We start from the raw sequence: 72,089 nt of genomic DNA on the forward strand, positions 1-72,089 counted from the left end.
CGTATGAGCAACAGTTGTGGAGGAGATGGTCATGCTACCAACCATACATACAGACAACTGCGTGGGCAAATTCTTGGACTGTCATCCCATTTAACCATATGTTCGACCAGAAAAGCGTATTGGCGCCATCTCTTTTCACAGAAACCACAGACGACATAAAGAATTGCCTTGTTGTTACTTGTTGCTGCACAGGAACATTCAACCCAATCCAAAGTCTGAATGGATCAGTTTTCTCCAACCATAACCATTTAGCCTGCAACGTTCAACTTATAAATTGCAAATTAGAAACTCCAAGACCACCTAATCTTAGTGGCATTGTTATTATCTCCTAAGAAACCAGACAACTTCTACCATTCACCTAATTTTGTCCTTTCATAAAAACTCTCCTCTAATTTTGTCAATTGATAAACCGAGATGGCCAAAAGCATAGAACATACCAATGTTGTTCTACCAGCCATATTGAGAAGCCAGTTCGCAATCTTATCAAGTATAAACTCATACGATCACTCCTCTTTAGTTTCCTGTCTGAAATCGGCAGACCCAAATAATTGCAGGGAAAGGTGGCCGAACTGCACTGCAACACATTGATGTTCAGAGCAACACATTGATCTTATCAACCGATCGGTTGATTTAAATTTTATATGGCCGAACTGCAACACATTGATCTTATCAACCGACGTTTGAGGATGTTCAGAGCACTCCAGTCCACACTTGATGTTTCCATGCCATATATAATTTAAAACAATAAAATAACACGTATTCGATAACATCTTCAAAATTGCGAAGACGGCCAATCGTCATAAAATGGGAAACATAATCTTATCAACTACAACAGGAGCATTTTTTTTTCAAGTAGTACCAGCGAACTCTATAAAGCCCCCAGCACAGATTTAGGAAAAGGAGCAGCAGATCGAGTGGGTGGGTCTCAACACGAATAGAATCCTTTCTGGTACACCAACTTAGGCTTTGCGGTTCCGGGAGGTAGAACCTTTCTGCTCTACGAGGTCCCTGCTTCCCACCAGGTCCCGGTAACGCTGCTCCCAGTCATCTACCTTCCCGTTTGCGATATCTGCATGGATCGCCCTCCGGATTCCTTTTACCACCAAGAAGTACTGGAAAAGAGTACAGAAGATATGAGCGTAGAGTTCTGTTTGAGGATGTCAGTGAAAATAAGTATTATGTAGGCAGTCCACCTCCACAGCAAGGATAAGTGGTATGAACAACTTTCGGCGATTGTTAGGGTTTGGACCATCAATTAACTTCTGATCAACATGAGTGGGACTGCTCCCGTTTGAGATGACAACAGTAATTTCTTTCATCAGGTTTGGAACCCACAGAGTTCCGTCCGGAAGTATCTGTTTAACAGTGAAATATCGTCATCTATTAACCATTAAGGAACGAGAACAGAGAAATGCTAGGTCAAACACAGAAACAGGCAAACCTTCTCCCCATGCTCATTAGTCTTGCACCTTCCACTGTTCTCCACCAATGCTATTGGCAAGGGGAAATCCTAAAAAAGCAAAATGTAGATATTCCATCAGAACTAACTTAAAATGCAAAAATGAAATGAATCCGTCAGTATGTCTTGTGCACAAAGAGATCTGTGATGTACTGAAAAAATCCAAATTTCCTGTTGCCCATGAAAACATAATTTTGAAAGAGCACGTCATAAAACAAATCAGCAGGTAGAGAAAAGCAACTAACATGATACAGCCATGTAGCTAAAGTTGCTACCAATCTCATATAGTCTAATAACTGAGGATGAAACACGAAGACGAGCATAGCTAACTGAGAAATCGTTGAAAACACGTATTATTGAAAGGAATCAAAGGATACGTAGTGGTACAAGGATAAGGGCGAAAACAACAAAATGCAAATTTAGAGCAAATACATTCTGCTAAATTGCTGATGATTCAGGAATCAAGGGACAGACCCTGTGTCGGAGGCCCCCACATGAGTGTGGTCTAGGAAACAAATAAACCGAGGCAAGGCTTTCCCTCGCAAATGCGAAGAGGCAACTTCGAACCCGCGACCCTGGTGACTTAGTGAGACATCTCTCACCACTGCATCAGGCCCGTCATTTGTGTACATGATAATGACTATATACCCACATCATGTGGCCCATTGGAAACTACCAACAAAATCTGAAGGACATAAACTGCCATAACCATGTAAATGAAGGTTACAAAGGCACTAGGCACTAAGCGAATTGTGACCCTTCGCTTAGAGCTTAGGCACATTTAGGCATTTTGTAACATAGTGGATGACCTATGAAATGCCGGCATGTCACATAGTTTCAGAAGATCAATACAAAGTGATAAAACTGAGTTCCATATGATGGCCCATTCAGATCGAACCAACTACCCACTTAATATAATCCAAACTGCGTCGCTTCTGCTCTCATGCACCACATGATGCAGAAGCAACCTTCTCCCTCTAGCTTGTTTCTCTCTCAGCTCAGGCAAACCAGCACCACCCAGACACAACTCAATCACGGAATCACCACCAGTCAACTCTTTGCACCAGGATTACAGTAAAAAATTGATTCCCACATTCTCCTCTTCTCTCATGTGCTCTCGATTTCATCAGCTGCTGCTTCTCCCTAAGTTGCATGGTCCTGTCCACCAGTGTTGGGAAGTCCGACTCCTTGCTTCAGTGGTGTCTGCCTCCCATATCTCAGTGTGTGTGTGTGTGTGAAGTAGAGGAGAGAGCACAGAAGGACGAGGAAGGACTCATGAGTTGCTGGGAGGAGTGCAGGGGTCAGGAGGAGGCTGAGATGAAGGGGTCAGGAGGCAGGTGAGATAAGGGGCCAGAAGGCAACTGAGATGAAAGGGTCAGGCAGCAGCGGCAGTAGTCACAGTGACAGGGAACCAACAGAGAAACAGCCACCTAGGATACCGCTTATAAGGCGCTGTGGTACCCTCTTGCTCAGCACACGGCAATGACCTCCTGGTAGTACTTCTCTGAAAACTGTGTAAAACATTAGCAAACTAAATAGATGAAAAAATAATGGCATTGAATTAAACTGACAAGACTGCTACTAAACCCCAAACATATCTAGACTGGCAGTCAGTATACCATCGAATTAGTATCAAAAACTGCAAACGATGACCGTGCAAAGTTCAGCTACCAGTTCCATGGAGACTAACTATCAAGGTAATATGACACTGCAAATGATGACCGTGCAAGGTTAATGGCATAAATTGATAATATATCTGCATATGACCATCATTTAGCAGCTAGTGTGGTTTCTAGCACTAGTATTAGGGAAGTGAAACCAAGATCAGAAATCCAAAAGGCATTTCCACAGAGTATGTCCAACTGAAAAATGGCAGAAAATGTTTGGTGGCTGAGGAAGGTCAAACACTCATTGCAGCTCTTAATTGATGCATGAGTATTCCACACAACATGGTGGAAATGGTTATATGATAAATGAAAGCATGCATTACCCCATATTCTCGTTTGTTGATTCCTGCTCCTGAGTGGATGTATCGCAAAAGTGCCTCTGATCTTCTTGTAAAGAAATCATTATAGTCGATTCCATCAGGTGGTGAGAGTTGGGCATGGGTCAACACAACCAATGATCTTCGCCAAATATCTTTTCCAAATGAATTGGTGATGGCTCTTATAACCTGTTCATCCAGTGTATCCATTCTATACGCATCCAAACGATCCACGTACAGGAGAACATCGATAGTCTTGCCTAGAAGAAATCTGCAGTATAATTGATAACATGTAAGATAAATGTATATTAATTTAAAAGAGGCTGCAGGAATTGCTATTTCACTCATTCGCACTTGCCATACAATGTCTCATTTGCATTTGGATCCAAGGGTAAATTTAGGTGAGACCAACAAACCACAAACATTTCAGTAGGTTGGTTTAATCAACCATCCTCAGATTGGAACAAAACTTCAACAGAACACATCAACATGCCACAATTGACAATTCCACACTTTAAGATGCTTGATTGCTTGGTGATCTCTTTGCCCCCCAAACGGTTATTTTTTTCTGATGTTTTAGTAAATATACAAATAAAGAGAAATTAGTGCTGTTAGGGCTGCATATGTGCTACACCCTTCAAGATAACACAGCCACTCTGCATATGAAGTCCCTAACCCAGATATCTGCACATTTTTTAAATTCTCTCTTGCCTAAGCTCTTCAAATCGCAAGAGGCTTATTCTCTTTCAGAACAAGCAATGTAGTTTAACTTATAAAATTCAATCAAGTTTATGGAGTGTTTCGCTAGGCTACTAGGGACAGAAACATTAATAGTAGATCATAGTGTTGTCGTGGTTGTAGAGAGTAATAGTAAGAATATGCATGTCTTAAGGGAATATTCCAGCGCACACATTTTTTATAGCATTCAATGATCTGCCATGTAGTATTTCATGAGAAAACAATGCTTTCTAAATGTGCTACCCAAAGACCATGCTAAATCCACTATATGTCCAACTGAAGCAACCTGATAGTATGAGACAATTCTTCCTTAAACTAGGTCCAGAATGACAATCTTTTGTCAGGGCAAGTGCCACATAAATCCCTATATTACATGCTATAAAATCTCTAACAAATTGCATCACTTTCAGGCAAGTATGGATATGACTCAACAAGCTGAAATGCTGAAATGTTCATACCTCTTAATGATGTCAACGGCCTGCTCATTAATGTATCCACCTTCAATAAGCCCAGGAGTGTCGATAATGTTCAAAGTGAACCCTGCCCTTGTGCGCGAGCACATCATTGGTCTCAGACCCTCAGACTGAACAGTACAACATCCAACAACAGAACCACACACAAGTTACTCTGGCAGAAGCCAAACCAGAAACTTAGAACATGTAGAAGCAAGACCTGGAAAGCGCTGACAGAGGCAACCCTCTCCCCAACGATGGAGTTAACAGTGGATGACTTTCCCACTCCACCTTTCCCCATCACCAGAATTGTTAATGTGCTCACATCCTTCACATCACAAACACAAGCAGAACATGCATTGATCACCAATTCTTAAAGAAGCATAACCAACCCAAAAACACGACAATCCTTGACTAATATACTACCTCCTGGCCAATTCATTTGCCATCTGGGACAATATAGTAGACCAAAGGCATCTTCTGCCCTGCTTTATTAAAAGCAATTTTGTGGAGGCAGCAGTTTACATGATAACGTTTAGACATTGCACAGCTAGGTCGCCAACTCTAAGTGCGGACCTAGCATGCGTGACAAAGCTCTAGCAGAGACCAGTGGCGGACGGGAAGGGGGGGCAAAGTGGGCCATGCCCCCCCCTCAATTTTTAAAACCCCTTATACCTAATGTTAAGTATAGAAAAAACTAGAAATTTGGATGGGCCAAAACAGTCCCGTACGTCTAGGTTTACTCATTGGATCGGCTCAAACGCTTAGTCCTCCTGACTCTCATCCTAAGTCTCGATCTAGTCCTCACATCTATCTGTCCGGCTCTATTCTTTTCGATATCACCCGAGCCAATCCGCCCTGACACCCCCCGTTCTCGACGCCGCCCCCTTCCTGACTCCATTCTTTCCCAGAGATTCAATATTTGAATTAGATTAAAATATTCACTTTTGATTGTGAATTGGAGATTAGATAAATAGTTGATGGTTATTTCTCCTCTTTATTTAGATAAATGAGGATATTTTTTAACCGTTTTTAAGGGGTTCCACGACCGATGGTTAAGACAATACCAATGTGAACGACTCGTCTATTGCACAAATAAAAAATTTAGAACAATCAAGTGTTGGAATGGCATTTAATCTAGATGAAATAGTTGCATATCCAGCATTAAGAACACAAATTGATGATGAGATCATTATTCGACGATTGATGATGAGATCAATATTCAACGATTTTAGTGTCTCAAAACTAGAAGGATACAATTGCCTCAGTCAGCAACTCAGCAAGAACTTAGCGATATGTTTGCTTCTTTTGTTTACATAGTTTCTTTCTTTGAAGTTACGTGTATTGATATGAAACTTGAATTCTATGCAACAATAGTTTTTATGGTCTTGCTTAATTTTTTCGTGTGATTTTTTGGCCCTCCATGAGTTCTCGTCTCGCGTCCGCCACTAGCAGAGACAGCTCCTAAACTCTACAGAGCCATAACTCGCAAATTTAATCATTGCTGGTTCTGGGTCCACAATAGTATGAGTTAAGCAGACTGTAATGAGATTGAAGTTGTAGTACTTAGTTCGATGACATTAATTTTCATGCGTTAAGAAAAAATAATTCCAAGAACAATAATGAATGGACTTCCCATGGCACACATTCTCGGATGACATCTAGTTTAAACCGGAGGTGTTAACTGATTCACGCATAGAACGTTGCATAAACGCGTAGTGGAGTACCTCCTCCTTGAGTTTGCCGAGGAGTTCGTGCAGCTTGGTCTGTGTAGCCGCCGGAAACTGCTGCAGCCCGACCCACTCGCGCGGTATCGGCGACGCCATCCTCTCCTTTCTCTTGCCCTGCCACTGTGCCACAGCCCACAGGGACGAGCGTTCCACAAAATCAGAAAACAAAATTGCCAGAACGGAGCGGAGTGTGCGCGCGGCGGGTAAAGCGTAGATGCTTACCTGGAGACGCGAGGCCTGCAATGAAAGCCTAGAACGAGGGCAGGGTCGCTGCGAGGTCACGGCGGCGGGGGTTTATGCGACGGGAAGGGATAAGGAGATCGATGAGATGGATGTTTGGGTTTGGGTCCGAGGCTCGGGCCTTGCTTGGCCTCTTTGCTCTTTGGGACGGGAAGTCCCTGTTTCTTTTTCTCTCTTTTTTTGTCCTCTGTTAAAATTTAGATCTATCATATCGAATATTTAAGTGATAATTATAGATATTAAATATATTATAATTATAAAATTAATTTCACAGATAAAACTAAAATACGAGACGGATTTATTAAACTTAATTAAGTCTATATTTCATACTCTCAATTGATATTCAAATGTTTGATGTGATACGAGCTAAACTTTAGTCAAGACGTGTTTGGTTTCGATCGTATGTTTGCAAATGATTTATGAGATATTGGTATTCATTTTTATGTAATTGTTACAGACAAAGCATCGACGAGGTGATACGTGGCTGAACAACCGAGGGAGGGGAGGAGACTCTCTGAATCTCAAGTTGAGTTTAGATATATTAGATTACCTAGGTTTACAACTGCTAGAGACTTGGTTAAGCTACACAATGAAAAATTAAAGAACTTAAAAGAAATTGTTTTTCCTGGTGTGTCTTCTATTTGCTTGACTTCTGATATATGGATATATGGTCTGGTAATGCTAATGAAGACTACATTACTGTTTTTGCTAATTTTGTTAATGCTGGTTGGGAACTAAAGAAGTTTGTGATAGGTTTTAAATTGATCCAAGTATCCCATAATGGTGTTAACATTGTTGAACGCATTGCTTCTATGATTCAATGCTTTGACATGATTGATAAAGTGTTCTCTGTTACTTTTGCTTATATTATCACCTATGCTTGCTGGGTACTTGGGTGCTGGTATTGATCCAATAGATCCTAGTAACAAAATTTATAATGTTGTCCATCAGTGTTGTGCCTGTCACATAATTAACTTGATTGTGATATGTGGCTTGAAAAAGGCTTAAGGATTATTTAGTTGTGTTTAGAATTGCTATTAATTTCTTAAAATCTACAAACCAGAGAATTGGTTCATTTAGTAATTACTGCAAAGCAAAAGGTTGTAGATCTCGTAATTTTGGTTTGAACATGGATGTTAGATGGAACTCAACATATCTTATACTAAAGCATCTCTTGCCATATAAGTTTGTATTTTTTGTGTTCATAAATACAAATTGTGGTTATCCTCTAATGAATGAACAACATTGGTATGTAGATGAAAAGATTTTGGAGTTCCTTGAGTTGTTTTATGAATCAAACGTTGTCATGTCTGGTGTTTATTACCCCACCGGTCCTTTGGTAATCCATCACATACTTGAATTTGCTAGCCATCTGCACGAACATGAACATGATACTAATCTAAGTGTTATCGTTGTTCAAATGAAAGCTAAGTTTATGAAATACTAGAAGTCTATACCATTGTTATATTCTTTTGCATTTGTTCTAGACCCCGTAGCTAAGTTGAGGGGTTTGTATAATGTTCTCAAACTGCCTTCTCATCCTAACAATTATAATTACGGTACTTATTTTGCAAAGGTTAAGACTGAGTTGTATTAGCTATATGCCAAGTATGAAACTAAGTTTAGTGATGCTAGGCCATCCAGGACCACACATCAACCATGTATGATAGGTAAGAGAAAACAGGCATGGCGCAAATTTTTTGGAGGAACAAGTGCTTTTGGACCATCAGCTAGACCTGGTTCTTCAAGTAGTACTGGACCTGGTGCAGGTCTTTGTGAGCTAATTGTTTACCTTGATAGTGACTATGTGGCGGCCTATGAGGATGAGTTTGATATCTTAAATCGGTGGCATGAGTATAAACTAACTTATCCAATACTTTCAATTATGGCTAGAGACATTATGTCTATTCCTGTCTCAACTACTTCTTCGGAGTCTACTTCTAGTATTTCTGGCAGGATTCTTGAGGACCGACGATGGCGCTTGAATGCAGAGACAGTGGAGATGTTGGTTTGCATAAAGGATTGGGAGATAGGCCATCAACGAGCACAACATGTTGCGGTGGACAATGAGTTAAAAGAGTCCTTCAAGGAGCTCTGGCTGGATGAAGGTGTTGGTGTTGCTGCATGAGTTTGTTTTCGAGATGAATATCTTATGCTACTTGTGGGAGATAGATATCACATGGGTCCTAATAAAGCACATGTATGATCCATGGGCTACCTAATGGCCCCCTGGTAGTTCGTCTAGCAAGGCATACCATTAGGTCGCATCTAGGCAGAACGAGTCTGACCAAGAAGATGATGACCGGAACAGGAAATGGTCTTAGAAAATACAACACAAGGGTGCTAGCTGTACGCGCCTGGCGTAGAAGGATCGCTGATGTTTCGCGCGCACAGTTCGCATGTACCTCAAGAGCTAGATACTCGGAAGATAACTCGAAAGAAAGGCGACCAAACTCCGGATGAGCAGTAATGCCTGCAACGTCAAAGATAGACTCAGATAGAGTTGGATAGGCTTCACAACTTGTAAAGGGATATCCCTCCGATCACCTATATAAGCCTGAGGGGTACCCCTACAAAACGATCTCATCATCCCTCTCATAACAACCATATCACCATTAGATTGATAGGATAATTCATCCATCGCCACCCACTACTCATCTGTAACCTGAGCACCACCAACAAACTCAATACTCAGTACCAACAGGACGTAGGGTATTATTCAGGCGGCATGAACCTGTATAACTCTCTCGTGTTCCGACGTGCTTCCGCACATACCATCGAGTCGCGATCAACGACACCGTCCTACCCAAAAGCACCACGTGGGATACCCCGTAGTGCGCAGTCGGGTCATAAACACCGACACTACTGGTGTCTTGATTCTGACTCCTGAGAGTTTCCGTGAGGCCGACTCTATTAGTAATTTAGTATTGATCCTGTGACTATGAGCTCAACAGTGTTTCTAAATTCTGATCTTGCACTTTGGCTTGTAATAACTTTGAACATTTGAATTTGAAACTGAGTTGGGCGTTTCTAGGGTTTCTCACATGTGTGAGTTTTACCTAGAAAGGTTTTAAATGAGATGACATTGCACTAACAACTCAAATTTGTGTACATTGACTTCCTCCTTTGAATTGTGGTCTGTGAACTGTTTATTGGGTGATGAGTGGTGACTACTAGGTGTAGTTCTGTGTTGAATTTTGAAACTATACATGTGAATTTGAGTTAATTATTTGTTTTCTATTGACGGGCTTTCGGGCTAGCCCGATCCCTATTTGGGTCGTGCTTGAGTCTATGGCGAGGCACGGCGGACCAAGGAGGCCTGGTGAAAGGGAATTAGGCTTACACCTAGTTCCTAAATAATTTTGGTGGTTGAATTGCCCAACACAAATAATTGGACTAACTAGTTTGCTCTAGTGTATAAGTTATACAGGTGCCAAAGGTTCATAACAAGCCAATTAAAAAGACCAATGTTGGGTTCCAAGTAAAGAGTTAAAAGCATACTGAAGTGTGCCCTGGTCTGGCGCACCGGACATGTCCGGTGCACCACCGGACATTCTACAGTACCTGTCCGGTGCACCAGGGGACTCCGCGCTGAACTCCTCAGCTTCGGGAATTTTCAGAGCCGGCGCGCTATAATTCACCGGACTGTCCGGTGTACACCGGACTGTCCGGTGTACACCGGACAGTGTCCGGTGCTCCAAAGGGACGCGGCTCTGGAACTTGGCAGCCTCGGGAAATCAGAACGGCTGCTCCGCTATAATTCACCGGACTGTCAGGCACGCGCGCGCTGGCACACCGGACATTGAACAGTACATGTCCGGTGTGCACCGGACATCCAGGCGGGCCCAGAAGACAGAAGCTCCAACGGTCGGAATCCAACGGCATTGGTGACGTGGCTGGCGCACCGGACATGTCCGGTGTACACCGGACTGTCCGGTGCACCGTACGACAGTCAGCCCCACCAAACGGCTAGTTTGGTGGTTGGGGCTATAAATACCCCCAACCACTCACCATTCATTGCATCCAAGTTTTCCAGCTTCCAACCACTATACAAGAGCTAGCATTCATTGCAAAGCACATCAAAAGAGATCAAATCCTCTCCCAACTCCACACAAAGCTTTAATGACTAGAGAGAGTGATTTGTAGTGTTCATTTGAGCTCTTGCGCTTGGATCGCTTCTTTTCTTTGTCATTCTTTCTTGTGATCAAACACTCACTTGTAATTGAGGCAAGAGGCACCAATTGTGTGGTGGCCCTTGCGGGAAGTTTGATTCCCAAGTGATTTGAGAAGAGAAGCTCACTCGGTCCGAGGGACCGTTTGAGAGAGGGAAAGGGTTGAAAAAGACCCGGCCTTTGTGGCCTCCTCAACGGGGAGTAGGTTTGCAAGAACCGAACCTCGGTAAAACAAATCCTTGTGTCTCACCGCTTTACTCGCTTGCGATTTGTTTTACACCCTCTCGCGGACTCGGTTTTATTTCTAACGCTAACCCGACTTGTAGTTGTGTTTATATTTGTAAATTTCAGTTTCGCCCTATTCACCCCCCCTCTAGGCGACTATCAATTGGTATCAGAGTCTGGTACTTCATTAGAGCGTAACCGCTCGAAGTGATGTCGAGAGATCACGCCAAGAAGGAGATGGAGACCGGCGAAAAGCCCACTACAAGCCACGGGAGCACTTCATCAGAAGAGTCCCGCACCAAAAGGAAGGAGAAGAAAGACTCCTCCAAAGGGAAGGAGAAGAAGAAGGACTCCTCCATAGAGAAGGAGAAGAAATCTTCTTCACACAAAGAGAAGAAGGAAAAATCCTCTTCTCACAAGCCGCATCGGAGTGGGGACAAGAAAAAGAAGATGAGGAAAGTGGTCTACTACGAGACCGACACTTCATCAACATCCACCTCCGGCTCCGACGCGGCGTCCGTCACTTCTAAGCGCCAAGAGCGCAAGAAGTACAGTAAGATTCCCCTACGCTACCCTCGCATTTCTAAACATACCCCTTTACTTTCCGTCCCCTTAGGCAAACCACCAACATTTGATGGTGAAGATTATGCTAGGTGGAGTGATTTAATGCGATTTCATCTAACCTCACTCCACAAAAGTACATGGGATGTTGTTGAGTTTGGTGCACAGGTACCATCCGTAGGGGATGAAGACTATGATGAGGATGAGGTAGCCCAAATCGAGCACTTCAACTCTCAAGCAACAACAATACTCCTCGCCTCTCTAAGTAGAGAGGAGTATAACAAAGTGCAAGGGTTGAAGAGCGCCAAGGAGGTTTGGGATGTGCTCAAAACCGCACACGAAGGAGATGAGCTCACGAAGATCACCAAGCGGGAGACGATCGAGGGGGAGCTCGGTCGGTTCCGGCTTCGCAAAGGGGAGGAGCCACAAAACATGTACAACCGGCTCAAGACCTTGGTGAATCAAGTGCGCAACCTCGGGAGCAAGAAATGGGATGACCACGAAATGGTTAAGGTTATTCTAAGATCTCTTATTTTTCTTAACCCCACTCAAGTACAATTAATTCGTGGCAACCCAAGATATACACTAATGACCCCCGAGGAAGTAATCGGGAATTTTGTGAGTTTTGAGTGCATGATCGAAGGCTCGAGGAAGATCAACGAGCTTGATGATCCCTCCACATCCGAAGCTCAACCCATCACATTCAAGGCGACGGAGGAAAAGAAGGAGGAGTCTACATCAAGTAGAACACCCATCGACGCCTCCAAGCTCGACAACGAGGAAATGACGCTTGTCATCAAAAGCTTTCGCCAAATCCTCAAGCAAAGGAGGGGGAAAGACTACAAGCCCCGCTCCAAGAAGGTTTGCTACAAGTGTGGTAAGCCCGGTCACTTTATAGCTAAATGTCCTATTTCTAGTGACAGTGACAGGGGCGATGACAAGAAGGGAAGAAGAAAAGAGAAGAAGAGGTACTACAAGAAGAAGGGCAGCGATGCCCATGTTTGTCGGGAGTGTGACTCCGACGAAAGCTCTAGCGACTCCTTCGACGACGAGGACGCCGCCAACATCGCCGTCACCAAGGGACTTCTCTTCCCCAACGTCGGCCACAAGTGCCTCATGGCAAAGGACGGCAAAAAGAAGAAGGTTAAATCTAAATCCTCCACTAAATATGAATCCTCTAGTGATGATAATGCTAGTAATGAGGAAGATAATTTGCGTACCCTTTTTGCCAACCTTAACATGGAACAAAAAGAAAAATTAAATGAATTAATTAGTGCTATTCATGAAAAGGATGACCTTTTGGATTCCCAAGAGGACTTCCTAATTAAGGAAAACAAGAAACATGTTAAGGTTAAAAATGCTTATGCTCTAGAAATATAAAAATGTCAAAAACTATCTAGTGAGCTAAGCACTTGCCATGACACTATTGGCAACCTTAGAAATGAAAATACCAATTTATTAGCTAAGGTTGATTCTCATATTTGTAATGTTTCAACTTCCAATCCTAGAGATGATAATGATGATTTGCTTGCTAGGATTGAAGAATTGAACATTTCTCTTGCTAGCCTTAGAAATGAAAATGAAAAATTGCTTGCTAAGGCTAAAGATTTTGATGTTTGCAATGTTACTATTTCTAACCTTAGAAGTGAAAATGACATATTACATGCTAAGGTTATAGAATTAAAATCTTGCAAACCATCTACATCTATCGTTGAGCATGTATCTATTTGTACTAGATGTAGAGAAGTTGATATTAATGCTATTCATGATCGCATGGCTTTAATTAAACAACAAAATGATCATATAGCAAAATTAGATGCTAAAATTGCGGAGCATAACTTAGAAAATGAAAAATTTAAATTTGCTAGAAGTATGTTCTATAGTGGGAGACGCCCTGGCATTAAGGATGGCATTGGCTTCCAACAGGGAGGCAATGTCAAACTTAATGCCCCACCTAAGAAATTGTCCAACTTTGTTAAGGGCAAGGCTCCTATGCCTTAGGATAACGAGGGTTACATTTTATACCCTGCCGGTTATCCCGAGGACAAAATTAGGAGAATTCATTCTAGGAAGTCTCACTCTGGCCCTAACCATGCTTTTATGTATAAGGGTGAGACATCTAGCTCTAGGCAACCAACCCGTGCTAAGTTGCCTAAGAAGAAAACTCCTAGTGCATCAAATGAACATAGCCTTTCATTTAAAACTTTTGATGCATCTTATGTGTTGACAAACAAATCCGGCAAAGTAGTTGCCAAATATGTTGGGGACAAGCACAAGGGGTCAAAGACTTGTGTTTGGGTACCCAAAGTTCTTGTGTCTAATGCCAAAGGATCCAAAACCATTTGGGTACCTAAAGTCAAGAACTAAACTTGTTTTGTAGGTTTATGCATCCGGGGGCTCAAGTTGGATCATCGACAGCGGGTGCACAAACCACATGACAGGAGAGAAGAAGATGTTCTCCTCCTATGAGAAAAACCAGGATCCCCAACGAGCTATCACATTCGGGGATGGAAACCAAGGTTTGGTCAAAGGCTTGGGTAAAATAGCTATATCACCTAACCATTCTATTTCAAATGTTTTTCTTGTAGATTCATTAGATTACAATTTGCTTTCTGTATCTCAATTATGCAAAATGGGTTACAACTGTCTTTTCACTGATATAGGTGTCACTGTCTTTAGAAGAAGTGATGATTCAATAGCATTTAAGGGAGTGTTAGAGGGTCATCTATACTTGGTAGATTTTGATAGAGCTGAACTCAACACTTGCTTAAATGCTAAGACTAACATGGGTTGGCTCTGGCATCGTCGACTGATAGTCGCCTAGAGGGGGGGTGAATAGGGCGAAACTGAAATTTACAAAATTAATCACAACTACAAGCCGGGTTAGCGTTAGAAATATAATTGAGTCCGCGAGAGAGGGTGGAAAACAAATCGCAAGCAAATAAGAAGTGTGACACGTGGATTTGTTTTACCGAGGTTCGGTTCTCGCAAACCTACTCCCCGTTGAGGAGGCCACAAAGGCCGGGTCTTTTTCAACCCTTTCCCTCTCTCAAACGGTCCCTCGGACCGAGTGAGCTTTCTCTTCTCAATCAAACGGGAACAAACTTCCCCGCAAGGATCACCACACAATTGGTGTATCTTGCCTTGGTTACAATTGAGTTGATCGCAAGAAAGATTGAAAGAAAGCACGATTGCAAAAGCCAAGCGACAAGAGCGACAAATAACACACGGATCACTTTCTCTCTCAAGTCACTAATCACTAATGATCTCTTTTCTCGATTGTGAAACTTGGAGAGATGGAGGCTTTGAATGTGTCTTGGAATGGATTGTTAGCTCTTGTATTGAATGTTGAAGGTTGGAATGCTTGGGTGTATTGAATGGAGGTGATTGGGGTTGAATTTATAGCCACCAACCACTTCCTAGCCGTTGCACCATTCTGCCGAGCGCGGACGGTCCGCGAGCCAGGTCCGGACGGTCCGCCCCTGTAGATCAACGGCTGAAAACGCAACGGTCAGCAGTAACGGCTATATCAACGGCTATATTGCATTTAATGCGACGTCAGATGTCAGATAAAGCCAGTCGCGGACGGTCCGGTCGTGCACCCCGGACGGTCCGCGAGGCCCTCTATAATTCATTTCTCCGAACCCGTCACCTTCGGGTTTTTCGGTTTCTTACCGACCGGACGGTCCGCGCCTGAGGCCGGACAGTCCGCGCAAGGGCTCGGACGGTCTTTGCTTTTCCTTCGGACAGTCCGTAGTGGAAACTTGTGTTTTTGCATTGGTTCTGTCCGAGGGTCATTCTTGTGTCGCGGACGGTCCGCCGCAAGGGCCCGGACGGTCCGCGCATGGCCTGTTTTTCCAAAAAGCTTCTCCTGTCCGGAATAATCTACGGTATTCCAGACAGTCGATTTCGTATAGTTATAGATGAACTTTTGGCACCTGTAGAACATATAATCTAGAGCAAACTAGTTAGTCCAATTGTTTGTGTTGGGCGATTCAACCACCAAAACTATTTAGGAACTAGGTGTAAGCCTAATTCCCTTTCAATCTCCCCCTTTTTGGTTATTGATGCCAACACAAACCAAAGCAGATATAAAAGTGCATAATTGAACTAGTTTGCATAATGTAAGTGCAAAGGTTGCTTGGAATTGAGCCAATATGAATACTTACAAGATATGCATGAATTGTTTCTTTCTTATATAACATTTTGGACCTTGCTTGCACCACATGTTTTGTTTTTGCAAACAATTTTGTAAATCCTTTTCAATCTTCTTTTGCAAATAGTCAAGGGCAAATAAATAAGATTTTGCAAAGCATTTTCAAGATTTGAAAATTTTCTCCCCCTGTTTCAAATGCTTCTCTTTTGACTAAACAAAACTCCCCCTAAATGAGATCCTCCTCTTAGTGTTCAAGAGGGTTTTGATATATCATTTTTGAAATACTACTTTCTCCCCCTTTTGAACACAATAGGAAAACCAATTGATAATATTCTTTGGAAAACACGAATTTTTGAAATTGGTGGTGGTGCGGTCCTTTTGCTTTGGGCTCTTATTTTCTCCCCCTTTGGCATGAATCGCCAAAAACGGAATCATTAGAGCCCTCGAAGTGGTATCTTCCCCTTTGGTCATAAATAAATGAGTTAGGATTATACCAAAGATGAAGTCCTTTTGCTCTCTTCCTCAAAGATGGAGAGTGGCTTGGAGCGACGGCGAAGGATGAGTTACGGAGTGGAAGCCTTTGTCTTCGCCGAAGACTCCAATTCCCTTTCAATATCCCTATGACTTGTTTGAAATTCACTTTGAAAAACACATTAGTCATAGCATATGAGGAGATATGATCAAAGGTATATAAATGAGCTATGTGTGCAATCTAGCAAAAGAAATTGCGTGAATCAAGAATATTGAGCTCATGCCTAAGTTTGGTAAAAGTTTGTTCATCAAGAGGCTTGGTAAAAATATCGGCTAATTGATCTTTAGTGTTAATGTAAGAAATCTCGATATCTCCCTTTTGTTGGTGATCCCTAAGAAAATGATACCGGATGGCTATGTGCTTAGTGCGGCTATGCTCGACGGGATTGTCGGCCATTTTGATTGCACTCTCATTATCACATAGCAAAGGGACTTTGGTTAATTTGTAACCGTAGTCCCGCAGGGTTTGCCTCATCCAAAGCAGTTGCGCGCAACAATGGCCTGCGGCAATGTACTCGGCTTCGGCGGTTGAAAGAGCGACCGAATTTTGCTTCTTCGAAGCCCAAGACACCAAGGATCTTCCCAAGAACTGGCAAGTCCCCGATGTGCTCTTTCTATTGATCTTACACCCCGCCCAATCGGCATCCGAATAACCAATCAAATCAAAAGTGGATCCCCGAGGGTACCAAAGCCCAAACTTAGGAGTATAAGCCAAATATCTCAAGATTCGTTTTACGGCCGTAAGGTGAGATTCCTTAGGGTCGGATTGGAATCTTGCACACATGCAAACGGAAAGCATAATGTCCGGTCGAGATGCACATAAATAGAGTAAAGAACCTATCATCGACCGGTATACCTTTTGATCCACGGACTTACCTCCCGTGTCGAGGTCGAGATGCCCATTAGTTCCCATGGGTGTCTTGATGGGTTTGGCATCCTTCATTCCAAACTTGCTTAGAATATCTTGAGTGTACTTTGTTTGGCTTAGGAAGGTGCCCTCTTGAAGTTGCTTGACTTGGAATCCTAGAAAATACTTCAACTCCCCCATCATAGACATCTCGAATTTCTGTGTCATGATCCTACTAAACTCTTCACATGTAGACTCGTTAGTAGACCCAAATATAATATCATCAACATAAATTTGGCATACAAACAAGTCATTTTCAAGGGTTTTAGTAAAGAGTGTAGGATCGGCCTTTCCGACTTTGAAGCCATTAGCAATAAGAAAATCTCTAAGGCATTCATACCATGCTCTTGGGGCTTGCTTGAGCCCATAAAGCGCCTTAGAGAGCTTATAGACATGGTTAGGGTACTCACTGTCTTCAAAGCCGGGAGGTTGCTCAACATAGACCTCTTCCTTGATTGGTCCATTGAGGAAGGCACTTTTCACGTCCATTTGATAAAGCTTAAAGCCATGGTAAGTAGCATAGGCCAATAATATACGAATTGACTCAAGCCTAGCTACGGGTGCATAGGTTTCACCGAAATCCAAACCTTCGACTTGAGAGTATCCTTTGGCCACAAGTCGAGCTTTGTTCCTTGTCACCACACCATGCTCATCTTGCTTGTTGCGGAAGACCCATTTGGTTCCTACAACATTTTGATTAGGACGTGGAACTAAATGCCATACCTCATTCCTAGTGAAGTTGTTGAGCTCCTCTTGCATCGCCACCACCCAATCCGAATCTTGGAGTGCTTCCTCAACCCTGTGTGGCTCAATAGAGGAAACAAACGAGTAATGTTCACAAAAATGTGCAACACGAGATCTAGTGGTTACCCCCTTATGAATGTCGCCGAGGATGGTGTCGACGGGGTGATCTCGTTGGATTGCTTGGTGGACTCTTGGGTGTGGCGGCCTTTGTTCTTCTTCCTCCTTGTCTTCCTCATATGCATCTCCCCCTTGATCATTGCTATCGTCTTGAGGTAGCTCCTTTGCTTGACCTTCTACTTCATCAACCTGAGCTTCATCCTCATTTTGAGTCGGTGGAGATGCTTGCGTGGAGGAGGATGGTTGATCTTGTGCTTTGGGAGGCTCTTCGGATTCCTTAGGACACACATTCCCAATGGGCATGTTCCTTAGAGCGATGCATGGAGCCTCTTCATCACCTATCTCATCAAGATCAACTTGCTCTACTTGAGAGCCGTTAGTTTCATCAAACACAACGTCACATGAGACTTCAACTAGTCCGATGGACTTGTTAAAGACCCTATATGCCCTTGTGTTTGAGTCATAACCAAGTAAAAATCCTTCTACAGTTTTAGGAGCAAATTTAGATTTTCTACCTCTTTTAACAAGAATAAAGCATTTGCTACCAAAAACTCTAAAATATGAAATGTTGGGCTTTTTACCGGTTAGGAGTTCATATGATGTCTTCTTGAGGATTCGGTGTAGATACAACCGGTTGATGGCGTAGCACGCGGTGTTGACCGCCTCCGCCCAAAACCGATCCGAAGTCTTGTATTCATCAAGCATGGTTCTTGCCATGTCCAATAGAGTTCGATTCTTCCTCTCCACTACACCATTTTGTTGTGGCGTGTAGGGAGAAGAGAACTCATGTTTGATGCCCTCCTCCTCAAGGAAGCCTTCAATTTGAGAATTCTTGAACTCCGTCCCGTTGTCGCTTCTTATTTTCTTGATCCTTAAGCCGAACTCATTTTGAGCCCGTCTCAAGAATCCCTTTAAGGTCTCTTGGGTTTGAGATTTTTCCTGCAAAAAGAATACCCAAGTGAAGCGAGAATAATCATCCACAATAACTAGGCAATACTTACTCCCGCCGATGCTTATGTAAGCGATCGGGCCGAATAGATCCATGTGTAGGAGCTCCAGTGGTCTGTCGGTCGTCATGATGTTCTTATGTGGATGATGGGTGCCAACTTGCTTCCCTGCTTGGCATGCGCTACAAATCCTGTCTTTCTCAAAATGAACATTTGTTAATCCTAAAATGTGTTCTCCCTTTAGAAGCTTGTGAAGGTTCTTCAACCCAACATGGGCTAGTCGGCGGTGCCAGAGCCAACCCATGTTAGTCTTAGCAATTAAGCAAGTGTCGAGTTCAGCTCTATCAAAATCAACCAAGTATAGCTGACCCTCTAACACTCCCTTAAATGCTATTGAATCATCACTTCTTCTAAAGACAGTGACACCTATATCAGTGAATAGACAGTTGTAGCCCATTTGACATAATTGGGAAACAGAAAGCAAGTTGTAATCTAAGGAATCAACAAGAAAAACATTGGAAATGGAATGGTCCGGAGATATAGCGATTTTACCCAAACCTTTGACCAAACCTTGATTTCCATCCCCGAATGTGATCGCTTTTTGGGGATCTTGGTTTTTCTCATAGGAGGAGAACATCCTTTTCTCCCCTGTCATATGGTTTGTGCACCCGCTGTCGAGTATCCAACTTGAGCCCCCGGATGCATAAACCTACAACACAAGTTTAGTTCTTGACTTTAGGTACCCAAATGGTTTTGGGTCCTTTGGCATTAGACACAAGAACTTTGGGTACCCAAACACAAGTCTTTGACCCCTTGTGCTTGCCCCCAACATATTTTGCAACTACCTTGCCGGATTTGTTAGTTAAAACATAAGATGCATCAAAAGTTTTAAAAGAAATGTTTTGATCATTTGATGCACTAGGAGTTTTCCTTTTAGGCAACTTAGCATGGGTTGGTTGCCTAGAGCTAGATGTCTCACCCTTATACATGAAAGCATGACAGTCCGTAGTGGAAACTTGTGTTTTTGCATTGGTTCTGTCCGAGGGTCATTCTTGTGTCGCGGACGGTCCGTCGCAAGGGCCCGGACGGTCCGCGCATGGCCTGTTTTTCCAAAAAGCTTCTCCTGTCCGGAATAATCTACGGTATTCCGGACAGTCGATTTCGTATAGTTATAGATGAACTTTTGGCACCTGTAGAACATATAATCTAGAGCAAACTAGTTAGTCCAATTGTTTGTGTTGGGCGATTCAACCACCAAAACTATTTAGGAACTAGGTGTAAGCCTAATTCCCTTTCACCGACTAGCCCATGTTGGGATGAAGAATCTTCATAAGCTTCTAAAGGGAGAGCACATTTTAGGACTAACCAATGTTCATTTTGAGAAAGACAGGGTTTGTAGCGCATGTCAAGCAGGGAAGCAAGTTGGTGCCCATCATCCACACAAGAACATCATGACGACCGACAGACCGCTTGAGCTACTCCACATGGATCTATTCGGCCCGATTGCTTACATAAGCATCGACGGGAGTAAGTATTGTCTTGTAATAGTGGATGATTATTCTCGCTTCACTTGGGTATTCTTTTTGCAGGAAAAATCTCAAACCCAAGAGACCTTAAAAGGATTCTTGAGACGGGCTCAAAACGAGTTCGGCTTAAGGATCAAGAAAATTAGAAGCGACAACGGGACGGAGTTCAAGAACTCTCAAATTGAAGGCTTCCTTGAGGAGGAGGGCATCAAGCATGAGTTCTCTTTTCCCTACACCCCACAACAAAATGGTGTAGTGGAGAGGAAGAATAGAACTCTATTGGACATGGCAAGAACCATGCTTGATGAGTACAAGACTTCGGATCGGTTTTGGGCCGAGGCGGTCAACACCGCTTGCTACGCCATCAACCGGTTATATCTTCACCGAATCCTCAAGAAGACATCATATGAACTCCTAATCGGTAAAAAGCCCAACATTTCATATTTTAGAGTCTTTGGTAGCAAATGCTTTATTCTTGTTAAAAGAGGTAGAAAATCTAAATTTGCTCCTAAGACTGTAGAAGGCTTTTTACTAGGATATGGTTCAAACACAAGGGCATATAGAGTCTTTAACAAGTCCTCTGGACAGGTTGAAGTTTCTTGTGACGTTGTGTTTGATGAGACTAACGGCTCTCAAGAAGAGCAAGTTGATGAGATAGGTGATGAAGAGGCTCCGTGCATCGCGCTAAGGAACATGTTCATTGGGGATGTGTGTCCTAAGGAATCCGAAGAGCCTCCAAAAGCACAAGATCAACCGTCCTCCTCCACGCAAGCATCTCCACGACTCAAAATGAGGATGAGGCTCAAGTTGATGAAGGAGAAGATCAAGCAAATGAGCCACCTCAAGATGACGGCAATGATCAAGGGGGAGATGCAAAAGAGCAAGACAAGGAGGATGAAGAGCAAAGGCCGCCACACCCAAGAGTCCATCAAGCAATCCAACGAGATCACCCCGTCGACACCATCCTCGGCGACATTCATAAGGGGGTAACCACTAGATCTCGTGTGGCACATTTTTGTGAGCATTACTCTTTTGTTTCCTCTATTGAGCCACACAGGGTAGAGGAAGCACTACAAGATTCGGATTGGGTGGTGGCGATGCAAGAGGAGCTCAACAACTTCACTAGGAATGAGGTATGGCATTTAGTTCCACGTCCTAACCAAAATGTTGTAGGAACCAAATGGGTCTTCCGCAACAAGCAAGATGAGCATGGTGTGGTGACAAGGAACAAAGCTCGACTTGTGGCCAAGGGATACTCCCAAGTCGAAGGTTTGGATTTCGGTGAAACCTATGCACCTGTAGCTAGGCTTGAGTCAATTCACATTTTATTGGCCTATGGTACTTACCATGGCTTTAAGCTTTATCAAATGGACGTGAAAAGTGCCTTCCTCAATGGACCAATCAAGGAAGAGGTCTATGTTGAGCAACCTCCCGGCTTTGAAGATAGTGAGTACCCTAACCATGTTTATAAACTCTCTAAGGCGCTTTATGGGCTTAAGCAAGCCCCAAGAGCATGGTATGAATGCCTTAGGGATTTTCTTATCACTAATGGATTCAAAGTCGGAAAGGCCGATCCTACTTTATTTACTAAAACTCTTGAAAATGACTTGTTCGTATGCCAAATTTATGTTGATGATATTATATTTGGGTCTACTAACGAGTCTACATGTGAAGAATTTAGTAGGATCATGACACAAAAGTTCGAGATGTCTATGATGGGGGGGTTGAAGTATTTCTTAGGATTTCAAGTGAAGCAACTTCAAGAGGGCACCTTCCTAAGCCAAACAAAGTACACTCAAGACATTCTAAGCAAGTTTGGAATGAAGGATGCCAAACCCATCAAGACACCCATGGGAACCAATGGGCATCTCGACCTCGATGAGGGAGGTAAATCCGTTGATCAAAAGGTATACCGATCGATGATAGGTTCACTACTCTATTTATGTGCATCTCGACCGGACATTATGCTTTCCGTATGCATGTGTGCAAGATTCCAAGCCGACCCTAAGGAAGCTCACCTTACGGCCGTAAAACGAATCTTGAGATATTTGGCTTATACTCCTAAGTTTGGGCTTTGGTATCCTAGGGGATCCACTTTTGATTTGATTGGTTATTCGGATGCCGATTGGGCAGGGTGTAAGATCAATAGGAAGAGCACATCGGGGACTTGCAAGTTCTTGGAAAGATCCTTGGTGTCTTGGGCTTCAAAGAAGCAAAATTCGGTCGCTCTTTCCACCGCCGAAGCCGAGTACATTGTCGCAGGCCATTGTTGCGCACAATTACTTTGGATGAGGCAAACCCTGCGGGACTACGGTTACAAATTAACCAAAGTCCCTTTGCTATGTGATAATGAGAGTGCAATCAAAATGGCGGATAATCCCGTCGAGCATAGCCGCACTAAACACATAGCCATTCGGTATCACTTTTTAAGGGATCACCAACAAAAAGGAGATATCGAAATTTCTTACATTAATACTAAAGATCAATTAGCCGATATCTTTACCAAGCCTCTTGATGAACAAACTTTTAACAAACTTAGGCATGAGCTAAATATTCTTGATTCTAGGAACTTCTTTTGTTGATTTGCACACATAGCTCATTTATATACCTTTGATCATGTCTCTTTCTTATGCTATGACTAATGTGTTTTCAAGTCTATTTCAAACCAAGTCATAGGTGTATTGAAAGGGAATTGGAGTCTTCGGCGAAGACAAAGGCTTCCACTCCGTAACTCATCCTTCGTCGTCACTCCAAGCATCTCTCCATTCTTGGGGGAGAAAGCGTGAGCACCAAGCCAAAGGACTTCGTCTTTGGTATAATCCTCACTCATTTGTTTATGACCAAAGAAGAAGAGAGTAATGAGAGGGCTCTAATGATTCCGTTTTTGGCGATTCATGCCAAAGGGGGAGAAAGCATGAGCCCAAAGCAAAAGGACCGCACCACCACCTAAATTTAAAAATTGGAGATTTTCAATTAGTAAATTTCAAATTGGTATCTTATTGTGTTCAAAAGGGGGAGAAAGTAGTATTTCAAAATGATATATCAAAACCCTCTTGAACACTAAGAGGAGGATCTCATTTAGGAGGAGTTTTGTTAAGTCAAAGGAAAAACATTTGAAACAAAGGGAGAAAATTTCAAATCTTTAAGATGCTTTGCAAAATCTTATTCATTCACCTTTGACTATTTGCAAAAGAACTTTGAAAAGGATTTACAAAAGAATTTGCAAAAACAAAACATGTGGTGCAAGCGTGGTCCAAAATGTTAAATAAGAAAGAAACGATCCATGCATATCTTGTAAGTATTTATATTGGCTCAATTCCAAGCAACCTTTGCACTTACATTATGCAAACTAGTTCAATTATGCACTTCTATATTTGCTTTGGTTTGTGTTGGCATCAATCACCAAAAAGGGGGAGATTGAAAGGGAATTAGGCTTACACCTAGTTCCTAAATAATTTTGGTGGTTGAATTGCCCAACACAAATAATTGGACTAACTAGTTTGCTCTAGTGTATAAGTTATACAGGTGCCAAAGGTTCACAACAAGCCAATTAAAAAGACCAATGTTGGGTCCCAAGTAAAGAGTTAAAAGCATACCGAAGTGTGCCCTGGTCTGACGCACCGGACATGTCCGGTGCACCACCGGACATTCTACAGTACCTGTCCGGTGCACCAGGGGACTCCGCGCTGAACTCCTCAGCTTCGGGAATTTTCAGAGCCGGCACGCTATAATTCACCGGACTGTCCGGTGTACACCGGACAGTGTCCGGTGCTCCAAAGGGACGCGGCTCTGGAACTTGGCAGCCTCGGGAAATCAGAACGGCTGCTCCGCTATAATTCACCGGACTGTCCGGTGAACCAACAGAGCAACGACTACTTCGCGCCAACGGTCACCTGCAGGCGCATTTAATGCGCGCCAGAAGCGCGCAGAAGTCAGGCACGCGCGCGCTGGCACACCGGACATTGAACAGTACATGTTCGGTGTGCACCGGACATCCAGGCGGGCCCAGAAGACAGAAGCTCCAACGGTCGGAATCCAACGACATTGGTGACGTGGCTGGCGCACCGGACATGTCCGGTGTACACCGGACTGTCCGGTGCACCATACGACCGTCAGCCCCACCAAACAGCTAGTTTGGTGGTTGGGGCTATAAATACCCCCAACCACCCACCATTCATTGCATCCAAGTTTTCCAGCTTCCAACCACTATACAAGAGCTAGCATTCATTGCAAAAGCACACCAAAAGAGATCAAATCCTCTCCCAACTCCACACAAAGCTTTAGTGACTAGAGAGAGTGATTTGTAGTGTTCATTTGAGCTCTTGCGCTTGGATCGCTTCTTTTCTTTGGCATTCTTTCTTGTGATCAAACACTCACTTGTAATTGAGGCAAGAGGCACCAATTGTGTGGTGGCCCTTGCGGGAAGTTTGATTCCCAAGTGATTTGAGAAGAGAAGCTCACTCGGTCCGAGGGACCGTTTGAGAGAGGGAAAGGGTTGAAAAAGACCCGGCCTTTGTGGCCTCCTCAACGGGGAGTAGGTTTGCAAGAACCGAACCTCGGTAAAACAAATCCTTGTGTCTCACCGCTTTACTCGCTTGCGATTTGTTTTACACCCTCTCGCGGACTCGGTTTTATTTCTAACGTTAACCCGACTTGTAGTTGTGTTTATATTTGTAAATTTCAGTTTCGGCCTATTCACCCCCCCTCTAGGCGACTATCACCTGGCCTGTCTGGCCTACGGGCATGATCATGTCGTTCATGGCACGAGACAAGGTCGTGTCGTGTTGGACGTCCCGTTTGCTTATCTATATGTAGCGATTTACAAATGTTATCGAGGAGGTCTTATAACTTGCTACTCCCTTCGTCCCACAAAGCAAGTCGTCTGGAGATTCAAATTTGTCCCACAAAGCAAGTCATTTGACATCTAAGCCTCGTCATCATCTTTTCCCCACTCTTTTCTCCACCGTTTCTCTCCCTCTCCCTTCGGCGTTGCTGCAGAATGGTGGGCGCGACGCTGGAGCAAGTGAGGGTGGGGAGGGCATCATGGTCTTTTTGACTTACTGCTTGTTCCACCTCATGGTTGTAGAGCAACAACATTAGTATCTTTTAGATTGTATCTTTTAGAGGCGAGTAGTTTTTTATCCTCTTGCAGAACTCACCGATCTGTTAGAATTATTCGAAATGCTCTATTAACTACCCTCCCACATAATTTATTAACTCAACACAAATAGGGTTGGAACCGTGGAAGTAGACATCCGAATTCTTAGGACAAATTTGATATTTTGAAATATATATATGCTTAGAATTTTATGTTAACTTTCTCTTATATTATAAAGCATATTAGTACACATAAGAATAATATTTTGTATAGATTTTTTATGTTTTATTTGCTTGCTACAATGAAAAAGATGAAAAACATTCGAATCTATATCCGGTCCGTATTCAAAATTTTATATCATTTAAGAATATATATGACAAATTTAAGGTTTAGTTTTTATAAATATTTATAAGGTCAATGTTGAAAACAAGACTATTAATTTACATAGTAAATTCTATATCTTATTTGTTCGTAATCAAAGAAAAATGACTAAAAATTTAACCCCTAAACACAAATACACACAGATCTAACAAAGGAAGACAACAAATATAGGTTTTCCATAGATTTGCTTCTGGAAATCAGCCATGGTTCAGGCGTTCAGCAAGGCAGCGATCCGGTGGCGCATCGAGGACGACTGGCAGTGCCAGCTCAGGTAGCTCAGTTCGGCCAAAGTACACTCGACACCTCTGGCAGGCTCTCGAATGGCGATTCACGCCCGCTGGGCCGGCCGCCGTCGGCGGCGGCGGCCGTTGCGATAGACGCGCGGCGTGGAAGGCGGAATGGAACTGTGGAAATCGTGTCGCTGGTACAAAACTGCCAAGCTACAGAAACTACGAAACCATCAAACGAGGCTGCCAGTTACTACAGCCACGAACAAATGCCGCCGGATACGTGCGCTGGCCAAGTCGTCGCAGACTCGCTGGACTCTGGATGTATGGGGCCGGCGTACAGACCGGTCCGGCCGGGTCAAGCTCGGACGGTGCATGGCCAGCTTGGTCAAGTTCTACCACTGCGTCCAACCTTGAACTCGGGTTTTCAATGCTCGTTTCGTACTTTCGTTCATCTAGGCGGAAACGTTGGACTGCATACTATTCCAACTTCTAGGCCGGTTCTGTCCTCTCCTCTGCGGCCTAAGTAGAATTTCCCAAGGCACGACTACAGGCTAAACGAATGCCAAGAGACCGAACATTCTTATCGAACAGGCAGGTGGATTCTGTCAATTTTCTAGACGATGTTGTGAAGTCGCAATAAAAAAAATGGTACTATCTGCACTCTTTTCAAATCCATGGCCAAAGTTTAATACGACGAATGGTCTTGGCCTCTTGTGTTATGTTGACAGAGTTGCATTTTCTTTCTTTTCCTACTTCTCTCAGAAGTAGAGTTATTAGGAATATATCGGTGTTTGGTTGGTGGAATTAGGGATGGCAATTTAATCCGTGGATTTGGATATCCGGTGGATATTCGACCCGACGGATTAGGATATGGATATGTTTTTTGACCCGCGGGTTAGACCCGTATCTGATCCGAGATAAAGTGGGCATGAATTTGGATATTAAATCTCACCCGCGGATAATCCGTTGGATATCCGAAATTAACCATTAGTTCATTATTGAGCCCAGGCGCTAGCCCACCAAAGTAACATTCAGCGCACCAAAGCACCAAGCCACCAGCCCACCATAATCCCTAATTTCCCAATCCCCATCCGACCATCCCCTAGCCTCAATCGTTCAATCCCAGCCTCCCAGTCATCCTGCAGCCTCAAGCGCAAAAGCCACCCGTGCCGCCCAGGCAAGCCGCAACTCGCAAGCCACTCGCGTCGCCCCGGCCCCCCGCGCAGACGCAGCTCCAAGCTCCTCCCTGCTCTAAGCGCTGCCGGCCCCCGCGTAGACGCAGCTCTGAAAATCTGAAATCCACCCTGCTCTGAGCTCCACCCTGCGCAGCTGCGCTGAGCACTTGAGCTCAGCTCCGCTCTGCGCGGGAGCACGGCGTGCCGCCCTTCAGGTTCGCCCCTGCCAGCCCCTCAATTCCTCCTCCACTGAAGTCGATCTCTCCCTCTCACTGATTGAGTGGCCGATGCAGTCACACTAATCTGAGTCTGTCTTTAGTACTGGGGGAGAGTAATTAGCCCACATCGTAGTAGACTTGCTCCAAAAACAGTAGAAGGGTTGATGTGTATGCAAGCTTGGGCCTGAGCTGACATGTTAGGCGACCAATCCTGTTTTATAAATGCACTAATGACTTGTTTGGAGGATGAAGAGGAAGAAATGGTAACATGATTCAACTCTTTAGTATGTTCTTATATTTTGGTTATCGAATCTGATCATTTATTTAACCATTTATCTATTTTGTTGTTTACCAGGATGTACATGATTCTACTATCATTGACTAAAAAATTCAAATACAGCTACTATATCAAAATCAAAAGGCAAAAGGCAAAAGGCTTAAGGCCAAAAGCAGACATGTATTTGTTTTCATGTTGAGACATGTAGATATGTATTTTTGTCATGTTGAGAATATTTCTTATTGAAGGACATGTATATTTAAATTTTTATTCAATTTTAAGTTGTGTATGATGTTGACTTGGAAAGAAATTTGATTAATTATGCTATTCAATTGCTGAAAATGGTTTTATCATATCCGATGGATATTCGAAACCCGATGGACATGAATATGGATATGAATTTCTACCCGTGGATATAGTCGCGGACGGATATTATCTATGACCGTGGATATGACTGCGGGCGGATATTTTCAATATCCGATCCGAATCCGACCCGTTGCCATCCCTAGGTGGAATGATGTGGTCTAACGTCATCTCACTATCTAAATTTATTTGACTTATGAACTAAAAAATAAATTGATTTATCATCACTATATTTCTCACAAGCTAATAGTTAGTATTGGTACGTGTATTAGAGTTATTCAACTAAATTTGAGGAACAAACAACACACTATTCCATCTAAAATAATTTGATTTCTTAAACCAAACATACCATTAGAATATGGGGTACTATGGATGTGCATTATTTCCAATTTTTTGAAAAACTTCTAGACATGTGTTTCAAAGAAATTTCCATTTAATCAAGAGACGTCTGCCCCTGCTTTTTGGCTTTGTTTTTTTTTGGCTGAATCTACTGGCTAACAGACACCATTCGCCTTGAAGCTAGCAACTATGGCCCTGTTTGGCACAACTTATTTTCAGCTTCTTCACAAATTTAAATAGAAGTTCTGCCAAACAGTCAGCTTCTGCAGCAGCTTATCAGTTCAGCTGCTTCTCAGAATACACTAAAAGCAGCCAACAAACAGAAGCTGCTGTTTACCAGCTTCTCAGATAAGCTGCTTTTTCATCAAGCAGCAGCTGTGCCAAACAAGGCCTATGGCTGGCGACTATGGCTGTTGCCTTTGCCAAGATCAGTAACAGCTACCAAATTCGTATGGTATAAGAACTCCCACCGTAGATCTCGACGGAGAAGAACTGAAGAAGGTCTCACCGCCGGCGCCGGTGGAAAATGGAGAAGAAGAGAAGCTTGCCAGAAAACAAACAAATATTGTAAGCCCGTTAATAAAGAAATAATACCACTTTAAATGATTTTTCAATAAGCTCCAAAATAACATGGCTAATCAGTGTTTTCAATACATGGCTTGTTTGGATGTACTCTTATGTTGTATTTACCTTGATCTATATGTTTGGAAGTGAATTTAGGTTAAAAACTAAAGTAAGCTTCACCTCAATGCATTCAGACACACATGGATTTAAGGTAAATACGAGTGCACCTAAACAAGATCACAAGTGGAACACGTAAATTAGCCATACTTTGCTATGACAATTAGTTTATTCCAATGCTTAAATACTGGATGTTAGCATCTAGTTTCCCTCTGGCCTATCCGGGAAGCTCAAACATTAGTTAGAATAGCTAGCTCGTGGCATATTTTATTCAGTAAAGAAAAGGAGAGAATGATAACAAAACAATTAGACAGCCCTTCACGAATTGCTAAGTTTATATACTTCTCTAGGATCCATATGTCCATGCTTAAATATTTTGATAGGCTAGTATATTAGGCTAGTCCATTTTTATCTTTTTTCAACTTTATATAAACTAGCAAGTTGATTGTTATTTAGGGTGCCTTAGTATACCCCATACATTCAACACTCTAAGGGTTAGTTTGGGAGTTACACAACCGAATGGATTGGCTAAAATCTCCTCTTGAATAAAGAGAGAATTTTAGTCACTACAATCCCTCTGGTTTTATGACTCTCAAACTAGATTTAAGATATTTTATTTCCTTTTTAAAAAACTGCAGATAGATATGAGCCATCCCGTTCTTTTTTAAAGGGAGAGGTAAAAGACTTGCCTTTTCAATATATTAGAAAGGTAAGACACATACAAGACAGAGACAAGAAGACAGAAAAGGAAGAGAAGGCACACAAACAAGAAGACAGAAAAGGAAGGAAGAGGAGACATGAGAAAAACAAAGCAAGACAACTACATGTCTACAGCCACCTATTGAACTTAACCAAAACACCAAACCACCCAATCCAGCCTAGCAAGCTAGCAACCAGCTAGCTCTTTCACCAAAAAGACGATCTGATCTGCATCTCTTTGTTGGCTCTGGAAAATCATGTTGTTTTTTTTCTAACCATAAACTCCACTAAAAATAAATCAGAAGGCCAAATTTCTCCTTGACTATCTGCTGCGAAGGCTTTTTAGTTTCATGCACCAACCATACAACGACTCGGATCCATGGTTCCCTCTCAGGAAAGAAAGGTTTCCCCATAACAAAATTTTATCCCACACCTCCCTGCTGAAAGGACAATCTTTGCATAAGTTAGATACCGTCTCTGGTGATGAGTTGCAAAGACAACAAACTGGATTGCACGGCCATTGCTAAAGATTGTCAGCAGTCAAAACTTTGTTATGTAAAAGAGTCCATGAAAAAAACGGTATTTTGGTTTAGTTTTTCGCTTTCCAAATAGGGTCCATTTTCATTTTGGAGAAGTTTTTTGCTTTCTAAATAGACAGACATCCCGTACTTCAAACATACTATAAAAAGTTGTAGTAGATGCAAATATGTTATATAGTCAAACTTAGATGTGGTTATTCTAAAACTTCTTTAGAGAACATGTTATTGCTTCCATTATCTAAAAGAAAAAAAAACATCTTTTAAAACAAGAAATTTACACTGAAGTTCTTCATAAAACGGAATTCGGATCTAAGTTTCCGTTTGAAACTAAGCTGCTGAAATAGCATGCAAGCACGCCCAACAAAATTGCAACTAGCCTATCTGCATCTACTTACAAGTTAAATCGTCTCTCTGTTTTACAAAATACACATTTTTTACATCGCAGCCCCCATTGATTTAAGATGACAGCTTATTCAGCCCTCTGAAATCCACAGCGTCGACGCATTCGCCTACGCTCTTGTACTTGTTGAGCAACTTGAGCAGCTCGGTGGCCTTCTCCTTGGTTGCGTCCCTGCAGCCGACCTGCAAGAGCAGGAGAAGCTTCTGGAACGCCCCAACCCCCAGCGCCTCGACAAGACACCGCGTCACCGCACCGTCATCCTCGCCGTCGCTGTGCGCCTTTCCGAGCCGCCACATCGCCGACACGGCAAGCTGGGTAGCCAGGTCGGACACGCGGAACATCTTCTTGATGAGCATGGGCACGGCGAGCGCGTGCGCCCGCGCGCTCGCGCGGCCTTCCTCCGAGGCGAGCACCGCGTCGAGCACGGCCAGTGCCTTCTCGGACATGCTCTTGTCGGCGTCTACAAGGACCTCAACGAGCACGGGGACGAGCCCGGCAGCGGCAAGGCGCGCCGCGACACGCTCGTCGTATAGCGCCAGGTGATAGGTGGCGACCATGCCGGCCTTGGTTGCCTGAGGACAGATTGGAGACTTGATGATCTTTGCCAGCGCGTCTACGATCTCGTCGGCCTTCCCGCTCAGATCAGTGGCCGCCCCGTCGCATGAGACGACCTCCTTGATCGCCAGCACGGCGTTCAGCCTTCCTGCCAAGCTGCCGTTCTCAGCAATGGCGACCAGAGACCCCAGCGAGGTCGGCAAGGCCAACGTCCTGGCGGACTCCTCGTCCAACGGCATCATGCAGACCAATGCCGCCAGGATGTCCTCAAGGACGCGCCCCGCCGGTGCGGCGGCGTCAGCAGCAGCAGCAGCGAGCGACTCGAACGCGGCGGCGAGCACGCGGCCCGTGCCGATGGACGCGAAGCAGCTCCTGTTTCGCTCGCTGTCCCTGGCGAGGACCTTTATCTTGGTGACCACCTCGACGCACCGCGCAGCGGCGTCGCGGCGGCGCGCGGACCCGGCGAGGTCGAAGAGGAGCTCGGAGGCCTGGACGGGCGTGACGGGGATCTTGGGCGTGGGGATGCGCTCGACGCCGCGGGAGCGGTTGGCGACGCACCAGTCCTGGATGACGCGACGGATGGCGTGGTTGGGGACGAGGTCCTCGTGGCGGAGCGGCGCGTGGGTGACGGGGCAGGTGGCGCGGCCCGTGTCCAGCCACGCCTCGATGCTCTCGCGGTCGTACGTGATTCCCGCCGGCGCCGTGACGGGGTCCCGCATGAGGTCCAGCGAGATCGGGCACCGGAAGTGCGCCGGGATGGCAAGCTCCACGCTGCCGGTTCTGCCGGCGAGGGACACCGCGGCCTTGGTCGCCGCCCTCCGTGCCCTCCGCACCAGCAGCGCCATCGAAACCAGTTAGCTGAAGGAAGCGAAGCTAGAAGGGCAGGATTTCGACGATGAATTATCGGAGACGACGACGGAGAGGCGTGTGCTGCTGGATTGGTCTCTTGGTGGGTGAGGTGTGGAGAGTTCAATGCGAAGACTGGGTTGAGGCTTGGGGGAGGATGACGGGTTGAAATAGGATGGGAGGGAAGGCAACGGACGAGTAAAGGGTTTGAATCGGAACGTTGACGTTGAACGCGAGTTTGAATGTGTATAAACCGCGGGGGGAGCGAAGAAACGGTCGGTGATGTCTTAAGTCTTAACGCGCGCGCTGGCTTTAGTTAGGTGCCAGCAGGCAGCAGTCACGCTGCCTCTTTTTTTTTTTTTCCTTTTGGGATTTTGGGAGTGGGAACGTCAGGCACCGGCAGGTGCAGGTGTAGGTGTAGAATTTCAGGCCCGTCATCCCCCGAAACCTGAAGAATTCGTAGAAGGTCTTTTACCTTTAAAATTTACCAGCAAATGTGTTCATGTGTTATAATATACTGTACATTTTGCATGCATCTGAACAACTTGTGGCTAGACGGAAAAAAAACACGCGCAGTTCTAGTCTATATCTATACTATACTTAAAACACCAGTTTCAACGTGCGTTCTACGTCATTTTTTTAATAAATAACCCTCACATCTATTTAAAATTAATATGTCCCAAACCACACAGCATGTAGGCATGAGGACAAAATTGTCTAACGAGTAGAACACCACGCCCAATTATTTATAATATTGGATATAAATTGTACATATATATATAATTTTTTATAAAATAAAAAATAATCGTGTCAGATCAGCACTACGGGCCGAGACTACAGGTCAAGCACCGCACGACGCTCGTGCCGGGTTGGCCCATGCACTATTAAATAGGTCGTGCCTCAGGATGGCTCGTGAGACACGGCCCATTTGGCCATCTATACATCCGCACGATAATGATGGTTCTTGTCTCAGTTGTCACTACCTCGTTCACCATCCTGCTTCTTTTCTCTCTTCCCTTATGCCTCCACTTCTGCACCACCCCATTCTCGGCAGAGGACGTAGGAGCAGACGCCTCCTCACCGTATTCGTCCGACACCAGCCTCGACACCGACTCGCGCAGTGACTATTGCATGTCCACGAGGACGTTTCACATCATGCGCGCGCCATCGTTTTCGCCGTCGTCGGACGTCCCGTTCATCTTTCCGGCCTTCATCCTCTTCTTCCTCCCCAACCTGCTGCCCCCGCCCACGGCTGCAGCCGCGAGCCGACCGACACTCGTCGACGCGGGTACGGGGCGAGTCGGTCATGCTCCTGGCCTTTCTCTGTGCGTGCCGTCGAGGAGGACATGGCGGCGCCTGCCACGCTTAGGTTATCTTGGCGATGAGGAGCCCAGGTCTGAGATATTGGACAACCAAGACCCATAGCTTGGCAGCAGTCGCCATATGCTATGGAGTTGGTGGTGGTGTTATGTCGCTTCGGCGGGTCCAGGGTTGGGAAGGCACTCACACTCTCTCGCCCTTTTCGGACAGACGTCTGGTGCGAGTGTCACTCGGTTTGGAGGTGCTCCGGTTGGGCTTCTTTCTTGCTTGCATGCTCTCTCCTTATATATATCTAGCGGTATACTACCTATGACGCCTCTAGATGCTCAAATCTTCGTCGTGTCATTCTCCAGCAACGAACATGTATGCTCGCCTCTTCCCTTCTCTTCCTGCTCTACGAAACCTTAGAAGTGTGTGGGGGGCGAGGGATGGAGTCTCTGATTTGCTGCCTATGGTACCCGTGCGTTCATAAAAAATATTATGCGAAGCGCGGAGACGATCAATAAAAATTCTTGAGATCTTTTTGGTGGATAGTTTATGTGTGTATTATTATGAGCCGTCGCAACGCACGGACAACGGACTAGATCGTATAAATATGAATCATGAGTTCGTATCAATACATATCAGAAAAGACGCAGGAACACTTGGGAAATTAAAAAGGCATGGAAGAATCACTACACTGTACTATATAGATACAGATAGAGTATATGTAGATTAATAGCACTGTAATAGAAAAGTCAAGAGAACAGGAAGAGAGAAATGAACAATGTAAAGCAAGAAGTTACTCCATGCATGTTCAACAGCAACAAGTGAACCTAGTTTTTTAAGGACTTCAAAAAAAAACAGCATGAAGCTTGACGTTTATATCAGATTCATACTATAGAAATTCCGATTTTTTTTTTCTGAAAAATTGTTGCGCGCAGTTTAAGATACGAGCTTGCTACGTGCAAATTGGCAGGGCTAACCGTATAGGTGGGCCCACATTAAAGGCTCACTATTTGAATATTTATAAGCTTTCGTTCATGCTATAAAAAGCTCTACCTATATATGAAGTTAATAATTGAATCTCAAGCCTCACATTCACATTATATAAGTTAAAAGAATTCGTCTGAAAGTTGTACATGATTAAACTTGGGTAGAAGCTACTTTTGTCCAAGTTGGTTGGGCTAGGGCATTGGTGGGCTCACGATTAAAGTTCGGTATTTAATTCTTTAATTAACCTTGCGTTTACACTACAAGTTTTAAGTAGGAGATACAACTATAAATGTACAGTTTCTTTAAAAAAAGACTTCTCTCCCTGTCCTCCTTGTAAAGGCCAGTTTCATCATGGTTTTGTTTGCATTTAATAAACTAGCATATAAGCATTTTTTGTGTGGTGTGATAGTGTTTTCAAGAAGAGGAATAACAAACGAGTTTTACGGAGATAAAACTCGATTGACACGATTAGCAACTCTCTGTGAGTCATAAAATTAAATATCTATAAAACTATAGAATAAAACTTTTTTTATTAAAAGTGATTCTTTCATCCATATTTTATATGCCAGACACGGTTTTACGAAGCACTTGAATGATCAATTGGGTCGATCCGGTGCATAGTGTGTGTGGCTGTCTACTCGATTGGCCGCTAAGTTAAAAGTTACTAGTCGGTTGCCCGTGCGTTGCGACGGTTTACAACATTACCTATGTAACTTATCCAAAAAATCAAGATTTTTTTATTGATTGTCTCCGCTCTCTGTATAATATTTTTTGATTTGGCTAACTGATATTATTATTTACTCCATCCAATATGTCTTGGTACAACACGACCAATGAAGTGAACGATTAGAATAAGTTCACAAAAACTGACTAAACGAATAAAATTATAAAATGATATAATTCATCATACAGAGACCAAATAAGAGAAAGTTTATGAGCTCAAGTTTCTAAAATAAGTCACATAAACTCAAACTTATAAAGAAATAGATCAAAATATGGAGTGGTCGCAAAAGTCAGGCATCAATAAAAACTAAATGCGCTGCATATAAATTATGCTACTTCGTAGCAATTGCTAACGTTTAAAACCAACAAATAACCTTTTATTTTACCGTTAATGTGACAAATCATTGTTGTTACATCCAATTCAGCAATCTCAAACACCATGGAGTCCATTGTGTCAATGTGGTCTCAGAAACGACATAATGCTTGTAAGAGCCAAGAACGTCGTGCCGTGTTTGGGCTGTAGCCTCGACCCGTAGTGCTGGTCCGACCCGACACGATTATATATATTTTTATTTTACAAAAAACATATATACATATATATAATTTATATTCAATATTATAAATATTTGAGCATGATGTTCTACTGGTTAGACAACTTTACTTAGTGTTTCCCGCCCTTCTTCCATCAGAGCATGGGTTCAAATCCCACCTCCTGCACCGTTTTTAACATTTTACGCTGATTAAATCAAATGGGCCGACGGGCATGGGTTCAAATCCCACCTCCTGCACCATTTTTAACATTTTACGCTGATTAAATCAAATGGGCCGACGGGCTAACGGGCTGGTCCGGCACAGTCAGCAGGACGACATGACGTGCCTGGGCCAGAGTTATGGTCCACATGCGTCTGGCCCGGCGACAGGCTAACGGGCTGGCCCAACACAGTCAGCAGGCCGACATAACATGCATGTGCCAGAGTTGTGTCACGCGTGCGTCTGGCCCGTGTCGGGCCGCCGTTTGGCCATGTATAGACGTGCAGCGGATTAATTTGAAATAACTGTGAGGGGTTATTTGTAAAAATATGACGCATGACGACCGTTGAAACTGGTGCTTTAAATATAGTATAGATTATTGCGGTTTCCTCTCTAGAGACACTGTTTAAAAAAAATTGGGTCGACCGCTCGTCCATCGGGTCCGGTTTTGTTAGTTCAGAGTGAGCCTAGTGCATCATATCAGCTTCTGGCCTTTGCCATATATAGATTTGGGTTGTGTATCCTCGGTCTCGATTATTTAGTACTACCTGACTCATGCATACATTTCAAATTCATAACAATGACTCGTGGATCGCAGCAGTCTATTTGTTTTACCGAATAGAACGACCATTCCCCTGGTGAGAAGTGGAAACTGAATAATTCAAAGTCGTCATCACTCATCAGCGCCAGCGGCACTCTTTTCACCTTGTCAGCAATAGAAAAGAACCCTTTCAGCGTTCTCGTGCACGTTACGGCTATATTCTTCGCAAATTATCAAATAAGTCTGCAGAGTCGGATCCGGCACTAGCTAAATTTCAAACGCAAGCACCTTTCGGTCTGAAAAAAAATGGGCTCTCCGTGCATCGGCATCATGACGTTTTAAACGCAAGACATGGCGCTGTCGTCTTAGTTCTCCCTGAAGAATTGTGATTATTATGTGTCCCTAACTCCCTATAAGCATGTGTAGCCAGCCCATCAGCAATTGTAGGTAGTAACTTGTAGTGAACTCTGGAAACGCGGTTCAACGAGTGCAGCAGTTCATCACATCACTAACCAAGAACGGCTCAAACCAGGTGAGCTGGTCCAGAAACTCATGCCAGTTACAGGTCAAAATCACAGGTTCTCCTACAACTGGCAGAAAGGTAGTTCCAAACTAGAGCTCTCTTTTGTTCTTTTCCGGCCCATGCGGAGTGCCTGAAAGCAACTCAGGCAAAGCCACCACTGAAATTCTTCCGGCACTGCTTTGTTCAAACTTAGCAACTGTATTAAAATCTCTTAGACGCGCCCTTTGTTAGCTGTTGCTTTACATAGCATTGAGCGCAGAGCTGCGACGTGATTGTCGGCTAAAAGTAAGCATGCTATCGAGGGCTACAAGGGGAAAAAGATTTGCTAAATTAAGTAAAGTAGCATGTTATCCAGCGCAAGAAGTTAGAAATTCTGCAATGAAGGGACGTTTGGATCACTTTATTTTAGAGAAATTGGAATTTACTTAATAAAGTAACTTATTTAATTTGGAATATAACATTCCACCGCTTTCCAAGTTCAGATATAAGCCTATATCAAATTTACGGGGTGGAGCCGTGGAGGATGTGAAATGATTTTATGCATTAATAGAATTTGTTTCTACTCTGTAACTTACGTGACACTCTTCGTCTCACGCGTAAAAATTTAGCACATAAATATCTCCGTTATTTTGCTAATAATAGTATACAAATATATTTTGTATAAAATGGAATCAACTTAATTGATATATGTCTAAATTATTATTATTAAAATGGAATTCAATTCCAATTATCTAAACAAGACGTGATTATATACCTCTCATGAATTCTGCAAACTCGGTATTGTTGGGAGCTAACGGTAGCATTCTTTCTCTACTAGAATATAAGCACGTATATGTATATATCAGCTGTCTTATGAAGGCTAGCAGCACGTACCTTCTCATTATACAAGTCCTTGTACGCATACGCATCATCTTGCTCAAAGAGCACTGATATTCTGAAACTATTTCTTCGTGTCAGCATTAAGCATATCCCCTCAACTATAAAACCTGATATTATAACTCTTAAAACATCTAATAATAATGTTCAAATGAGTCTCTAAATGGTTTTGTTGGGTCATTTGGACACTGTGTTCCATCACACGAGCCTAAGCATCCATGCTTGCATACAAGCTCTCATTGGCTCTCCCTCTCCCTCTCCCTCTCCCTGCTCTCTCTAGGCTTGCATCACCGGTCGATGAGCACCATCCTGACTACCTAAAAACTGAAGGACGGCCAGATGGTGAACGTGTGGGAGCGGTAGAATGGCGACGATGCAGGTGGGAGTGGCCGAATGACGCGTGGTGTTTGAGCTCAATGTTACATGAGCGCAACAAACTCTGAGTGAGTAGGAGACAAAGACAAGATGACACGTATCGTTCGTGTTATAAAATTTATAGGACCTAACATTAATTTAATAATGTAGTATAAAACATAAAACTCAGATATACTGACAGATAGTATCCACGACATTAAAATAGAACAGATCTAAACTAACCCAACAATATTAACACATAAAAGAAAAATCGACAACAGATTTAACTGTTGTTCACTTGTTCTCAAATACTATTAATCAAGAACAAGACAACACAATTGTTAATGGTTAAAGACCTTCGTCCTTCGAAACATTATTTCCTCTCGGATATAATGACCTTCAGACGAAAGTCATGAAGGATACACCTTCATCATTTTACCATATTAACATGAATATAAGTAACAACTAGTCGGTTGCCCGTGCGTTGCGGCAGCTTACAACAATACCCACGTAAACTATCCACCAAAAAATCTCAATATTTTTTATTGATTGTCTCCGCTCCCTATATAATATTGTTAATTTGGCTAACTGATGTTATTGTTTACTCCATCCAATATGTCTTGGTACAACACGGTCAATGAAGTGAGCGATTAGAAGAGAGTTCACAACGATTGACTGAACGAACAGAGATTATAGAATGACATAATTCCACCATACACAGACCAAATAAGAGAAAGTTTATGAGCTCAAGTTTCTAAAATAAGTCACATGAACTCAAACTTATAAAAAAGATAGATCAAAATATGAAGTGATTGCTAAAGTCAAACATCAATAAAAACTTGATGCACTTCATATAAATATGCTACTACGTAGCAATTACTAATGTTTAAAACCAACAAATAACCTTTCATTTTATTATTAGTGTGACACATCATTGTTGCTCCATCCAATTCAGCAACCTCAAACACTATGGAGTCTATTGCGTCAATGTGGTCTCAGAAACGACCTAATGCTTGCAAGAGCCAAGAACGTCGTGCCGTGTTTGGGCTGTAGCCTCGACCTGTAGTGCTAGCCCGACACGAGTATTTTTTTTATTTTACAAAAAAACGTATATACATATTGTCGGCGTTTCGAGACAGGGGGTCCCAAAGCCGACGAGTGAGTGTGCTGCGTGCCCCAGCCCAGATGGGTCGAGCGCGTGGGCGAGCGCGAAGGGGGGAGAGGCGAGGTGGCCGGAGTCGAGTGTGAGAGAGGTGGAAGTCCCGCGGCCTTCGTGTTCGTCCCGCGCCCAGGTCGGGTGCGCTTGCAGTAGGGGGGTTACAAGCGTCCACGCGGGTGAGGGAAGCGAGCGGCCCCAAGAGAGCGCCTGTCCCGTCCTCGGTCCCGCGCGGCCAACCTTCTCTAAGAAGGCCCTGGTCCTCCCTTTTATAGTCGTAAGGAGAGGATCCAGGTGTACAATGGGGGGTGTAGCAGAGTGCTACGTGTCTAGCGGAGAGAGAGCTAGCGCCCTAGGTACATGCCAATGTGGCAGCCGGAGAGGTCTTGGCACCTTGCTGGCGTGATGTCGTGGCTGTCGGAGGTGCGACGGAGCCTGGCGGAGGGACAGCTGTTGGAGCGGTCGAGTCCTTGCTGACGTCGCCCTGCTTCCGTAAGAGAGCTGGGGGCCGCCGTCGTCACAGAGCTTGTGGAGCGCCATCATTGCCCATCCGGCGGAGCTGGCCGGATGGGACGCCGGTCTTGTTCTCCGTGACCCGAGTCGATTCGGGGTAGGACGATGATGGCGCTCCCTGTTGACGTGGCGGGTCTGTGCCCTAAGCAGGGTGACGTGGGGGCTCCTCCGAAGCCGAGGTTGAGTCTGTCTTCTGTTGCCGAGGCCGAGTCCGAGCCATGGGGTCGGGCGAGGCGGAGGTCGTTCGGCCGAGGCCAGGGCGGAGTCCGAGCCCTGGGGTCGGGCGAGGCGGAGTTTCGTCGTCTTCCGGGTCTTAGCCCGAGTCCGAGCCCTGGGGTCGGGCGGAGCGGAGTTCGCCGTCTTCCGGGTCTTAGCCCGAGTCCGAGCCCTGGGGTCGGGCGGAGCGGAGTTCGCCGTCTTCCGGGTCTTAGCCCGAGTCCGAGCCCTGGGGTCGGGCGGAGCGGAGTTCGCCGTCTTCCGGGTCTTAGCCCGAGTCCGAGCCCTGGGGTCGGGCGAAGCGGAGTTCGCCGTCTTCCGGGTCTTAGCCCGAGTCCGAGCCCTGGGGTCGGGCGGAGCGGAGTTCGCCGTCTTCCGGGTCTTAGCCCGAGTCCGAGCCCTGGGGTCGGGCGGAGCGGAGTTCGCCGTGGCGCCTTTGGCAAGGCCTGACTGCCTGTCAGACTCACTCTGTCGAGTGGCATCGCAGTCGGAGTGGCGCAGGCGGCGCTGTCCTTCTGTCAGACTGGTCAGTGGAGCGGTGGAGTGACGGCGGTCACTTCGGCTCTGCCGGGGGGGGGGCGCGTGTCAGGATAAAGGTGTCAGGCCACCTTTGCGTTAAATGCTCCTGCAACTTGGTCAGTCGGTGTGGCGATTTAGTCAGGGTTGCTTCTGAGCGAAGCCAAGGCCTCGGGCGAGCCGGTGATGTGTCCGCCGTAAAAAGGGGGGCCTCGGGCGAGACGGAAGTCTCTCGAGGTCGGCTGCCCTTGGCCGAGGCTAGGCTCGGGTGAAGCGTGATCGAGTCACTCGTGTGGACTGATCCCTGACTTAATCGTACCCATCAGGCCTTTGCAGCTTTATGCTGACGGGTGTTACCAGCTGAGAATTAGGCGTCTTGAGGGTACCCCTAATTATGGTCCCCGACAGTAGCCCCCGAGCCTCGAAGGGAGTGTTAGCACTCGCTTGGAGGCTTTCGTCGCACTTTTTTGCAAGGGGACCAGCCTTTCTCGGTTGCATTTTGTTCCGGTGGGTGCGCGCGAGCGCACCCGCCGGGTGTAGCCCCCGAGGCCTCGGAGGAGTGGTTACACTCCTTCGAGGTCTTAATACCTCGCGTAATGCTTCGGCTGGTCTGGTCGTTCCCTCATGCGAACTGGCCGTAGCCCGGGTGCACGGTCGGGGCCCAAGCTCTCGGGCTGGTATGTTGACGCTGTCAACGGTTTGGCCGGAGCCGGTTTTTGCGAGAGCAGCCCCCGAGCCTCTGCACAGGGCGAGAGGACGATCAGGTACAGACTCGACTTTTTACATACGCCCCTACGTCGCCTTTCCGCAAGGAGGAGGGGGGGAGTGCGCCATGTTACCCTCGATGGGCACCGAACATGGTGTCTCCGGTGAGCTGCAAGCGGGTACTCCGAGTGGACGTCCGTGCCCCGTTCGTTGGGGGTCGGCTAGGGGCCCAGAGGCACGCCCAAAAGTACCTGCGGGTGATTTGCCGGACCCGGTCCCCTGGCGACGGGGTCCGAGGGCTCGATGCCTCCCTCCGATGGGATTCCGTTACAAGATCGTTCCCGCTGGCCTCGGAAATGTCCTAGGGTACCTCGGGAGCGCAGCCCGAGCCTCGGTTATGTATCGAACGTACCCCTGGTCATCCCTCGCTCGGTGTCTGAGGCGACTGTGAACCCTTCGGGGGCCAGCCTTCGAACCCCTGATCAGTAATGGGCGCGGAGCCCGAGTAGCCTGAGGCGGCCATGGAACCCTTCGGGGGGCTGGCCTTCGAACCCCTGACCAGTAGTGGGTGTCGGGCCCACGCGATCTGAGGCGACTGTTGAACCCTTCGGAGGGCCAGTCTTCGAACCCCTGATCAGTAGGGGGGGCTCGGAGCCCGGTTCCTTTGCGGAGAAGGATCCTTTTCGGGGTATCCCCCTTTCCCGGTCCCTGTTGCAAGAGATAGAGAAAGAGAAAAAAGGAAAGGGATACGAAATCGAACGACGTGGCGTACCTCTTTCTGACGCGGTTATTACGGCGAAGGCGAAGCGTCGCGCGCTTCTCCCGCCAGAGGCGCCGCGTGTCCCGCCGCGGAGTTAATGCGACGGGGCGAGTGGTTGGCGGGGCGGCCGTTACGCGTGCGCGAGTCGTTCGAGGAACGGCTGTACCGCTTCGCGCTTTTTGAATCCCGCGTCCGGTCCAGGCGGTGTGCTGGAAACGGTTTCGCCCTGGCCTTCATATACTTGGGAGGGGGTCCGGTGACGGTTCTTCGCTCTGCTCCCTTCTTTTCCCTTTAGGTTTTCGCAACCCGGGAAACTTTAGTCGGAGAAGAGAGAAACCGCTCTCCCTGCCCCCCGCGCCGCCATCTTCTCCATTTTGGTGATGGCGGATCGAGTGACCATAATCCCCCTACGCGATCCGTGGCCCTTCTCCACGGTGACGGCGAGTGATCTGGAGGAGCTGGTCGGTGAAGGTTTGCTCCGCCCCTCACCGACAAGCAGCGGCCAGAGTGGATTCCTTTTTCGAGGAAAAATTCGACGCAGAGGGGGTCTCCCCCCTTTTAGCCCCCGAGGGAGGGTCGGGCTTTGCCGAGGCTAGGCCGACCCTTCCTTGACGACTAAACTTTGCGTAGGTGCGAGGTATATGAACAACTTGGAAACATCTTAAGGGTAGAAGCGACGTAGCTGTTTGATGTTCCAAGCGTTGCCGTAGATCTCGCCTTGATTGTTGGCCAGCTTGTACGTTCCGGGCTTCAGAACTTTGGCGATGACGAATGACCCTTCCCAGGGGGGCGTGAGCTTGTGCCTCCCTCGGGCGTCTTGCCGCAGCCGAAGCACCAGATCGCCCACCTGGAGGTCTCGGGACCGGACCCCTCGGGTGTGGTAGCGTCGCAGGGACTGCTGGTACCGCGCCGAGTGTAGTAAGGCCCTGTCCTGAGCCTCCTCCAGCTGGTCCAGCGATTCTTCTCGGCTAGCTTGGTTGCTTTGATCGGTGTAGGCCCTCGTCCTCGGGGAGCCGTATTCCAGGTCAGTGGGCAAGATAGCTTCAGCCCCGTAGACCAGGAAAAACGGCGTGAAACCCGTGGCACGACTCGGCGTCGTCCTTAGGCTCCAGACCACCGAGGGGAGTTCCTTCATCCACCGCTTGCCGAACTTGTTGAGGTCGTTGTAGATCCGAGGCTTGAGCCCTTGTAGAATCATGCCGTTGGCACGCTCTACTTGCCCATTCGACATGGGATGAGCCACGGCGGCCCAGTCCACCCGGATATGGTGATCCTCGCAAAAATCCAAGAATTTTTTGCCGGTGAACTGGGTGCCGTTGTCGGTGATGATGGAGTTCGGGACCCCGAAGCGATGGATGATGTTGGTGAAGAACGCCACCGCCTGCTCGGACCTGATGCTGTTCAGAGGTCGGACCTCGATCCACTTGGAGAATTTGTCGATGGCGACCAGCAGGTGCGTGTAGCCCCCGGGCGCCTTCTGCAAGGGACCGACGAGGTCCAGACCCCATACAGCGAAGGGCCAGGTGATGGGTATCGTCTGCAGAGCCTGAGCGGGCAGGTGGGTCTGCTTCGCATAGAATTGGCACCCTTCGCAGGTGCGGACAATTCTAGTGGCGTCAGCCACCGCCGTTGGCCAGTAGAAGCCTTGTCGGAAAGCATTCCCGACAAGGGCTCGGGGCGCTGCGTGATGGCCGCAAGCCCCCGAGTGTATTTCTTGCAGCAGTTCCCGACCTTCGGCGATGGAGATGCATCGCTGGAGGATGCCCGAGGGGCTGCGATGGTAGAGCTTCTCTTCATCGCCCAGCAGGACGAACGACTTGGCGCGTCGCACTACCCGCCGAGCCTCGACTTGGTCGGGGGGTAGCTCTCCTCGACGGAGATATTGCAGGTACGGGGCCTGCCAATCTCGATCTGGCGTGGCCCCGCTCTGCTCTTCCTCGACGTCCAGTGCCTCGCCCTCGGGGGCCGAGGGTGCCTCGGGCTGAGCCGAGGGTACCTCGGGCTCGGGCGCGTCGTCGATCTTGACAGAGGGTTGATGCAGATCCCGGGAGAAGACGTCTGGGGGGACCGTCGTTCGCCCCGAGGCTATTTTAGCCAGCTCGTCTGCGGTTTCGTTGTAGCGTCGAGCGATGTGGTTGAGCTCGAGCCCAAAGAACTTGTCTTCCAGGCGCCGAACCTCGTCGCAGTAGGCCTCCATCTTCGGGTCGCGGCAGTGGGAGTTCTTCATGACTTGGTCGATGACGAGCTGCGAATCACCGCGGGCGTCGAGGCGTCTGACCCCTAGCTCGATGGCGATTCGCAACCCGTTGACCAGAGCTTCGTACTCGGCCACATTGTTGGACGCCGGGAAATGGAGGCGCAGCACGTAGCGCAAGTGCTTTCCGAGGGGCGAGATGAAGAGCAGGCCCGCGCCGGCTCCTGTCTTCATCAGCGACCCGTCGAAAAACATGGTCCAGAGCTCCGGTTGGATCGGAGCCGTCGGCAACTGGGTGTCAACCCATTCGGCCACGAAGTCCGCCAACACCTGGGACTTGATGGCCTTCCGAGGGGCGAACGAGATCGTTTCGCCCATGATTTCCACCGCCCACTTTGCGATCCTGCCCGAGGCCTCTCGGCACTGGATGATCTCCCCCAGGGGGAAGGATGACACCACAGTTACCAGATGAGACTCGAAGTAGTGTCGCAGCTTCCGCCTTGTCAGGATCACAGCATATAGCAGCTTTTGAACTTGTGGGTAGCGGATCTTGGTCTCGGACAGCACTTCGCTGATGAAGTAGACCGGCCTCTGAACGGGCAATGCATGCCCTTCCTCTTGCCTCTCGACCACAATCGCGGCGCTAACCACCTGAGTGGTCACGGCGACGTAGACCAAGAGGGCTTCTCCATCCGCCGGGGGCACCAAGATAGGCGTCTTCGTAAGGAGCGCCTTCAGGTTGCCGAGGGCTTCCTCGGCCTCAGGGGTCCAAGCGAAACACTCGGCCTTCCTTAAGAGGCGGTACAGAGGCAGACCTCTTTCGCCGAGGCGTGAGATGAAGCGGCTCAGGGCCGCGAGGCATCCCATGACCCTCTGTACACCTTTTAAGTTCTTGATGGGCCCCATGCTGGTGATGGCCGCGATTTTCTCCGGGTTGGCTTCAATGCCTCGCTCGGAGACGATGAACCCTAGGAGCATGCCTCGGGGCACCCCGAAGACACACTTCTTAGGATTGAGCTTGACTCCTTTCGCCTTGAGACATCGGAATGTCACTTCAAGGTCGGAGAGGAGGTCGGAAGCCTTCCTTGTCTTGACTACGATGTCATCGACGTAGGCCTCGACTGTGCGACCGATGTGTTCGCCGAACACATGGTTCATGCACCGCTGGTACGTCGCGCCCGCATTCCTCAAACCGAACGGCATGGTGACATAGCAGTACATGCCGAACGGCATGATGAAAGAAGTCGCGAGCTGGTCGGACTCTTTCATCCGGATCTGGTGATACCCTGAGTAGGTATCGAGGAAGGACAGGGTTTCGCACCCAGCGGTGGAATCCACGATTTGATCGATGCGAGGCAGAGGGTAGGGAACCTTCGGACATGCTTTGTTGAGACCAGTGTAGTCTACACACATCCGCCATTTCCCCCCTTTCTTCCTCACAAGCACAGGGTTGGCAAGCCATTCGGGATGGAATACCTCTTTGATGAACCCTGCTGCCATTAGCTTGTGGATCTCTTCGCCAATCACTCTGCGCTTCTCCTCGTCGAATCGGCGCAGAGACTGCCTGACGGGTCGGGCTTCGGCCCGAATATCCAGCGAGTGCTCGGCGACATCCCTCGGTATGCCGGGCATGTCCGAGGGACTCCACGCAAAAACGTCGGCGTTTGCGCGGAGAAAGTCGACAAGCACTGCTTCCTATTTGGGGTCGAGCCCGGAACCGATCCGGACCTGCTTGGTGGTGTCGCCACTGGGGTCAAGAGGGACGGCCTTAACCGTCTCTGCTGGCTCGAAGTTGCCGGCATGGTGCTTCACGTCTGGCACCTCCTTGGAGAGGTTCTCCAGGTCGGCGATGAGGGCCTCGGACTCGGCGAGGGCCTCGGCGTACTCCACGCACTCCACGTCGCATTCGAACGCGTGTTTGTACGTGGGGCCGACGGTGATGACCCCGTTGGGGCCCGGCATCTTGAGCTTCAGGTAGGTGTAGTTGGGGACGGCCATGAACTTCGCGTAGCATGGCCTCCCTAGCACGGCGTGGTAGGTTCCTCGGAACCCGACCACCTCGAACGTCAGGGCCTCCCTTCGGAAGTTGGAGGGCGTCCCGAAGCAGACGGGGAGGTCGAGTCGCCCGAGGGGCTGGACGCGCTTCCCAGGGATGATCCCGTGGAAGGGCGCAGCGCCTGCTCGGACGGAGGACAGATCGACGCGCAGGAGCTTGAGGGTCTCGGCGTAGATGATGTTGAGGCAGCTGCCCCCATCCATCAGGACCTTGGTGAGCCTGACATTGCCGACAACGGGGTCGACGACGAGCGGGTATTTCCCCGAGCTCGGCACATGGTCGGGGTGGTCGGCCTGGTCGAAGGTGATGGGCTTGTCGGACCAGTCTAGGTAGACTGGCGCCGCCACCTTCACCGAGCAGACCTCCCGGCGCTCTTGCTTGCGATGCCGAGCCGAGGCGTTCGCCGCATGCCCTCCATAGATCATGAAGCAGTCGCGGACCTCGGGGAACTCTCCTGCTTGGTGATCTTCGTTCTTGTCGTCGTCGCGGGCCGTGCCACCCTCGGCGGGTGGCCCGGCCCTGTGGAAGTGACGCCGAAGCATAACGCACTCCTCGAGGGTGTGCTTGACGGGCCCCTGATGGTAGGGGCATGGCTCCTTGAGCATCTTGTCGAAGAGGTTTGCACCTCCGGGGGGCTTCCGAGGGTTCTTGTACTCGGCGGCGGCGACAAGGTCCACGTCAGCGGCGTCGCGTTTCGATTGCGACTTCTTCTTGCCTTTCTTCTCGGCGCCGCGCGAAGCAGACGCCTCGGGAGCCTCTTCCGATGGGCGGCCCTGGGGCTGCTTGTCCTTTCGGAAGATAGCCTCGACCGCCTCCTGGCCAGAGGCGAACTTGGTGGCGATGTCCATCAGCTCGCTCGCCCTGGTGGGGGTCTTGCGACCCAGCTTGCTCACGAGGTCGCGGCAAGTGGTGCCGGCGAGGAACGCGCCGATGACATCCGAGTCGGTGATGTTGGGCAGCTCGGTGCGCTGCTTCGAGAATCGCCGGATGTAGTCCCGGAGCGACTCCCCCGGCTGTTGCCGGCAGCTTCGAAGGTCCCAGGAATTCCCGGGGCGCACGTATGTGCCCTGGAAATTGCCAGCGAAGGCTTGGACCAAGTCGTCCCAGTTGGAGATCTGCCCCGGAGGCAGGTGCTCCAACCAGGCACGAGCAGTGTCGGAGAGGAACAGGGGGAGGTTACGGATGATGAGGTTGTCGTCGTCCGTCCCACCCAGTTGGCAGGCAAGACGATAGTCTGCGAGCCACAGTTCTGGTCTCGTTTCCCCCGAGTACTTTGTGATAGTAGTCGGGGGTCGGAACTGGGTCGGGAATGGCGCCCGTCGGATGGCCCGACTGAAGGCCTGCGGACCGGGTGGTTCGGGCGAGGGACTCCGATCCTCCCCGCTGTCGTAGCGCCCCCCACGCCTGGGGTGGTAGCCTCGGCGCACCCTTTCGTCGAGGTGGGCCCGACGGTCGCGTCGATGGTGCTCGTTGCCGAGGTGGCCCGGGGCCGCAGGCGCGGTGTTGCGCGTGCGCCCGGTGTAGACCGAGGCTTCCCTCATGAATCGGGAAGTCGCGGCGTGAGGTTCCGAGGGATATCCCTGCCTTCGGGAGGCAGTGCTCTCGGCCCGTCGGGCCGCAGCGCTTTCCAGGAGATTCTTGAGCTCTCCCTGGATTCGCCGACCCTCGGTGGTTGATGGCTCCGGCATCGCGCGGAGGAGCATCGCTGCGGCTGCCAGGTTCTGACCAACCCCGCTGGATGCGGGCGGCGGCCTGACCCTGACATCGTTGGCGACGCGGTGCTGGAGACCTTGGGGCAGGTGACGCATTTCTCCGGGCAGGGGTTGGCCCGCCCATACCTACCCGACGTCCCGACGGATCGGCTCAAGCGCTCCTGTTCCCTCGTTGAGCCCGGCCTGCGCCTCGCGGACTTGCTCGAGTTGTGGGTCGTGACCCCCCGCCGGAGCGGGGACCACAGCTAGCTCCCGTGGGATGTCGGCGCGAGGCACCGGCCTAGGAAGATCACCGTCCTCCGGCATGCCGAGATGGTTGCCTTTGGAGGGATCCCCTAGCTCGATGTGAAAACATTCGCGGCTTGGGCCGCAGCTCTCGTCGCCAAGGCTGCGGCTTCCGTCGGAACAGTCGGATAGGCAGTAGTCATATGCGGTCATGAAGTCCCGCATGGCACTGGGGTTGCCAAGTCCGGAGAAATCCCAACAGACGCTGGGATCGTCATCTTCCTCAGACCCAGAGGGCCCGTAGGTCGAGACGTCCGTCAGCCGGTCCCAAGGCGACCGTATACGAAACCCCAGTGGGGTTGCACTCGCCTCAATGAGAGCGCCCGCCAAAGCGAGGTCGTTTGGCGGGTTGAGGCCGAGTCGAAATGACGTAAGATGGGAGTTAGTCGGTACCTTTTGGTCGACGAGGAGCGACGTAGTCACATCGGGGACTAGTTGCACCGTCATCTCAGGTACGAGGGCGACGTCCTGCAGGCTTTCCGCGAGCGCACCGGCGTCGTCTTCTTGCTCGGGGTCAGCGTGTCGCGGGGGGACGGCGCTTGCCTTCGTCTTGAACGCGAGGTCGATGTCCGGCGTGCCTTCCGTCGGGGCGTCGGGGGCGTCGATTCGCTCGACGACCAACGAAGCGCGGCCTCCCGCTTGGCCTTGATGGCCCCGCCTCCTCCTCCGTTGGCGGGGGAGAGAACGGAGCGAGCTCGAATGTTGCTCTTCCACCACGCGGGGAAGATGTCGTCGATTCCGCCGCCGGCGGGCGGGTTGTCGGCCGCCATTGTCGTTGTCGCGCGGCGGTGGAAGAAGTATCATGTCGTAGCTGCCGTCGAAGGACATGAACTCAAGAGTCCCGAAACGAAGCACCGCCCCGGGCCGGAGAGGTTGCTGGAGACTGCCCATCTGGAGCTTGACGGGGAGCTGTTCGTCAGCACGCAGCAGGCCCCTACCTGGCGCGCCAACTGTCGGCGTTTCGAGACAGGGGGGTCCCAAAGCCGACGAGTGAGTGTGCTGCGTGCCCCAGCCCAGATGGGTCGAGAGCGTGGGCGAGCGCGAAGGGGGGAGAGGCGAGGTGGCCGGAGTCGAGCGTGAGAGAGGTGGAAGTCCCGCGGCCTTCATGTTCGTCCCGCGCCCAGGTCGGGTGCGCTTGCAGTAGGGGGGTTACAAGCGTCCACGCGGGTGAGGGAAGCGAGCGGCCCCAAGAGAGCGCCTGTCCCGTCCTCGGTCCCGCGCGGCCAACCTTCTCTAAGAAGGCCCTGGTCCTCCCTTTTATAGTCGTAAGGAGAGGATCCAGGTGTACAATGGGGGGGGTGTAGCAGAGTGCTACGTGTCTAGCGGAGAGAGAGCTAGCGCCCTAGGTACATGCCAATGTGGCAGCCGGAGAGGTCTTGGCACCTTGCTGGCGTGATGTCGTGGCTGTCGGAGGTGCGACGGAGCCTGGCGGAGGGACAGCTGTTGGAGCGGTCGAGTCCTTGCTGACGTCGCCCTGCTTCCGTAAGAGAGCTGGGGGCCGCCGTCGTCACAGAGCTTGTGGAGCGCCATCATTGCCCATCCGGCGGAGCTGGCCGGATGGGACGCCGGTCTTGTTCTCCGTGACCCGAGTCGATTCGGGGTAGGACGATGATGGCGCTCCCTGTTGACGTGGCGGGTCTGTGCCCTAAGCAGGGTGACGTGGGGGCTCCTTCGAAGCCGAGGTTGAGTCTGTCTTCTGTTGCCGAGGCCGAGTCCGAGCCATGGGGTCGGGCGAGGCGGAGGTCGTTCGGCCGAGGCCAGGGCGGAGTCCGAGCCCTGGGGTCGGGCGAGGCGGAGTTTCGTCGTCTTCCGGGTCTTAGCCCGAGTCCGAGCCCTGGGGTCGGGCGGAGCGGAGTTCGCCGTCTTCCGGGTCTTAGCCCGAGTCCGAGCCCTGGGGTCGGGCGGAGCGGAGTTCGCCGTCTTCCGGGTCTTAGCTCGAGTCCGAGCCCTGGGGTCGGGCGGAGCGGAGTTCGCCGTCTTCCGGGTCTTAGCCCGAGTCCGAGCCCTGGGGTCGGGCGAAGCGGAGTTCGCCGTCTTCCGGGTCTTAGCCCGAGTCCGAGCCCTAGGGTCGGGCGGAGCGGAGTTCGCCGTCTTCCGGGTCTTAGCCCGAGTCCGAGCCCTGGGGTCGGGTGGAGCGGAGTTCGCCGTGGCGCCTTTGGCAAGGCCTGACTGCCTGTCAGACTCACTCTGTCGAGTGGCATCGCAGTCGGAGTGGCGCAGGCGGCGCTGTCCTTCTGTCAGACTGGTCAGTGGAGCGGTGGAGTGACGGCGGTCACTTCGGCTCTGCCGGGGGGGCGCGTGTCAGGATAAAGGTGTCAGGCCACCTTTGCGTTAAATGCTCCTGCAACTTGGTCAGTCGGTGTGGCGATTTAGTCAGGGTTGCTTCTGAGCGAAGCCAAGGCCTCGGGCGAGCCGGTGATGTGTCCGCCGTAAAAAGGGGGGCCTCGGGCGAGACGGAAGTCTCTCGAGGTCGGCTGCCCTTGGCCGAGGCTAGGCTCGGGTGAAGCGTGATCGAGTCACTCGTGTGGACTGATCCCTGACTTAATCGTACCCATCAGGCCTTTGCAGCTTTATGCTGACGGGGTTACCAGCTGAGAATTAGGCGTCTTGAGGGTACCCCTAATTATGGTCCCCGACACATATATACAATTTATATTTAATATTAAAAACATCTGAGTATGATGTTCTATTGGTTAGACAGCTTCACCCAGTGTCTCCCGCCCTTCTTCAATCAGGGCCTAGGTTCCAATCCCACCTCCTGCACCGTTTTTAATATTTTACGCTGATTTAATCAAATAGGCCGACGGGCTAACAGGCCGGCCTGACACAGTCAGCAGGTGCGGCTTGACGTGCCTGTGCCAGTGCTGTGGCCTGCGGTTGATTTAATCAAATGGGTCGACGGGCTAATGGGTCGGCCCGGCATAGTCAGCAGGTGCGGCTTGACGTGCCTGGGCCAGTGCTGTGGCCCGCGGGTGTCTGACCCATGCTGGGCCGCCGTTTGACCATGTATAGACGTGCAGCGCGTTAATTTGAAATAGATGTAAGAGATTATTTGTAAAAAAAATGACGCGGGACGACCGTTGAAACAGCTATTTTAAGTATAGTAGAGACATGAAAGAAACAGAGGAATGAAGATAATATTTGTTATATATTTATGATTCATTTATATTTATTAAACATGAATAAGTATTAATAATATTTATATTACAATGATACCTTCAGCTTACCGGAAGGTGAGAGATTGAGAATGGCTCGAGAGTGATTACAATCCAGCGTGAACGGTACGAGGATACTGTTCATTTATTTATAGGCACGGGACACAGCCCGAGTAAAATTACATACATACCTTTGAACATTTGTTTACAAGCAACTAAAATTAATAAGATCGATTTAGTCCTTTTTTCCTTCTTTGCTTGGTCTGGGCCGAAGCTATTAAGCTTCGTTATTCTGCATTGTCGCCTCTACGTAGAGGCTTCGTCTTGAGGGGCTAAACTGAGACTGAAGGTAGCTTTGACGAGCCTTTGTATTATTTTGCGGAAGGTGTTTTTTCTTGAGGACCTTCGGTGGAGAAGAAGACCCCCCAACACTAACCATAAGACCGTCATCACAATAAACTGAAAATACAGATTTACTTGCAATTATTTTCACGAGTGATAGTGAGGAACCGAGCGGACGTGCGCGAAGCACTTCTTAGAAAACTGATTCGCCGGCACCCGTACAGGTCGCCAAAACGCCGACAATGGTTCGGAAACACCGCTCTCCCTTGATCTGCTGCACGGCAGACGAAGGGACGACAGGATAGAGAAGCGACAACGCATAGAGAAGACGAAGGGACGACATGACAAACGAAGGGACAACGTGGCAGATTCCTTAATTCGATTGATGTATTGTTTGCCCTCCGGCTAAAGGACCTCCTCTTTAGAAGGTCGCAACAGCTTGACGGGTTCGATTTGCTAAATTTCAGGAACCGTCCCCTGGAATCTCTATACGTGTAATCACCCGGAGATCTCGCAAACGTGTGTGACCATTACTCCTGATTGACGTGACGGTCTAGATGTGGTATTTGATAATCAAATAAACAAAAGACAAAAATTAAACTGTCGTTTAGTACATGACACTATCACACATCGTCACAAGTTACGCGTTAAATAACGCGAAACGCGAGCATATGTGTGGCAACCTTTATAGCCATTTATTTGTCTCATATGAAAAGTAGAGAACACTCCCACATAAAAGTTGGTTATCTTCTACGTAAATGATTAATATGGGACTAAAGGCACATGTCATCTCTACACAACCTTGACTTACTTTTTGAATTGAGCTAAACATTAGTAGGCCTAATTCCAACAGTTCGTTGGGTTAGCCTAGAAAGGATCGAGAGGTGGAGGCACCAAATAGTCTACCCGAGAGGTCTTTTAAATGTTATTAAGTACATCAAATATTACAATATCATGTGTTTAGAATTGATGGGTTATGCAGTCAATTCTTAATATGTTATAGGCTATAGAATTTTTAATTTGTCATGTCAGTGAAATCACTTTAAAAATTGTTTTATGCGGTTATTTAGATGATTTTTAATAGTTTAATGTGCAACATATAGGTGAGAGAAATAGATAATCAGATAGGCGACCACCACTAATAACTAACAAGTAACATTGTTGAGTAGACTTGAAAAAACAGACTAGACTGCGGGCACAACATTGAGGCCCTGTTCGTTTATATTGAATTGAGACCCAGAACTATTCCAGCTAATTAATATTAATACAGATAAATATGTCAATCCAGCTGAAACGATTCCAAAGGAACCATTTCAGAGTAAGCGAACAGGGCCTCACGGACTTCCAACATTCGGGGTCGGGGGCAAGGGAACCATCAACCCTGTTTAGATAAACAATGCCATTGGCACTGGAGTCAGTTCATTCATCTTCGTGTGTTCCCATTCAGCGAATTAGATTGAATCTTTGGTCTGTTGCGATTCTTATAAATATTGGTAGTACACAGTACTGTTCGTTTGAACTGTGGGAATGGTTATTCGATCGGTCAATTCCCGGCCGGTCTCCGACGTGAAGTAGAGGTTCAGACGGAACGCCGTCTCGTATCGTACAGCTCTTTTATCTAAAGACCGTCGAGGCCGCCTCTAGTTGCTGTCTGTCACATGTTCGCAATATGCACACGCGCGCGCTCCTCTGGCAACATAAAATACTCCGTGTCCTGCACACATTCTGTGACCAAAGATGCAACAGATTTTTTTGTTGGTAATAATAACTATAACAGCAAAATTTTGTATTCTTTATTTTAGAATGCAGACGCATTCGTAGTTTCACATGCACCATACTTAAATTTTATTCGCAGCAATCACACGGCGAACGAACGAGTGGGTATGAATGACGACTGCCTGTGCTTCCAAATTCCTACCACTCCATCCATGCATGGTCCAGCACAGCAGCTGGGACGGTGCGGACGTGTGATCTGCGCGTTTTCTTCTTCTCCGTCTTCCTCCGATGCCACGAGACGAGACCACGACCCAGGAAGAGGGACACGGTTTCGTCGGTACACCGGACGCGTGTTTCCGAGGAAGACGAGGTCGTCGCCCTTTCGGCCGGCGTAGGCTCCGCCGGTTTCTGATGCAAACAGGCAGGACTACCGGCGCCTCCGCGTCCCCTGTGGGGCAGCTCGACGAGGTTCACATCGACCCGGTCCAGGTGTCCACAACTTCCACCTCCCCGGTGCTTTTCTCGTTTCGCCGTGAAGCATATAGCGCGCCTGCCTACCTCAACTATGGTCTTCGGAGAGGTCAGAGCTGCACCAAGATGGACTACCTCAACTATGGCCTACCTAAAAACTGAAGGACGGCCAGATGGTGGACGTGAAGCGTATGCCGCCGGTTTCTCGTTTTGCATCAAACATTTTGATAAATCTCATAACTACGGTAGAGCTGCAGCAAGATGAATCTGAGATTCAGATTCACTTTTTCTAGTGCCGGACTAAACAATCCCTATATTTGTCTCAATGGCGGACGCATGACAAAATTTCATGTGGGCCAAAACAAAACCATAATACATCTAGATAAGACTATGAAACAGATATAATATTGCATATAGAACCTAGTGATCGAATAATAGAAATTAAAATTTGAAAGAAATAAAAATATGAACAAAAGAACTACGTGTCAATGTTGCGATGGCTGAATGACGGAATTGCACGGGTGTGTGAGTGCAGGCAGAAGGGGATGGATAGGCGGCAACGACATTGGTGCGGCGACAGAGCTGGTGACCACAGAAGGGGAGCTAGGTGTGGCAGCGACAATGGGGCAACGTAGAAGGGGCAGGCCACAAAGTCAGCGAGTACAACAAGGGATGTCGACGACATAGGGTCTGTTTGGTTGGGCTGTGGCTGTGAAAAAAGCTACTGTGGGCTGTGAGCTGTGGAAAAAGCTGCTGTGGGCTGTGATCTGTTAAAAAGCTAAAAACCGTTTGGTGAAAACCACTAAAAGCCGTTAAAAGTTCTTAAATATATGTTTTCACAGTTCCATTCAAAAGCCACTAAAAGCAGGTCCAAGGGTGCTTTCAGTTTTGCACTGCGAGAAAGTCAGCTTTTAGAAAAAACTGCTTTCTGGATCCAGCCCTTTGGTTTGGCTTTTGGCTTTTAGGGGGCAAAAGCCAAAGCCAAAAGCCAAACCAAACACACCCATAGTCGAGCGCTTCTACCTTGTGTCGATCGGGTACAACGATAACAGAACATGAGCGGAATTGGGCTGTTTTAGAGAGTTGTGGAGTTGGATTGTTGGGCAGGACGGTGGATGTGTGCTGCATTTTTGACTTCATGTACTTAATATTTTTTCCAATTTGCATCATATTCAACATATATATAAGAAGACAAAAAAATTTGAGGTGGGGCCATGGCCCCTTTTGCCCACCCCGTGGCTCCGCCCCTGATTTGTCTCATATTACACAAGGACTAGAGTATAGACACAGAGTATCCATGAGTTATATGTGCTAAATAGTTCACTCACACTACTACATATATGATTTTATAAGGCACTCTTTGCACTATATAAAGCACTAGTTTCACGATCCCATGTTGTCATCTTAAAAAAAATCCCCTTATAATTTTTATAATCAACCCGCGGTAACTGGCTCTGCCTCCATAAATATGCCGCCTGCCTAATAAATGAAACAGTAGTCACCGTCGTTACGGAACCAACCGAATTCCCTTTGCAACCCTCAGGCCATGCGACCAAAGTAGCGATGCCTGCGAGCTATGGATAAGATTAGGATGCCTATGTCATCTTTATTCCGCCGTCGCTTTACGTCACAATCGTTATAGACGCAACAATGCCAACACCAAGTGGCGACTGCAACGAATTTCCGGTGCGGGCCTCGACAAAGGAGGAAATGGTGCGTCGTTCCGCAAGTTCAACACAAACAACGATATGTAGATCTCACGGTCGAAGCCGATGGCGCTGTGTTGGTGCCGATCTGGGCGCCAAACACTGGAACAAACCACATGGCGGTGCTATCCGCGGAGGCGCGGACGGTCCGTGACCTGAGCACAGGAGCGGCTCCTCCTCTGCGTACGTCCGGACAGTCCGTGCCTGGGGCTCAGACGGTCCGCGATGGCGCAGAGGGTCTTCTTCACATTAGACATAGATCTCGCCTCCCGAGAGGGACCCCGTCGGGGAGGATGTATCTTAGGGTGTGTCTTGGCATGGGCAGGGCACTCAAGACGCCTCTAGTCGACGTAGAGCCGAAGAGAGGTGAAGATTTGAGGTAGAGAGATGCTAAACTAGGGCTAAACTAGAGCTACTCCTAATGCATAAGGTAAAAACGATAAGTAGAGTTGATTATATCGATTGTGTGGGGTTCAATCGGTCGTATCCCTTCATCTATATAAAGGGGGAGGTCTGGACCCGTTACAAGTCGGTTCTCGAGTTAATCCCACAGGTTTAGCTAACAAACCCCATAAGAAAATCTGGAACCCTAACTGATTTTACGTATGCCGCTACCGCGGACAGTGCGTACCACGGACCGTTTGCAAGGACGTTTTTTATGCTCAACATATGCCCCTTTTTTTTGGTGGAGGTCGACGAACCTAAAGCATATACACTGCCAGCACCCTTCGGAAAACAATAGATCTCATAAATCATTTTGTTTCTGAAGTAAGAATTAAGCCTGATGCAAGTCACCAACTTTTCAAACCAATAGGGTGATCATTCAAAAGAGCTCTAATGTATAAAGGCCATTTCGGATTGCATCTTTCTCGACCATGACCATCTGATCAACAGATCAAAAGATATAGAATGTAGGTGTCCCCCAGCCTAAATAGACAAAGGGACTATGTATCTACCATGGGTTCATCGTCGTACATTTCCATATTTGAGCAAGACAATATATCGACGATGAGTAGGTGGGTGGAAAGTATCCAGGCATCATAAGATGGATAGGCGATGATTGTTGTATCGCCTTTCGGTCCATCTTATTTGGCCGTTTTATTTTACCGAGTGACCTGGGTTTCTTTGTTGGTCGAACACGTAGAACGACCTTCTTGCTAGCATATTTGGCAAGCAATTGATCAAAAGTAGGGCCGACTTTGACTAGCCGACCATGTGTGTCATGTTTTCTTTGCCCTTGTGTCCCCTTTTTTCTTTGGGTGAAGGCTGACGACCTTGGGCATGGGCGGACTGTCTGGCTGAATCAGCCGGACCGTCTGTCTGAGCACCGGACCATCCACGCGTAGGTGCCGGACCATCCGCGATGCTCAGGTCAGGTTGTCGTGCTCGGCTCCTCAATTGAGTCTGCCTCCTGACGCCTTCGGACTTGTTGGCCTTTTTTGTCCGGAGCCTTCCGAACAATCCCTCCTTGTGATATGTTTGACGTGCGAAGATCACCAATGGCGATGCTTTCTCCCTTGGCTTTATCGGCCATTTCCGGTCGAACCAAGACTCTTTTACTTGTGGGTTCTATTGTATTGACAAGAAATGAATGTATTTGAAAGTCGCCTAGAGGGGGGTGGATAGGCGGAAACTAAAATTTACAAACTTTAAGCACAACTACAAGTCGAGGTTAGCGTTAGAAATAAAACCGAGTCCGAAAGAGAGGGTGAAAGTCGCCTAGAGGGGGGTGAATAGGGCGAATCTGAAATTTACAAACTTTAAGCACAACTACAAGCTGGGGTTAGCGTTAGAAATATAAACGAGTCCGAAAGAGAAGGAAAACAAATCAAACAAAGAAATAAAGCTGATGAACACGGTGATTTGTTTTACCGAGGTTCGGTTCTTGTAAACCTACTCCCCGTTGAGGTGGTCACAAAGATCGGGTCTCTTTCAACCCTTTCCCTCTCTCAAACGGGCACTCAGACCGAGTGAGCCTTTCTCTTCAATCAAATGGGACACTGAGTCCACTACAAGGACCACCACAACTTGGTGTCTCTTGTTTTGATTACAAGTGAATTGAGCACAAGAAATAGAGGAAGAAGAAAAGCAATCCAAGTGCAAGAGCTCAATTGAACACAAATGTCTCTCTCTCTAGTCACTAATTTGGTTGGAGTGATTCCGGACTTGGGAGAGGATTTGATCTCTTTGTTTGTGTCTTGTATTGAATGCTATAGCTCTTGTATGAGGTGTGAAGGCTGAAACTTGGATGTAATGAATGGTGGGTGGTTGGGGGTATTTATAGCCCCAACCACCAAAAGTGCCGTTGGTGGAGGCTTCTGTCGCATGGCGCATCAGACAGTCCGGTGCGCCGGCCACGACACCCGGCCGTTGGATTCTGACCATTGGAGATTCTGACATCTGGGCCACCGGACAGTCCGGTGGTGCACCGGACAGTCACTGTTCACTGTCCGGTGCGCCTTCTGGCGCCTGTCCTGACTTCTGCGCGCGCAGGCGCGCACTATAGCGCATTTATGGTTCCTAGCAGACGACCATTGGCGCTGTGTAGCCGTTACTCCGCTGGCGCACCGGACAGTCCGGTGAATTATAGCAGAGTGGCTCCCAGAATTCCCGAAGGTGGCAAGTTCAGTGTCGGGTTCCCTGGTGCACCGAACACAGTCCGGTGGCACACCGGAAGAAAGTGATAGTCGCCTAGAGGGGGGGGTGAATAGGGCGAAACTGAAATTCTCAAAAATAATCACAACTACAAGCCGGGTTAGCGTTAGGAATATAAACGAGTCCGCGAGAGGGTGTAAAACAAATCGCAGGCGAATAGAGAATGTGACACGCGGATTTGTTTTACCGAGGTTCGGTTCTCGCAAACCTACTCCCCGTTGAGGTGGTCACAAAGACCAGGTCTCTTTCAACCCTTTCCCTCTCTCAAACGGTCCCTCGGACCGAGTGAGCTTCTTCTTCTCAATCAAACGGGAACAAAACTTCCCCGCAAGGGCCACCACACAATAGGTGCCTCTTGCCTTGGTTACAATTGAGTTTTGAACACAAGAACAAGTGAGAAAGAAAAGAAGCAATCCAAGCGCAAGAGCTCAAAAGAACACGGCAAATCTCTCTCGCTAATCACTAAAGCCTTGTGTGGAATTGGAGAGGATTTGATCACTTGGGTATGTCTAGAATTGAATGCCTAGCTCTTGTAAGTGGTTGAGAAGTGGAAAACTTGGATGACTTGAATGTGGGGTGGTTGGGGGTATTTATAGCCCCAACCACCAAACTAGCCGTTTGGGTGGAGGCTGTCTGTCGCATGGTGCACCGGACAGTCCGGTGCACACCGGACATGTCCGGTGCGCCAGCCACGTCACCCGGCCGTTAGGGTTCCGACCGTTGGAGCTCTGACGCTGGGTCCGCCTGGATGTCCGGTGGCGCACCGGACATGCACTGTAGAGTGTCCGGTGCGCCAGCATGGGCGTGCCTGACTTCTGCGCGCGCTGGCGCACATTTAATGCGTCTGCAGGTAGCCGTTGGCGCCGAAGTAGCCGTTGCCCCGTTGTTACACCGGACAGTCCGGTATACACCGGACATGTCCGGTGATTTATAGCGGAGCAGCCGATGCGAATTCCCGAGACTGGCGAGTTCAGAGCCGCGTCCTCTTGGAGCACCGGACACTGTCCGGTGTACACCGGACAGTCCGGTGAATTATAGCGCGCCGGCTCTGAGAATTCCCGAAGGTGAAGAGTTTGAAGTCGATCTTCCCTGGTGCACCGGACACTGTCCGGTGCCCCCGACCAGGGTGCCTTCGGTTGTCCCTCTGCTCTTTTGTTTGAACCCTTTTTCTTGGTCTTTTTATTGACTTATGGTGAACCTTTGGTACCTGTAGAACTTATAGACTTGGGCAAACTAGTTAGTCCAATTATTTGTGTTGGGCAATTCATCCACCAAAATCAATTTAGGAATATAGGTGTAAGCCTAATTCCCTTTCAATCTCCCCCTTTTTGGTGATTGATGCCAACACAAACAAAAGCAAATATAGAAGTGCAGAATTTGAACTAGTTTGCATATGCAAGTGCAAAGGTTACTTAGAATTGAGCCAATAAATGTTACTTACTAGATATGCATGGATTGTTTCTTTATTTTTAACATTTTGGACCACGGTTTGCACCACATGTTTTGTTTTTGCAATTTTTTTTGTAAATCCTTTTCAAAGTCCTTTTGCAAAATAGTCAAAGGTAAATGAGTAAGATTTTTGCGAAGCATTTTCAAGTTTGAAATTTTCTCCCCTTGTTTCAAATGCTTTTTCTTTGACTAAACAAAACTTCCCCTAGATGAAATCCTCCTCTTAGTGTTTCAAGAGGGTTTTGATATAGATTTTGAAAATACTACTTTTCTTCCCCTTTTGAGCACAATAATATATCAATGTGAAATTTATCAACTCGAGAATCATACCAATTGATAAACTCTTTTAAAATAAACTCTTTTAAAATTAGGTGGTGGTGCGGTCCTTTTGCTTTGGGCTAATACTTTCTCCCCCTTTGGCATGAATCGCCAAAAACGAAGCCATTTGAGCCCTTTGTAATACTCTCCCCCTTTGGTCATAAATAAATGAGTGAAGATTATACCAAAGACGAAGTCCTTTTGCTTTGAACTCTCCCCTAAAAAAATGGAGAGATGCGCGGAGCGACGGTGAAGGATGAGTTGCGGAGTGGAAGCCTTTGTCTTCGCCGAAGACTCCAATTCCCTTTCAATATACCTATGACTTGGTTTGAAATAGACTTGAAAACACATTAGTCATAGCACATGAAAGAGACATGATCAAAGGTATATAAATTAGCTATGTGTGCAAATTAACAAAAGAAGTTCCTAGAATCAAGAATATTTAGCTCATGCCTAAGTTTGTTAAAAGTTTGTTCATCAAGTGGCTTGGTAAAGATATCGGCTAATTGATCTTTAGTATTAATGTAAGAAATCTCGATATCTCCCTTTTGTTGGTGATCCCTTAAAAAGTGATACCGAATGGCTATGTGTTTAGTGCGGCTATGCTCGACGGGATTATCCGCCATTTTGATTGCACTCTCATTATCACATAGAAGAGGAACTTTGGTTAATTTGTAACCATAGTCCCTAAGGGTTTGCCTCATCCAAAGTAGTTGCGCGCAACAATGGCCTGCGGCAATGTACTCGGCTTCGGCGGTAGAAAGAGCTACCGAATTTTGCTTCTTTGAAGCCCAAGACACCAAGGATCTTCCCAAGAACTGGCAAGTCCCCGATGTGCTCTTTCTATTGATTTTACACCCTGCCCAATCGGCATCCGAATAACCAATCAAATCAAATGTGGATCCCCTAGGATACCAAATCCCAAACTTAGGAGTATAAACTAAATATCTCAAGATTCGTTTTATGGCCTTAAGGTGAGCTTCCTTAGGGTCGGCTTGGAATCTTGCACACATGCATACGGAAAGCATAATATCCGGTCGAGATGCACATAAATAGAGTAAAGACCCTATCATCGACCGGTATACCTTTTGATCGACGGATTTACCTCCCGTGTCGAGGTCGAGATGCCCATTGGTTCCCATGGGTGTCTTGATGGGCTTAGCATCCTTCATTCCAAACTTGGTTAGAATATCTTGAGTATACTTTGTTTGGCTAATGAAGGTGCCTTCTTGGAGTTGCTTGACTTGGAATCCTAGAAAATACTGCAACTCCCCCATCATCGACATCTCGAATTTTTGTGTCATGATCCTACTAAATTCTTCACATGTAGATTCGTTAGTAGACCCAAATATAATATCATCAACATAAATTTGGGATACAAACAAATCATTGTCAAGAGTTTTAGTGAATAAAGTAGGATCGGCCTTGCCGACTTTGAAGCCATTAGCTATAAGGAAATCTCTTAGGCATTCATACCATGCTCTTGGGGCTTGCTTGAGCCCATAAAGCGCCTTAGAGAGCCTATAAACATGGTTAGGGTACTCACTGTCTTCAAAGCCGGGAGGTTGCTCAATGTAGACCTCTTCCTTGATTGGTCCATTGAGGAAGGCACTTTTCACGTCCATTTGATAAAGCTTGAAGCCATGGTAAGTAGCATAGGCTAATAATATGCGAATTGACTCAAGCCTAGCTACGGGTGCATAGGTTTCACCGAAATCCAAACCATCGACTTGGGAGTATCCCTTGGCCACAAGTCGAGCTTTGTTCCTTGTCACCACACCATGTTCGTCTTGCTTGTTGCGGAAGACCCACTTGGTTCCTACAACATTTTGATTAGGACGTGGAACTAAATGCCATACCTCATTCCTAGTGAAGTTGTTGAGCTCCTCTTGCATTGCCATCACCCAATCCGAATCTTGAAGTGCTTCCTCTACCCTGTGTGGCTCAATAGAGGAAACAAAAGAGTAATGCTCACAAAAATGTGCAACACGAGATCGAGTGGTTACCCCCTTATGAATGTCGCCGAGGATGGTGTCGACGGGGTGATCTCGTTGGATTGCTTGGTGGACTCTTGGGTGTGGCGGCCTTGGTTCTTCATCCTCCTTGTCTTGATCATTTGCATCTCCCCCTTGATCATTGCCGTCATCTTGAGGTGGCTCATCTCTTTGATCTTCTCCTTCATCAACTTGAGCCTCGTCCTCATTTTGAGTTGGTGGAGATGCTTGCGTGGAGGAGGATGGTTGATCTTGTGCATTTGGAGGCTCTTCGGATTCCTTAGGACACACATCCCCAATGGACATGTTCCTTAGCGCGATGCATGGAGCCTCTTCTTCACCTATCTCATCAGGATCAACTTGCTCTACTTGAGAGCCGTTAGTTTCATCAAACACAACGTCACAAGAAACTTCAACAAGTCCTGAGGACTTGTTAAAGACTCTATATGCCCTTGTGTTTGAGTCATATCCTAGTAAAAAGCCTTCTACAGTTTTAGGAGCAAATTTAGATTTTGTACCTCTCTTAACAAGAATAAAGCATTTGCTACCAAAAACTCTAAAATATGAAATATTGGGCTTTTTACCGGTTAGGAGTTCATAGGATGTCTTCTTGAGGATTCGGTGTAGATATAACCGGTTGATGGCATAGCAGGCGGTGTTGACCGCCTTGGCCCAAAACTGATCCGGTGTCTTGTACTCATCAAGCATGGTTCTTGCCATGTCCAATAGAGTTCGATTCTTCCTCTCCACTACACCATTTTGTTGTGGGGTGTAGGGAGAAGAGAACTCATGCTTGATGCCCTCCTCCTTAAAGAAGCCTTCGATTTGAGAGTTCTTGAACTCCGTCCCATTGTCGCTTCTAATTTTCTTGATCCTTAAGCCGAACTCATTTTGAGCCCGTCTCAAGAATCCCTTTAAGGTCTCTTGGGTTTGAGATTTTTCCTGCAAAAAGAATACCCAAGTGAAGCGAGAATAATCATCCATAATAACTAGACAATACTTACTCCCGCCGATGCTTATGTAAGCAATCGGGTCGAATAGATCCATGTGTAGGAGCTCCAGTGGCCTGTCAGTCGTCATGATGTTCTTGTGTGGATGATGAGTACCAACTTGCTTTCCTGCTTGGCATGCGCTACAAACCCTGTCTTTCTCAAAATGAACATTGGTTAGTCCTAAAATGTGTTCTCCCTTTAGAAGCTTGTGAAGATTCTTCATCCCAACATGGGCTAGTCGGCGGTGCTAGAGCCAACCCATGTTAGTCTTAGCAATTAAGCAAGTGTCGAGTTCAGCTCTATCAAAATCTACCAAGTATAGCTTACCCTCCAACACTCCCTTAAATGCTATTGAATCATCACTTCTTCTAAAGACAGTGACACCTATATCAGTGAAATGACAGTTGTAACCCATTTTGCATAATTGAGATACAGAAAGCAAATTGTAATCTAATGAATCTACAAGGAAAACATTGGAAATAGAATTGTCAGGAGATATAGCAATTTTACCCAATCCTTTGACCAAACCTTGATTTCCATCCCCAAATGTGATAGCTCGTTGGGGATCTTGGTTTTTCTCATAGGAGGAGAACATTTTCTTCTCCCCAGTCATGTGGTTTGTGCACCCGCTATCGATGATCCAACTTGAGCCCCCGGATGCATAAACCTACAAAACAAGTTTAGTTCTTGACTTTAGGTACCCAAACGGTTTTGGGTCCTTTGGCATTAGAAACAAGAACTTTGGGTACCCAAACACAAGTCTTGGAGCCCTTGTGTTTGCCCCCAACAAACTTGGCAACTAACTTGCCGGATTTGTTAGTTAAAACATATGATGCATCAAAAGTTTTGAATGAAATGTCATGATCATTTGATGCATTAGGAGTTCTCTTCTTAGGCAACTTAGCACGGGTTGGTTGCCTAGAACTAGATGTCTCATCCTTATACATAAAAGCATGATTTGGGCCAGAGTGAGACTTCCTAGAGTGAATTCTCCTAATCTTGCTCTCGGGATAACCGGCAGGGTACAAAATGTAACCCTCGTTATCCTGAGGCATGGGAGCCTTGCCCTTAACAAAATTAGACAATCTTTTAGGAGTGGCATTAAGTTTGACATTGTCTCCCCTTTGGAAGCCAATGCCATCCTTGTTGCCAGGGCGTCTCCCATTATAAAGCATACTACGAGCAAATTTAAATTTTTCATTCTCTAAGTTATGCTCGGCAATTTTAGCATCTAATTTTGCTATATGATCATTTTGTTGTTTAATTAAAGACATGTGATCATGAATAGCATTAACATCAACATCTCTACATCTAGTACAAATAGAAGTGTGCTCAATGGTAGATGTAGAGGGTTTGCAAGATTTTAATTCTATAACCTTAGCATGTAATATGTCATTTTCACTTCTAAGGTTAGAAATAGTAACATTGCAAACATCAAAGTCTTTAGCCTTAGCAAGCAATTTCTCATTTTCAATTTTAAGGCTAGCAAGAGTAATGTTCAATTCTTCAATTTTAGCAAGTAAATCATTATTATCATTTCTAAGATTGGGAATTGAAACATTACAAGCAATAGAATCAACCCTAGCTAATAGATTGGCATTCTCATTTCTAAGGTTGTCTATAGTCTCATGGCAAGTGCTTAGCTCACTAGATAATTTTTCACATTTCTCAACTTCTAGAGCATAAGCATTTTTAACTTTAACATGCTTTTTGTTTTCCTTGATTAGGAAGTCCTCTTGGGAGTCCAAGAGGTCATCCTTCTCATGGATGGCACTAATCAATTCATTTAATTTCTCTTTTTGTTGCATGTTTAAGTTGGCAAAAAGAGTGCGTAGGTTATCTTCCTCATCACTAGCATTTTCATCACTAGAGGACTCATATCTAGTGGAGGAGTTAGATTTAACCTTCTTCTTTTTGCCGTCCTTTGCCATGAGGCACTTGTGGCCGACGTTGGGGAAGAGAAGGCCCTTGGTGACGGCGATGTTGGCGGCGTCCTCGTCGTCGGAGGAGTCGCTAGAGCTTTCATCGGAGTCCCACTCCCGACAAACGTGGGCATCGCCGCCCTTCTTCTTGTAGTACCTTTTCTTTTCTCTTCTTCTCCCCTTCTTGTCATCGCCCCTGTCACTATCACTGGATAATGGACATTTAGCAATAAAATGACCGGGCTTACCACATTTGTAGCATACTTTCTTGGAGTGGGGTTTGTAGTCTTTCCCCCTCCTTTGCTTGAGGATTTGGCGGAAGCTCTTGATGATGAGCGCCATCTCCTCGTTGTCGAGCTTGGAGGCGTCGATGGGTGTTCGACTTGGAGTAGCCTCCTCCTTCTTTTCTTCCGTTGCCTTGAATGCGTCGGGTTGTGCTTCGGGCGTGGAGGAGGTGCCTTGCTCGATGATTTTCTTTGAGCCTTTAATCATTAGCTCAAAGCTCACAAATTTTCCTATAACCTCCTCGGGAGACATTAGTTTATATCTAGGATCACCTCGAATTAATTGAACTTGTGTAGGGTTAAGAAATACGAGGGATCTAAGAATAACCTTGACCATCTCATGGTCATCCCATTTTTCGCTCCCGAGGTTGCGCACTTGGTTCACCAAGGTCTTCAAGCGGTTGTACATAGTTTGTGGATCCTCCCCTTGGTGGAGCATGAAGCGACCGAGCTCCCCCTCGATCGTCTCCCGTTTGGTGATCTTTGTCACCTCGTCTCCTTCATGCGTGGTCTTGAGTACGTCCCAAATTTCCTTCGCACTTTTTAATCCTTGCACCTTGTTATACTCCTCTCGACTTAGAGAGGCGAGGAGTATAGTGGTGGCTTGGGAGTTAAAGTGGTGAATTTGGGCCACCTCGTCCGAGTCGTAGTCTTCATCCCCTACGGATGGTAACTGTACACCAAACTCAACAATATTCCATATGCTCGTGTGGAGTGAGGTTAGATGATGCCTCATTTTGTCACTCCACATATTATAATCTTCACCGTCAAAAACCAGTGGATTGCCTAATGGAACGGAAAGTAATGGAGTATGTCTAGAAGTACGAGGATAATGTAAGGGAATCTTACTAAACTTCTTGCGCTCATGGCGCTTAGAAGTTATGGAGGGCGCGTCCGAGCCGGAGGTAGAAGGTGATGAAGTGTCGGTCTCGTAGTAGACCACCTTCCTCATCTTCTTAATTTTGTCGCCACTCCGATGCGACTTGTGGGAGGAAGTCTTCTTTTCCTTCTTGCGGGACTCTCCCGATAGAGCTTTCTCGTTGCTTGTAGTGGGCTTTTCGCCGGTCTCCATCTCCTTCTTGGCGTGATCTCCCGACATCACTTCGAGCGGTTAGGCTCTAATGAAGCACCGGGCTTTGATACCAATTGATAGTCGCCTAGAGGGGGGGTGAATAGGGCGAAACTGAAATTCTAAAAAATAATCACAACTACAAGCCGAGTTAGCGTTAGGAATATAAACGAGTCCGCGAGAGGGTGTAAAACAAATCACAGGCGAATAGAGAATGTGACACGCGGATTTGTTTTACCGAGGTTCGGTTCTCGCAAACCTACTCCCCGTTGAGGTGGTCACAAAGACCGGGTCTCTTTCAACCCTTTCCCTCTCTCAAACGGTCCCTCGGACCGAGTGAGCTTCTTCTTCTCAATCAAACGGGAACAAAACTTCCCCGCAAGGGCCACCACACAATAGGTGCCTCTTGCCTTGGTTACAATTGAGTTTTGAACACAAGAACAAGTGAGAAAGAAAAGAAGCAATCCAAGCGCAAGAGCTCAAAAGAACACGACAAATCTCTCTCGCTAATCACTAAAGCCTTGTGTGGAATTGGAGAGGATTTGATCACTTGGGTGTGTCTAGAATTGAATGCCTAGCTCTTGTAAGTGGTTGAGAAGTGGAAAACTTGGATGACTTGAATGTGGGGTGGTTGGGGGTATTTATAGCCCCAACCACCAAACTAGCCGTTTGGGTGGAGGCTGTCTGTCGCATGGTGCACCGGACAGTCCGGTGCACACCAGACATGTCCGGTGCGCCAGCCACGTCACCCGGCCGTTAGGTTCCGACCGTTGGAGCTCTGACGCTGGGTCCGCCTGGATGTCCGGTGGCGCACCGGACATGCACTGTAGAGTGTCCGGTGCGCCAGCATGGGCGTGCCTGACTTCTGCGCGCGCTGGCGCGCATTTAATGCGTCCACAGGTAGCCGTTGGCGCCGAAGTAGCCGTTGCCCCGTTGTTACACCGGACAGTCCGGTGTACACCGGACATGTCCGGTGAATTATAGCGGAGCAGCCGATGCGTATTCCCGAGACTGGCGAGTTCAGAGCCGCGTCCTCTTGGAGCACCGGACACTGTCCGGTGTACACCAGACAGTCCGGTGAATTATAGCGCGCCGGCTCTGAGAATTCCCGAAGGTGAAGAGTTTGAAGTCGATCTTCCCTGGTGCACCGGACACTGTCCGGTGGCACACCAGACAGTCCGGTGCCCCTAGGGATGGCAATTTTACCCGCGGGTTCGGGTATCCATGGATATCCGACCCGCCGGTTTCGGGTTCGGGTACAAAATTTAACCCGCGGGTCTCATCCATACCCGACCCGTGATAAAATCGGGTCGGGTACGGGTTTAATATTTTACCCGCGGGTCCTGGCGGATATCTGAAGTTTTCAGTTTTTATTTTTCCAGCCCACCAGAAATCGGCCGGCCCAGCCCAATGTCCTTTATTCAATCACTCAGGAACCCTAGTTTCTCTCTCACCTCACGCAGTCACGCACAAACTCAACCACCAGCCGCCAGAAAGCAGAAACCGCTCCTGCTCCTCGTCGGCGTCGAAACTGCCGTCCTGCCGCGATGCCGCACTACCGCCTGCATGGCTGGCTGGCTACGTCCAGCGTCCCTGCCCGGCTGCCCCAGCGACCTGGCTGCCACTCCGCGAGCGAGGAGCGACTGAGCGAGATCCAGGCGACCAGGCAAGTGCGGGCGTGCGGCAGTGCCCAGCGCCCCAGCCCGCCTAGCACCGCAGTCCGCAGCACGCCTTGCGTTGCGTCTGACGTCCCTGTTGCCCGTGCTGTTCGCTGTCTGGGCACTAGGAGCCGCTACCAATTGTTGCAGAGGCTTCACGACGGACTTACTGACTAGACGCTGCTTCAAATCTCAAGTCCATCCATGGCGCCAAAGAAAATCATGTGTTGCTATCCAAGTTGTTGTACCCGCGGGTATCCGATACCCGCCCGATACCCGATGGGTACGGGCACGGGTACAAAATCCTACCCGCGGGTATAGTCGCGGGCGGATATGAGTAATACCCGCGGGTATTATCGCGGGCGGATATTTATCATACCCGATCCGAACCCGACCCATTGCCATCCCTAGGTGCCCCCGACCAGGGTGCCTTCGGTTGTCCCTCTGCTCTTTTGTTTGAACCCTTTTTCTTGGTCTTTTTATTGTCTTATGGTGAACCTTTGGTACCTGTAGAACTTATAGACTTGGGCAAACTAGTTAGTCCAATTATTTGTGTTGGGCAATTCATCCACCAAAATCAATTTAGGAATATAGGTGTAAGCCTAATTCCCTTTCAGAAAGCATCCATGCATATCTTATGAGAATTTATATTGGTTTAATTCTAAGCAACCTTTGCACTTACATTACGCAAACTAGTTCAATTCTGCAATTATTTGTGTTGAGCAATTCAACCACCAAAATCAATTAGGAAAAGGTGTAAGCCTATTTCCCTTTCAATCTCCCCCTTTTTGGTGATTGATGCCAACACAAACCAAAGCAAATATATAAGTGCAAAATTGAACTAGTTTGCGTAATGTAAGTGCAAAGGTTGCTTAGAATTAAACCAATATAAATTCTCATAAGATATGCATGGATGCTTTCTTCATATTAAAATTTTGGACCACGCTTGCACCACTTGTTTTGTTTTTGCAAATACTTTTGTAAATTCTTTTCAAGGTCTTTTTGCAAATAGTCAAAGGTAAATGAATAAGATTTTGAGAAGCATTTTCAAGATTTGAAATTTTCTCCCCCTGTTTCAAATGCTTTTCCTTTGACTAAACAAAACTCCCCCTTAATGAAATCCTCCTCTTAGTGTTCAAGAGGGTTTTAGATATTAATTTTGAAGAGGGTATACCAATTTGAAATTATATCAAAAATAAGATACCAATTTGAAATTCTTTTTTTAAACACTTCTTTAATACCAATTGAAAGACTACAAATTTTTGAAATTGGTTCTTTAATACCAATTGAAAGACTACAAATTTTTGAAATTGGTGGTGGTGCGGTCCTTTTGCTTTGGGCTAATACTTTCTCCCCCTTTGGCATGAATCGCCAAAAACGAATACTTATGAGTGAAATATAAGCCCTTGTACTTTCTCTCCCTATGGTAAATAACATATGAGTGAAGATTATACCAAGGTTGGAGAGCGGTGCGGAGCGACGGCGAAGGATGAATAATTCGATGGAGTGGAGTGGAAGCCTTTGTCTTCGCCGAAGACTCCAATTCCCTTTCAATCTATGACTTAGCATGAAATGCACTTGAAACCACATTAGTCATAGCACATGACAGAGACATGATCAAAGGTATATAAATGAGCTATGTGTGCAAAATATCAATCAAAATTCCTAGAATCAAGAATATTTAGCTCATGCCTAAGTTTGGTAAAAGTTTGCTCATCTAATGGCTTGGTAAAGATATCTACTAATTGTTCTTTTGTGTTTATATGCAATCTCGATATCCCCCTTTTGTTGGTGATCCCTTAAAAAGTGATACCGAATGGCTATGTGTTTAGTGTGGCTATGTTCAACGGGATTATCCGCCATGCGGATTGCACTCTCATTATCACATAGAAGAGGAACTTTGGTTAATTTGTTACCATAGTCCCTGAGGGTTTGCCTCATCCAAAGCAATTGCGCGCAACAATGGCCTGCGGCAATATACTCGGCTTCGGCGGTAGAAAGAGCCACAGAATTTTGCTTCTTTGAAGCCCAAGACACCAGAGATCTTCCCAAGAACTGGCAAGTCCCTGATGTGCTCTTTCTATTAATTTTACACCCTACCCAATCAGCATCCGAATAACCAACTAAATCAAAAGTGGATCCCCTAGGGTACTAAAGGCCAAACTTAGGAGTATAAACTAAATATCTCAAGATTCGTTTTACGGCCCTAAGGTGAACTTCCTTAGGATCGGCTTGGAATCTTGCACACATGCTTACGGAAAGCATAATGTCCGGTCGAGATGCACATAAGTAGAGTAAAGAACCTATCATCGACCGATATACCTTTTGATCTACGAATTTACCTCCCGTGTCGAGGTCGAGATGCCCATTAGTTCCCATGGGTGTCTTGATGGGCTTGGCATCCTTCATCCCAAACTTTGTGAGTATGTCTTGAATGTACTTCGTTTGGCTAATGAAGGTGCCCTCTTGGAGTTGCTTTACTTGAAATCCTAAGAAATACTTCAACTCCCCCATCATAGACATCTCGAATTTCTGAGTCATGGTCCTACTAAACTCTTCACATGTAGATTCGTTAGTAGACCCAAATATGATATCAACAACATAAATTTGGCATACAAACAAATCATTTGCAAGTGTTTTAGTAAAGAGAGTAGGATCGACCTTTCCGACTTTGAAGCCATTAGCGATAAGAAAATTTCTTAGGCATTCATAACATGCTCTTGGGCTTGCTTGAGCCCATAAAGCGCCTTAGAGAGTTTATATACATGGTTAGGATACTCACTATCTTCAAAGCCGGGAGGTTGCTCAACATAGACCTCTTCCTTGATTGGTCCATTGAGGAAGGCACTCTTCACGTCCATTTGATAAAGCTTGAAGCCATGGTAAGTAGCATAGGCAAGTAATATATGAATTGATTCTAGCCTAGCTACGGGTGCATAGGTTTCACCGAAATCCAAACCTTCAACTTGTGAATATCCCTTGGCCACAAGTCGGGCTTTGTTCCTTGTCACCACACCATGCTCATCTTGTTTGTTGCGGAAGACCCACTTGGTTCCTGCAGCATTTTGGTTAGGACGTGGAACTAAATGCTATACCTCATTCCTCGTGAAGTTGTTGAGCTCCTCTTGCATCGCCAGCACCCAATCCGAATCTTGAAGTGCTTCCTCTACCCTGTGTGGCTCAATAGAGGAAACAAAAGAGTAATGTTCACAAAAATGAGCAACACGAGATCTAGTGGTTACCCCCTTATGAATATCGCCGAGGATGGTGTTCACGGGGTCATCTCGTTGTATTGCTTGGTGGACTCTTGGGTGTGGCGGTCTTGGACCGTCGTCATCTTCCTTGTCTTGAACATTAGCATCTCCCCCTTGATCATTGTCCTCCTCTTGAGGTGGCTCCTCTTGATCTTCATCATCATCATCTTGATCTTGATCCTCATCTTGAGTTGGTGGAGATGCTTGCATGGAGGAAGATGGTTGATCTTGTGCTTGTGGAGGCTCTTTGAATTCCTTAGGACACACATCCCCAATGGACATTGTTGGGGGCCTTCGGCCTCCGAAGGTCCTCAAAAACATGATTTGACAATGTTTTCCAAGAGAAATGTGTAAACAGGTACCTTCGAAGTTAGATTGCGGGTATACAAAAGCACGGTTAAAGACGAAGCTTGACTGGGGCAAAAGGCGATCACGACTAAGGACAAGACGATCACGAAGCTATGTGCAGAGAAGCTTCGACATAACGGCAGAAAAGGGGAACCGACTTAAAGATGAAAAGCCAAATTAGACCTCGAAGAATTACTATAGAGCTATTGATAAATGTAAAGGGTATTAATGTAATTTTGCATGGGCTGCGACCCGTGCCTATAAATAGGTGAACAGTATTCCTGTACTGTT

General features: G+C 47.1%; 2 protein-coding genes across 2 annotated transcripts; both read right to left on the reverse strand.

Moving 5' to 3' along the window:
* Positions 1–713: 713 nt before the first annotated feature.
* On the reverse strand, positions 714–6,716 carry LOC542012 (translocon of outer membrane of chloroplast35). Its single transcript, NM_001111659.2, has 8 exons — positions 6,586–6,716; positions 6,361–6,483; positions 4,854–4,961; positions 4,640–4,764; positions 3,450–3,714; positions 1,442–1,510; positions 1,194–1,355; positions 714–1,112 (listed from the first exon to the last, which is right to left on the reverse strand). Exons 2-8 carry the CDS (start codon positions 6,457–6,459, stop codon positions 960–962), a joined length of 981 nt encoding a protein of 326 aa, NP_001105129.2. The 5' UTR covers positions 6,460–6,483; positions 6,586–6,716; the 3' UTR covers positions 714–959.
* Positions 6,717–30,762: 24,046 nt separating this feature from the next.
* On the reverse strand, positions 30,763–32,412 carry LOC100286029 (immediate-early fungal elicitor protein CMPG1). The gene has a single exon (NM_001158917.2). The coding sequence runs from the start codon at positions 32,287–32,289 to the stop codon at positions 30,946–30,948; it is 1,344 nt and encodes a 447-aa protein (NP_001152389.2). The 5' UTR covers positions 32,290–32,412; the 3' UTR covers positions 30,763–30,945.
* Positions 32,413–72,089: the final 39,677 nt, after the last annotated feature.

Source organism: Zea mays, chromosome 1 (genome assembly GCF_902167145.1).
Source record: "Zea mays cultivar B73 chromosome 1, Zm-B73-REFERENCE-NAM-5.0, whole genome shotgun sequence".
NCBI lineage: Eukaryota > Viridiplantae > Streptophyta > Magnoliopsida > Poales > Poaceae > Zea > Zea mays.

Coding starts and splice junctions, on each gene's coding strand:
- LOC542012 (NM_001111659.2), bottom strand. CDS start 6,459: ATGGCGTCGCCGATACCGCGCGAGTGGGTCGGGCTGCAGCAGTTTCCG. Junction 1,511..3,449: donor TCAACAAACGAGAATATGGG/GTAATGCATGCT, acceptor TTGCTTTTTTAG/GATTTCCCCTTGCCAATAGC. Junction 1,113..1,193: donor CACTTATCCTTGCTGTGGAG/GTGGACTGCCTA, acceptor ACTCTTTTCCAG/TACTTCTTGGTGGTAAAAGG.
- LOC100286029 (NM_001158917.2), bottom strand. CDS start 32,289: ATGGCGCTGCTGGTGCGGAGGGCACGGAGGGCGGCGACCAAGGCCGCG.